At 43.9% G+C, this 63,097-nt stretch overlaps 1 protein-coding gene across 2 annotated transcripts; it reads left to right on the top strand.

The window, feature by feature from the left end:
• Nucleotides 1–3,127: 3,127 nt before the first annotated feature.
• Nucleotides 3,128–45,351, top strand: SH2D6 (SH2 domain containing 6). Of its 2 annotated transcripts, XM_089681671.1 has the most exons (12): nucleotides 3,128–3,299; nucleotides 9,784–9,800; nucleotides 9,894–10,002; nucleotides 11,651–11,709; nucleotides 12,623–12,644; nucleotides 15,344–15,481; nucleotides 18,897–18,925; nucleotides 21,754–21,781; nucleotides 24,185–24,216; nucleotides 26,470–26,553; nucleotides 26,692–26,847; nucleotides 44,996–45,351. In XM_089681671.1, the coding sequence occupies exons 2-12, from the start codon at nucleotides 9,792–9,794 to the stop codon at nucleotides 45,110–45,112; spliced, it is 783 nt and encodes a 260-aa protein (XP_089537797.1). In that variant the 5' UTR covers nucleotides 3,128–3,299; nucleotides 9,784–9,791; the 3' UTR covers nucleotides 45,113–45,351. The 2 variants fall into 2 exon arrangements, with proteins under 2 accessions (XP_089537797.1, XP_089537798.1); XM_089681672.1 differs by lacking the exon at nucleotides 9,784–9,800.
• Nucleotides 45,352–63,097: the final 17,746 nt, after the last annotated feature.

Raw genomic sequence — 63,097 nt, 5'->3', positions numbered from 1 at the left:
CTTTTGTGGTTTGTCCACATGGCTTTTGGCATACTGCAGTCGACTCTTCTTATTCTTTGGAGACAGCAAGGGGGTACGCCTGGGAGTTCTGGCACGGAGGCCTTCATTACGCAGTGTGCGTCTTATTGTCTGGGCTGAAACTTCTGTACCCACATCTGACAAATCTTTTCTCAGTTCCTCAGCAGTCACACGGGGACTTCTCTCCACTCTACGCTTCAGGTAGCGCACAGCAGTCGAAGTCAGCATCTTCTTTCTGCCACGACCAGGTAGCGTTTCAACAGTGCCCTTTGCCTTGAATTTGCGAATGATGCTTCCTAAGGTGTCTCTTGGTATGTTTAACATCTTTGCAATCTTCTTATAGCCATTGCCCTTCCTGTGAAGAGAAATCACCTCTTCTCTTGTCTTCCTGGACCATTCTCTTGCCTTCACCATGTTTGTAACCACACCAGTAAATGTCTAGAAGGAGCTGAGTATCACAGTCATTTTAAAGCTGCCTAATTGGTGCTTATTATGCTTGATTGCTGCTCGGTGACATCCACAGGTGTTTTCAATACCTGATGGAAAGCACCTGTATGAACCTCTGTTCTTCAGAGTGGTAGTCTTTAAGGGGTTGAATAATTGTGGCAATGAAGAAACCACATAAGAACCATTTACTACTGTATTACATAAACAATTGATGTCATTTTAGTTGCATTTGGGTAGTTACAACGTCCTTGTAGGATTTGATTCTGAATACAATTCCAAATGTACACTATAGTCCCTAAACCCCTTTACAGCATTGGGGGTTGAATAATTTTGGCCACAACTGTACATATAAATTCAGTGCCTATATCTCTAGATCTGTCGATCATTATTTTCTAAAGATAACTACTTATAAATATTTTCATCCCATTTATTTATTAACCTGCCTAGGGTTGAGAACTTTGTTGGGTACACTAAGTGCAATCACAGCTTGATAAATTAGGTCCTAAGATACCACATGTATAATTTTACTGTTAAATGCCATCATACTGTGCATTTCATTAACAGTTATTATTCCCTTATCTTTCAGAATATGTATGGGAGTAACAGAAAACTGTAAGTATATATTTATATAGGGTTACATTATACTAACTATAATTATGTTCCGATCATTAATATTATCTGGTTACTGTTCCCCGTACACCAGCTGTATGACAACCCACGTACTGTAGTTCTGTTTCTTCTTTCAGGTCTTGTCTGCCTCCACAGCCTCTGTGCAGATACGGTAATATAAACTTTACTGACTTTCAGTCATCATAAATAGTGTATGTTAACCATTAGCCGCCCGGCGTATAGCCGTTTGGCGGTAGCAAAAATGCTTTAGCTTTCCGGGGTGTACGCCATTTGGCGTCCTTCCGCACATGCGCAGTTCGCACGGTTGCAGAGCCGCGCGGTTGCAGAGCCGCGCAGTGGCGCAATCTGTCACCGGCCGTGTACCTCGGACTCGGCCGATGACAGATTTGAGTACCGACCCCCATTGCCGGTACCATGTGACCTGCTGTGACCAATCACAGCAGGTCACATGAGAGTTGTATACAATGGATGGCTTCATTCATGCCATCCATTTTATACTAGTGCCTAGCTGTGAATGGTCACAGCAGGTCACATGCACATGTCATGTGATTAGCTGTGGCCAAATCACAGCTAAGCACAAAAAAAAAAAAAAAAACCCTGAATGAATCGATGTCATTCAGGTAAATGCTTGCTTATAGCAAAGTAATTCTTTGCTATAAGCAAATTGTGTAAAAAAAAAAAATACTGATCACTTCCCCAAAGTAGTACAATGTTACTATGGTAACATTGTACTACTTTGGTCATAGTAAAATATGAAAAAAAATCTTAAAAAAATAAAAAAAATGTAATAAAAAATTAAAAATAATAATAAAAAAATATATATATATATTTTTTTCATACTGTCACCAGTCAGTGTCCCTGTTCACCGCCATGCCAGTTACATGATGACACTGTACTGCAATGGTGACAGTATGTAAAAAAAAAAATAGTGAAAATAATTTTTTTAATTTTTCCATTTTCCAAAAAATTATGACAAAAAAAATACAACTTCAAAAAACTCGCCATTCCTCTTATGAAGTACGTTGGACTGTCTACTCTGCAAAAAGGGGTCATTTGGGGATATCTGTACTATTCTGACATTCTTGGACCTCAAGAAATTAGATTGACTGTCAGTACTTCAGGATTGATCAATATTCAGATCTATACCATAGTTTGTGAACTCTATAACTTTCCTACAAACTAAGTAATACATCCTAATTTGGGTTATTTTCACCAAAGACATGTAGCAGAATACATCTTGGCCTAAATTTATGAAGAACAATTATTTATTTGTAAACTTTTATAACAGAAACAAAGAAAAACTTTTGGTCTTTTTTTGTTAATTTAGCAAAAAATAAAAACCCCAGCAGTGATTAAATACCACCAAAAGAAAGCTCTAGTTGTGTGAAGAAAATGATAAAATTTTAGTTTGGATACAATGTTGTATGACCGCGCAATTGTCATTCAAAGTGTGAGAGCGCTGAAACATGAAAAATGACCTGGGCAGGAAAGGTGTAAAATTGCCCGGTATTGAAATGGTTAAGAGATCTATTGGTGTAAATTTATTTTCTAATGTTAGTTTGTGTGTAAAGGGAAAACTTTCTTTTTGTTTTGGATAAGGGTTCGATCCTTTTCCATGATTTTATTTTAAAGTGTTACTAAACCCAGGACCCTGCATGCACTCTCTCTGGTCTCCCACAGTACACACAACATGGAAGTGCAATTATTTTAGTAAATATAAACTTCTAAATACCGTTTCTCATCAGCAGTTAGAGCAGTCTAGTGACTTCGATCAACGTCCAGCCGAGCACAGGATCTGATATGGGGGTGCAGTAAAAAATGTCAGGGGGCAGATGATAGCTGGTCAGCAGGGCAGTTCTCAAAAACAGGAATCAGTAGCGGAGTTTACTGGGGGTCAGCAGGGCAGAGGACAGGAATTATCAGATCAAAGTGATAAGATCCGCAGTTTGTAGAGCAGTGTACAGGGGGTCAGCAGGGCAGAGGACGGACAGTCAGCAGGGTGGAGGACATGGGTCAGTATGGTAGTGTATTACAGGGAAGTGAAACAAAAAACAAGAAGCGCACCTAGCTAGCTCTGAGGAAGAAGACATAGCCTTCGAAACGCGTCAAATATACTGAGTGTCTGCCCCCATGATGGGATTCGCGCTGGCTTCTTATCTTTGAAGTCCCTTTGAGGACTACATGCCTGATTTTATTCGCTGTTTGTGAGTACCTATCTTCTATTAATACATTCTGTTACTGAGGTAATGCGCAAGCTTGGTGCGCTTCTTGTTTTTTGTTTCACTTTGCAGTATCGATCGGGCTTCCCCAGCCCTGTTTTGGAGCTGCACAACCTTGAAATATACTGGTGGCCGCTTGCTCTTGTGATGGTTCCATCTATTTGCCACCGGTCTGAGCCCTAGAGCGCAGGAGAAATCGCAGCTAGTGTATTACAGGGGTCAGCAGTTTGTAGGCGAGTGTACAGGGGGTCATCATGGCAGAGGACGGGCAGTCATCAGGGTGGAGGATAGGGGTGGGTCAGTATGGTAGTGTATTGCAGGGGTCAGCAGTTTGTAGGCGAGTGTACAGGGGGTCAGCATGGCAGAGGATGGGCGGTCAGCACGGTGGAGGACAGGGGTCAGTATGATAGTGTATTGTAGGGGTCAGCAGTTTGTAGGCCAGTGTACAGGGGGTCAGCAAGGTAGAGGACGGTCAGTCAGCAGGGGAGTGTACACAGGGGTCAGTATAGCAGTCGACAGGGGTCAGCAGTGCACAGGACATATAATATGTTTTTAAAGGTGAACTTAGCCTCTAAACAGTATAAACAATATGTAAACATGGACAATATTAACAATACTCATAAAGAATAATCTGGCAGAAATAAGTTCTGTGGCTGGCCAATGGCAGGGTCTTAAAGGGGTATTGAACAGATTCTGTGCCTGCTGTATACAATGCACACATATACCACAGTCCACAAAATACTAAATACTGTGCCACAACTGACAGTCTCAAAGACACAAATAAACCGCAGGACAAAGGAACGTTTTTTTTGAACCATTTGCCAACTGTGCTATAGCCAAATGACAGCTACAGCACGGTTGTCCAGTCCTGGGAGGGCGTCATATCACATCCTCCCAGAACGCGCCCTGCCGCGCACACCCGGGGGGCGCACACCCAGCAATCTCCGTGATTGCTGTGTCCTATGGACACAGCTGATCATGTGATGTGATAAAAGGCCAACCACAGCGGCCTTTTACCAGATGATCAGCTTATCAGCTGTGTCCAATGACACAGCAGATCACAGGTAAATGCAGTTGCCGGTTATCGGCACACTGTCACAACGTGAGGAAAGTACTGCCGATAACCGGCAATTGTCAGAGGACGGATCAGCACCGATCATCAGGGCACTGATGATCAGTGCCCAGAAGTGCCACCCAGCAGGGCCACCCACCTGTGCCCTTCAGTGCCAGTGCCACCCACCTGTGCCCAGCAGCACCCCCATCAGTGCAGCCCAGCAGTGAAACCCAGTGCCCAGCAGTGGCACCAGTCAGTGCCCAGCAGTGCCAACAGTCAGTGCCACCCATCAGTGCTGCCTATCAGTACCAATCATTGTTGCATATCAGTGCAGCATCATCAGTGTTGCCAATCAGTGCCCATCAGTGCTTCCTATCCGTGCCATCTCATCAGTGCTGCCTATCAGTGCCCATCAGTGCCGCCTATCAGTGCAGCCTCATCAATGCACATCAGTCAAGGAGAAAAATTACCTGTTTGCAAAATTTTATAATAGAAACTAAGAAAAATTTGTTTTTTTTTCAAATGTTTTGCTATTTTTTTGTTTATAGCACAAAAAATAAAACACCCAGTTGCAATTAAATGCCACCAAAAGAAAGCTCTATTTGTGTGAAAAAAAAATTATAAAAATTTCATATGGGTACAGTGTTGCATGACCACGCAATTGTAATTCAAAATGTGACAGCGCTGAAAGCTGAAAATTAGCCTGGGCAGGAAGTGGGTATAAATGCCTGGTTGGCAAGTAGTTAATTAATTGTTTCGATTTCATATGTTTTTATGCACACAAATAGGATATTTTTGCCCTAGGTATCCATACTTGGATCAACATTCATGTGCTTCAGTAGGGGCCCGGATGAATTTCGATCCATGTGTGGGCAAGCTGGTTGTACAGAAGTCGATCTACCAATTGACTTCTGTACAATCAGCCACTAGGAAAAATTCTACGCAATTCACACCGCCGGCTATAGCTAGCAGCACTGATCAGTGTATCCTGACAGCATTGAAGCTTCTTCGCTGTGAGAACACATTACCTCAGCGGGAGTGATTCCGCATCCACATAGAATTTGTGGAGAGAATTGAGTATTTTTTTTTCTTTTGTTCGACACATTGTTGAACAAAAAAAAATTACTAATGTCTGGGCCGCCTTACTGAGCCTACCTTAAAGAGGAACTCCATTAAAACCAGCAACTGTTGAGAAAATAAATACCTTGGTGAGGTCTATGTATATCTATGTATAATGTACAGAGTACAGGGGTCAGAATAAGTAAAAAACAAAACAACATATGGAGTGTAGCAGTCAGGATGAGAGCCACATTCACATCAGAGTCCCCAGAGTGAAACCACCTTACATTACAGTCTGCAGAGTCCCCCTTAAATCAGAGTCTAGCAGAGTCTAGAGTGCCCCCCTTACATCAGAGTCCAGCAGATTGCCCCCTTACATGAGAATCCAGCAGAGTGCCCCCTTACATCAGAATCCAGCAGAGTGCCCCCTTACATCAGAGTTTGGCGGAGTGCCCCCTTACATCAGACTCCAGCAGATTGCCCCCTTAAGTCAGGGTCTGGCAGTCAGAGCCCATGACAAAGAGATTTTTTACTGGCACTTTTCTCCTGTCCATGAACATTTGTAGATAGGAGAAAAGTGTCTGTTTTATACAAACTGTCTGTAAATTTCTGGATGGTTGGCAACACAGCGTTGGGGTATACACATACTGTCACTGTCATGTTTTGTGGCTGTGGAAGAAATTCTATCTTTTGTTGCTTTCTTTGGGCGCAATGCCTGCTGAATGTGACTCATTCCAGTGAATGAGGCTGGTCTGCAATCACCCCACAACTGCATGCAATACATGTGGTTGCAGTGCGCTAGTGTGGGGTTCTAGGAGTTAAAGCAGGTGGTGAGGAGGTTATACATCTCCTCACTGCCTGCCAACTGCTCTCTGAATAGTGATCTGAATGCAGATCGCACGTCAGAGACCAAAGTTCATGTGAACAATCCCCTAAAGGGATGGTGGGGCTGGGCAGGAAGAGGTTAAACAGAAGCATCACAAACTTGTGAGTAATAACTCCATCGGTTTATCCAGCCTTCAAATTGTCAGCCATTCCCAATAATACTAAAGTTGACCCTGCCTGTTAACATGAACAAAGAAGGGGAGGGAGACAGATGGGGGAGAGAAGAGGGAGAGAGGGGGAAAAGAAGGGGAAGATGAAGGGGGCGATATAGAGGGGGGAAAGAAGGGGGAGATGGGGTGGAGAAGTTGGGGAGATAGAGGAGGGAGAGAAGGTGGGGTAAAGATGGGGGAGAAGGTGGGGAGATAGAGGGGGGGAGAGAAGGGGGGAGGAGGAGAGATGGAAGAGAGAAGGTAGGGAGATGGGGAGAGTTCAGCTGTAGTGCAGGGCTCAGCTCATTCACCCAGGTCGGTCTCTGCAGGCTCAGAAAGAGGAATCAGTCCTGCAGACACCATGTAGATGGCTGCAATGCAGGGGCGGACTGACCATTTGGAAACTCGGGCAGTGCCCGAGGGCCTGGGGTCAGCAGGGGGCCCCATGAGATGCCCCTGGTACCTTTTTCATAGGCTTTTTTGAGTTTGGGCAAGGACACAGGGGCCCCACAATCCCCTATTGCCTGGGGGCCCCATGAGTTGTCAGTCCGCCCCTGCTGCAATGCTTCAAATTTCCCGCCTGCATATCTTCTCAGGCACAGCACCGGCCTGGAATTAGAGTGAAGGCAGTGTACATGATCCCCTCTCTCCTCTCCTGTCAGTGCAGGGAATAGGAAGGGAGGGGAGAGGGGAGTGTGTTGTCTGGGCTGTGTGAGCCACTGCAGACAGCTTCTCTTGTTGGATGAAGTCCCTGGGTTGCCTGGGGGGGGCATAGCCTACTCCAGCACCTCCCTAAATTTGGCCGTGGCAATTGCGGAGTATATACCGCCATTTGTAAATACTATAACTTTCATGTAAACCAATTAATTTACACATATTGGGATTTTTTTTAGCAAAGACATGTCGCCAAATACATTTTAGCCTAAATCTATGACAAAATTAGATTTTTTTTCTGGACATGTTTAATAGCAAAAAGTCAAAATTGCCAGTCTTTTTTTTAATAGCGCAAAAAATAAAAAATGCACAGGCAATCAAATACCACTGAAAGAAAGCTCTATTTGTGGGAAAACAAGGACATCAATTTCATTTGGGTGCAGCGTTGCATGACCGCGCAGTTATCACTTAAACTAACGCTGCGCCGTAACGCAAAAAAAAGGCCTGGTCAGGAAGGGGGGTAAATGCTCAGAAGGGAAAGTGGTTAAACACAGTGGGGTTTATTTACTAAAGCTGGTTCACTCAGAATCTCTTGCACTTCTGCATAGAAACCAATCAGTTTACAGGTTTATGGGCCAGTTCACATGCATTTCAGTGTGTTTTTTCTGCATCCAAAATGCACAGAAAGTAGGTTATATGACTGTCAATGTCATAGTTCACATCAGTGCTTGCAGTTCCAGTGCGTTCCGGTTGCAGAAAAAAAAGTTGAACAGGCTGCATTTTTCCTGCAAAGAACTGTAGTGGAACGCGGTAAAATGCATCAAAAACGCACCAAAATGCACTGGCATGCACATGACTCTATTTAAATTGAAGAAAAAGAGAGGGGGAAAAAATTAACCAGCAAACATCAAAAACACACCGGAATGCATCAAAACACTCATGCGGAAACGCACCCGGAACGCATCTAGACTACATTTCTATGGTGTGAACCGGCCCTTACTGCTAAAGCTTAACTGAACAAGCTGAGGTTCGAGGCTGATCAGCTACCATGCACAGCTGGACCAGATTCTGAGTGCACCAGCTTTAGTAAATAAACCCCACTGTATTATTTGCAAGCGAATGGGAGGGGGACTAGGGAGAGCAGGAACTTTGCTCTCTCAATCAATACTGACAATTTTTAATGCGTATGCTGCTAGCATTAGTCAATAGATAGGAAAGTGTATTATATGTACTTATTTACATCTTTTTCTTACACTTCTTCAGTTACTTCTTGGTTTCCAGGTCTAAGCAAATGATGTCATACATCGCAGGAGTCTTCAGGAGTGCTTTTCTCAGCTAACCACACCCTCCTGCCTGCATGCTTGAGCTAAAGACAGATAGATTCCAGGAAGTAAATGCTACATAAATCTTCTGTCCTTACTTAACCACTTGTCGAGCGCAGATAGCCGAATGACGGCTTCACTGTGGCCAGCCAGTTCTGGGAGGGCCTCCCGCTAGCCCCCCGGCGATCTCTGTAATCGCTGTGTCCTACGGACACATCTGATCACGTGATGTGGTAAAAGGCCAATCACAGCGGCCTTTTACCACGTGATCAGCCATGCCCAATGACAGAGCAGATCACCGGTAAATTCAGTTGTCAGTTATCGGCTGCACTTTTCTCAAGCCGTCACAGCGTGAGGAAAGTACTGCCGATAACCAACAATTGTCAGAGGAGGGATCAGCACCGATCATCAGGACACTGATGATCAGTGCCCTGATGATCAGTGCCCAGCAGTGCCACCCACCAGTGCTGCCCATCTGTGCCCAGCAGTGCTGCCCACAAGTGCCCATCAGTGCCACCCACCTGTGCCCATCAGTGCCACCCACCAGTGCCCAGCAGTGCCACCCATCAGTGCTGCCCAGCAGTGTCCAGCAGTGCCGTCAGTCAGTGCCTCCCATCAGTGCCGCCTTTCAGTGCCCATCATTGTTGCATATCAGTGCCAGCTCATCAGTGCCGCCTATCAGTACCGCCGATCAGTGCTGCCTATCAGGGCCCATCATTGTTGCATATCAGTGCCAGCTCATCAGTGCCGCCTATCACTACCGCCGATCAGTGCTGCCTATCAGGGCCCATCAGTGCTGCCTATCAGTGCAGCCTCATCAACACACATCAATGAAGGAGAAAATTTACCTGTTTGCAAAATTTTATAACAGAAACAAAGCAAAATTAATTTTTTTTCAAAATGTTTGCTCTTTTTTTGTTTATAGCGCAAAAAATAAAACACCCAGCGGCGAGTACATACCACCAAAAGAAAGCTCTATTTGTGTGAAAAAAATGCTAAAAATGTCATATGGGTTCAGTGTTGCATGACTGCACAATTACCACTCAAAGTGCGACAGCGCTGAAAGCTGAAAATTGGCCTGGGCAGAAAGGGGGTATAAGTGCCCGGTAGGCAAGTGGTTAAGATGGCCACAGCCAGAAATTCTAGGGTTTTTTCTAAGTGATTTCTCAGCAAAATAAAGCATGGCGATGTGGATGGATTGATGAGTTTGTGTTTAATATTAAAAATGAATAAAGAGTGTTTTTGGTTTGTAGTGTTCAAATGCAGTGTTGTTCCACTTCAAGCAGATTAAAATTCATCTTTACCCTGTGACTAGAGCTGACATAAACCCTTTGTTTTATTTTCAGAAAATGAAATGATCGAGGTAAGCATCTGCTTCAATCTATACTGTATACTGCTTTTCTATGGACATGTCTTTATATCCACCTATAATATTACTACCTACTTGCTTTTCTAGGAGAATGAGGAGGATGATTCAGATTTGTATGAAGCCCCCCCATGCGATCTTCAGAGCAGAACACCCCACTGTATGTGGACTCCCCAGGACAAACAGGGTGTATATTTAGGTAAGTCAAGAAAGGGGAAAAAAGTGGATGATCCAGTTCTCTGATTCCCAACCTGTGATCCACGGGCCACTTGCGGTCCTTTAGTGCTTAGTGTACTGCCCTCAGACCCTGTGCAGACTGTAGCCTGTGTTTTCTTATTTAGATGTTTACTCAGCCTTGTGAAGGAAAAACATTCTTTAGATTGGGGTTTAAGCCTTGGTTCACACTGATGCGGTGCGGAATTCGCAGCATTTTCTGCTCTGGACCGCATCAGAATCGCACCCTGGTCATGCGAACTGCTGCGGGTGTGTATGTTAAGTTAACAACACCCTGAAAGCGGTCCGCAGAACGTGGTGCGATGTGTAGAATCGGATCGCATAGGTGTGAATACCCATGCGATCCAATTCTAGTGCAGACCAAAAAAAAGGGTCCTGCAACTTTTTGGTGTGGGTGCAGTGCGATTAGAGCCATAGCAAATGTATGGCTCCAATCACACCGCACACAAATCGCATTTGATTTTGCACAGGAATGCGGTGCGGTTCCTGTGTGAATCACATGCGATGTACCGCACCGCATATATGTGAACCTAGGCTAATAGTTAAATGGCTTAGATTATTTCTCTTACTTTATACCTATTTTCTGTTCTGTTAACCTCCCATTTTTTATATTTTTCTTTCTTCTGATCTGATGTTTTACAATAAATCTTGCTGAAAGAAAAATCTAATGTGGATCAAGTCATTGTAAAGGGACTGTAGGGAGAACAAAAGTGAAAGCATTCATCTGTATAGAGGGCTGAATAGCAGTGATCTTTAGCAGTCTCATGTGCCCCCAGTCTTTGGCCATCTTCTGCTGTATTTCTGCAGTCTCTGACCATCTCTTGTGGCATGTATGTGTGCTTTGATCATCTCCTGTCACGTGTCTGCAAGCTCTGACAGCTTTCTGTAGCATTACTATGGCAGACTAGTATTAACAGCCCTTTGGTGATGTCAGGGGCCACACTTGGGTTCCGCTAAATCCAAGAAAGTTGACCACCACTGGTCTAGTAGAACTTGAAAAGGCTGCCTTCATGAACACCTTATTTTGATAATATACAGGCAGTACAGTGGCTAAGTGGTTAGCACTTCAGCCTGGCAGCACTAGGATCATTGGTTCAAATCCCAACCACAACACCACCTGCCTGGAGTGTGCATGTTCTCCCTGTTTTTTCATGGGTTTCCTCCGGTTTCCTCCCACACTCCAAAGACATGCTGGTAGGTTAATTGGCACCTTTCTAAATGTATGTGTATGTATGAATGTGAGCAGGGGCGGACTGACATGGGGCCCCTGGGCAATAGGGGATCATGGGGCCCCTGTGTCCTTACGCACACCCAAAAAAGCCTATAAAAAGGTACTAGGGGCATTTCATGGGGCCCCCTACTGACCCTGGGCCCACGGACAGTGCTCGAATGGTCAGTCCGTCCCTGAATGTGAGTTAGGGACCTTAGATTGTACGCCCCTTGAGGGTTAGGGACTGATGTAAATGTACAACATATATGTAAAGCACTGTGTAAAATGACAGTGTTATATAAGTACCTGTAATAAAATAATATTATGCACTGATAAACAATCAGTAAGAGAGCACTCACAATTTATGACAGACATAATCTTAATTTTTGTCATTTCCATTTAGATCATTCTGCAGGAGGACCGAATGTACATAGGCCTCCCTTACCAGACAGGATTCAGCAGGTAAATTATTTTTTTGTAGTGCAGCTACTAACCTCTGTATCTTGGGACTTATCTATTAAAACAATTAACATTTAATAAATAACAAAAGTTAAGAAAGACACACCAGCCTAGTGCATTACCAATGGCACCATTTATTAAATTAAAATGGGTAAACAATTATACTCACAAACACAGATGAGTGTTAGGCTCATAGCATAAAACGAGGAAACTTCAACCATAGCTTCAGCCTGTAGCCCTGGTTAGGCACAGATGATACCCAATAGTATGTAGCACAATTCTGAAGCATTTTGAGGGTATACCTTCTTCCTCAAAGCTCCGAGGTGCTTAGGTACAATAACATTTCTAAATGCTCCCTATTACGTTGCAATCTTTCTTTTTTTTTTCGAGTTCAGGTCCACTTTAACCACCATAATTTAGAACACCCTGTACATGCCCACTAGGACAATCACTAGATCTTACATTAGTGGGTTAATTTTGTATAAAGATGGCTATCTCTGTGCACAATATTTACATTTGTAGCTAGGGGATCGGTATGTAACTAGAACAGAAGACAGTTGGGATTAATCAATAAAACAGCAGAAGGTTTAAAGTGCCACGGGCAAAGTACAGTACCCATCAAAACCACAATGAATATTAAACTGGTCTGAGTATGAAGTTTCACCTTTGACTGTTTATTACACATGTACAGAGGAGGAGCCCCTTAAGAAGGTGGTCATTAATAAATTTCACCCTTGTGTAGGGAGCTTTAGCTTGGATTTTAAATTGGCTTTATAGACATGCAGCTTCTTACTTATGAGCTCGAGCCTTTGAAAGGCAGAAAAACAGCTGTTGTACTGAGCTTCGAAACAGAAATATTAAACAATAGTTTGGAAACTTTTATGTACCTAATACCTGTTTTTTTATGTTTTGTTAGAGTCATCAACAGCAGAAAATGCGTAAGTTTGGTGTTCTTTTTTTTCAAGTGGTCATGATCAATGGTTGGCATTGTGCAACCATTTGCAAAATGAAGACAGACTCTTGGGTGGATGGAGCCAGGGGATCTGGTTGCCCTGGAACCCTCACATTTTTCCTATGTAGCTATAGTATATACACCAGTGCAGGGGTGGACTGACAACTCATGGGGCCCCAAACTATTGTTTACTGACCCCGGGCCCTCGGGCAGTGCCCGAGCTTCTAAATGGTCAGTCTGCCCCTGCACCAGTGTACTAATACAATGAACCCACCCATTTTTACTGTGGTGCTACAATATACACACCAATGTACCAATACAATGAATCCACACATTTGTACTATGTAGCTACAGTATATACACCAATGTTCTCATACATAGAACCTACACATTTTTACTATGTAGCTATTTTATATACACCAATGTACCCATACAATGAACCCACACATTTTTACTATATAGTTATAGTATTTGCACCAATGTACCCATACAATGAACCCACACATTTAAGGACAAAAAGAAAAGCCGCACACCCAGAGACTGACAGACAGCAACTATGGGGACCTGACATTGCTTCAAGCCTTTGTCCAGGCCCTTGGCCGCCACCTGTCCTTCTCAAATCTTCCCAACCTCACCCAGTATTTTGTGCACCACCACCTTGACAGGAAGGACTTTTTGCGAATGGAAACCTGACACCGCACATTCCACGTGTAATAACGGACTACTACGCTAACTAGAAAAAGTGTCTCAGAATCAAAATCCCAAGGAGTTTGAAAGGCTCTATAAGACCACTCTGTAATTCAAGCCGGAAACGAAAAGGGATACCCAGAGACCCACCCACCCGCTTATAGACTTCTATATTGAAGGGCACTGAAGCAAAAAATGGTCCATTATCTCCTCCACCCCACCACACTCCACTCTTGGACAACCACGATTCTCCACAGAACGATGCTTCAGGTTGCCGTTCATATAGAGTCTGCCATGAAACGAGACCCAGGCCAAATCCCGAAACTTTAAAGGGATTCTCTCCAGATTCATCAAACGCAGATCCTCCCGCATAACAGGGCCTGGGCAAGCCCAGTGGCTCACTAAAGACAGATTCAACAACCCTCCCTTCAAGGGCTTTCCTAGGGAAAGACTTAATTTCCTCTGCCGTCACTCACCACTGCTGAAGCATTTTCAGGAACAGAGCAACATAAGTCGGGAGCTTTCCATGTTGGACCCTCAGGCTTTTCACTGGGCCACCATTTTCCCAGTTCTGCAGAAAAGGCCTAAACCAGGACTGAAAAAAACCAACCCACCCAGGCTATAGTGTATACAACAATGTACCCATATATTGAACAGACACTTTTGTACTATGTAGCTACAGTATATACACCAATGTACTCATACAAAGAACCCACACATTTTTACTATGTAGCTACAGTATATACAAAAATGTACCAATACAATGAACCCACACATTTTTACTATTTAGCTACAGTATATACACCAATGTACCCATGCAATAGGGTTGATTTACTAATACTGTAGAGTGCAAAATCTGGTGCAGTTCTGCACAGAAACCAATCAGCTTCCATTTTATTGAACTAGCTGAAGTTAGAAGCTGATTGGCTACCAGGCAAAACTGCAGCAGATTTTGTACTCTCCAGTTTTAGTAATTCAACCCCAATGAACCCACAGATTTTTACTATGTAGTTACAGTATATACACCAAGGTACCCATACAATGAACTTACACATGTTTCCTATATAATTAGAGTATATGCACTAAAGGCGGCTTGTGTGACCGCATCCCCTAACTACACAGATCATACATACAGCTGCATATCTAGATGCCCCATAGCAGCAGAAAGCTTTTAGGTATATTTATACTCCTGGAGGTTTAGGTTATTTTGTACAATATGTTCCAGACCACAGTGCAAGGAATATGCTTAGGACCAATTTTAAATGACATTACTGTAATAAACAGGTCATTGTACATTATTTGCTGTAATATCATTATGAAATTCAGTGGAGGTTTTCCATGCAGAAGTTCAGGAAAGAACAAGAAAAGAGGAAAGAATCCCTGATAACTGCTGCTGTTCTCAGTACATTGGCTGAGTGGATTCACACACATGCGGTATGAATTGAACAAAACAGTTGTTCAGCAGTTCAGATCAGGTTTACATCAGGATCAGGTCAGGTTTACATCAGGATCAGGATAGAAAACTGTACTGAAATTGTGTTCACACACTTAAGAGATGTATGATTCAGAAGCAGTCCCCATAGAAGTCAATGAGCCTGTAATCCCCACCTTAACTGCTCAGATATTGGACAGGACAATTTTTCAATCCGCACTGCCATTACATCAGACATATGTAAACAGGCACCATAGGAAGCAATGTTATTTCACATGTCATGCTGATTGGATGTGGTTCAAACTGTATCCAGTCTGCATTTACGTAAACCAGAAGTCATGTGCAACCTTGTCGTGAACAGCAATGATGTCTGGGTTCTTTCTTATTTCCTACAGTGCAGTCTTTAGGGGCTGCAGCCCGACCTCTATAGTTGCACCACTGAATAAATATTCTTGCAGCTATGTTTAAGCAGAAAAGGAGGTTGACTTGAGTATAATGGGTTATAGAACATTTGGAGTGGATATGGGCTGTGATTGTATTAGATGACTCCTTGTCTTCTATTTCAGCCCTGAAACAGGCCAGGCCTCCACCACCCTGCAAACGTGCAGTGCCTCTGCCCCTTCCTGACCGCCGGATGTCTCTTCCTTGCACTTCCATATGTTTACCACCACCAACCTTCACCAACTTTCCCAGAAGCATGGATGGTAAGCTAGGCAGAAATCACATTATCTTTAGAGACATTGTAACCAGTGGTGTATTTAGATCTTGTACTGCCCTAGGCAACACAAAAATTGTCTGCCCCCGCGAACACCGACCAACACCTACCCCCCCTTCCCCCTCCCACGGAGATAGCCTGACATTGACCAACAACACCCCTGCCCCCCACCTGGGAGAGCCTTCCACTACCCCCCCCCTGCCCGGCGATAGAGAGAAAGACACTCATCTTCAAAGCTCCAGACATCCCCAGGAACGAGAGTCAGGCTCTACATACACCATCAAGTAGCCCGCAGCCTCTCTTGGATCCCACCTGGTTCCCATGGAGCACGTGTCCCTTCTTTCATCTCTTTTTCTGGGAGGAGGTACTGCTCCCCCTAAAAAATGCTGCTCTAGGCAAGTGCTTTGTTTGCCTTGTGGTAAATACGCCCCTGACTGTAACCTCTTCACCTATGACACAATTATATACATTAGGCTTATGAAACTAACGTCTTTATTAATTTGTAAAAATGTATTTCAAGCTGACATTCCATCATAGGCATCATTAAAATAGTAGATACAGTATTTGAGATAAATATGGTTTACTGAGCAAACTTCCTCTGTAGTTTTCCTATAACTTGCTGATAACATAAAGCAGTAAGTAAAATAGTGAATTAAATGCTCTTGCAGAAACAGTCAAAGGGTTATACATGTAGACATGATCCGGTCTTCCTAATCGCAAACCTGTTTTTGCCTGTATAAAGGAGAGGAGGAGGGAGGCATGGACAGTCATATCAATCATTTCTTTACAAAATGGATAGCCAGTGCTGTCTGCAGGCTCCATAGGAAAGAAACGGCAAAGATAAGGCTGTATTGGAGGTGCTCATCTGGTAACAGATTTGTTGGTTAGTGTTGTTTTTAGCACTCTTTACACTAGTGGCAGGTGTTAAACAGGCGTTGAGGAGGCGTTATGTTTTAACTCTGCAAATGCCGCACCATCATGCAGCAACAGTATGCATTGCATGTAATTGTAGGGCAGTTGTAGTGCAACCCCATTCACTTGCATGGGTACCACCATTAAACTCGAAAGGGGGGGGTAATTTTTGCAGCAGCATGCGTACATCCCCATCCATCTTGCAGCTAAAGGGGGTGGGCAGTAAAAGTGCAGCTCAATCCCCAACTGTGTACAAGTCCTAACACAGAGAAACTTTTATTTAGGCTTACTAGTCTTTTACCATGGCTATACACAACACAAGGCTATTATCCAATCTCATAACAGGCATTTTGGTAGGAGTACAGACCATCTGACATTACTTTGCACTGTTTGTGGTCCGCTTGTACATTTACAGAAAGTACTAATTATGAAACTTCTAACAATCACTCATTGCACTGTATAAACACTGTATAATAATTGCTATATTGCCACAACTCATCAATCTGCAGTTACATTCAGCAGTGCAACGATCTTACTTTTCAACCATCTGAAGTTTACATTTTCTGTTTCTTATGCCTCAGAATATAGGTGTCCGTTTATGACAGAGAATAGCTGCGATTCAACGGATCTCAGCTATTCTCTGGTCATTCACAGTTTATGACACTCAGGAGATCATGTCAGCCCTTCGCTGGAGATCTGTGTTCTCCCTCCAGATTCTCCAGCCCAGAGCTGGAGAATCAGAGGGACCGCAAACTAAGCAGCAATAATTTACCTCTGTTTAGTAAACTGATCTTTTACTGTAATCTCACGAGATTATAGTAAAATCAGCCGTTTTCCAGAGTTTGTAGACCGTTCTCCAGCGTTTGGAGACCGTTCTCCCTTCGTTCGGAGAACTGCTTCATAAACTGCATTCACAGGAGAACTGTGTTCTCCGAGAATGCCGGAGAACTGAGCAGCGATCTATTACCACTGGTTCATAAATGGACACCATAGTGTGATTCTTTTCTGGAATTGTCTCTTGTTGTGGAGCCACTATTTGTAGGCTTGTTGTTAGCAAATCAAACCCATAGGTGGTGCCATGTGTCTTCACCATCCCAACAAAAACACAGGTTTTAGAATGTTGCATGTCACAAAGCAATTCTGTTCTTTATTAAATCTGACTTCATCCGTGTTTATTGACAAAAGAATTCCTAGTAAAATGTGACATGACATATGTTAACATTCATTATTGCAGCACAGAATAAATATAAATAATTAGACACAAACACTTTAAAGTGCACCTGTCATTAGTCCCTCCACATAGATTACAGTGCACTTTTCATGTAGGCACATGGGGTCAATGAACAGTTGTACAGCAGAGAATGAGTTTTAACTTTTCCTCCAGAAGATTTACCCCCCGTTCCTGACCAGGCCATTTTTTGCAATATGGTGATGTGTTACTTTAACTGACAATTGCGTAATTATGCAACGCTGCACCCAAATGGAATTTATGTCCTTTTTTCTGACAAATGGAGCTTTCTGTTGGTGGTATTTGATCGCCTCTGCGTTTTTTATTTTTTGTGCTATAAACAAAAAAAGACCGACAATTTTGAAAAATAAAACAATATTTTTGACTTTTTGCTATTAAACATGTCCAGTAAAAAAAATTTAAAAAATCTAATTTCGTCATAAATTTAGGCCAAAATGTATTCTGCTACATGTCTTTGCTCAAATAAAAATCCCAATATGTGTAAATGAATTGGTTTATGTGAAAGTTATAGCATCTACAAATTGCAGTATATATACTGGATTTTTTTTTTTATATACTAGTAAGGGCAGCAATCAGCAACTTATAGCAGGACTGCGGAGGGAATTCTGACACTAACTGACACTGACTAACTGCTACTGACATCCCCAGTGACATTAATACAGTGATCAGTGCTAATAACAAGCACTGACACTGTACTAGTGACACTGGGCAGGAAGAGGTTAACATCTGGGGTGATCAAAGGGTTAACTGTGTACTGTTTTACTACTTTGTCTGTGTGCTTTACAATGTAAGCATGCTGCTTTGTTTTGCTCTGCTATGCAGAGCAATACAAAGCAACATGCTGGTGCTGACAGGGGAGAGATCTGTATTGTTACATACAGACCACTCCCCTGTCAGTGTTCCTTGGCAATTGCTGTGTGCCGGCAGGGAATCTCCATCCGGGACCTGGTGATTGACAGCTGTAGCCGCCAATGGTGGCATGGGTAGGGCGGCCCCCTACCCGGAAAATCAAAATCACATATATACGTAATTTTGCGCAGGCCTGCCATCCTGTAGCAGTAGTTCTGCTATAGGGCAGTCGGGAAGCAGTTAAATAGAAGGATGAGAATAATAAAATGTCATAGAATGCAAGCACTGTGCAGTACATTATTGCTATATAAATACATGAAATTAGCACATTAATGGAGAGATTAAAATGTTAAAATTCTGGCCAGTGTTTCATTTATTATTTTCTTTCTTGCAGATTTGTATTTGACACTTCTGGAGACTTCGGTAAAGTGTACACACAAAGGAAATAATGAATAAGTGCTAAATATATGATTAGATCTAATAAAAAAGTTGTAGCCGTGCTCAGAGTTATACCTAGCGTATATGAAACTCATTATTATTGTTATTATTATATATTATTTATATAACACCATTTTGTGCAGAGCTTTATAATTTAAAGGGGGGGGGGGGGGCAGTACAAATTACAATACAGTTCAATACAGAAGGAATAGGAGGGCCCTGCTCATGGAGCTTATAATCTAAAGGGATCATTGGATCCTTTCTTTAACCCCTTCACACCAGGGCCCTTAAACTGGGTCTTAAGGCAGGAGTGGCGGGTGGGGGAGAACGGATTTCACAATCACATCACAATCACATCACCACTGTGACTGGCTGTCAAAAAAATGGTCACATGATCAGGAGTGCATACCACCAGCTCCCAATCATAACTAGAGTCCAAAACCAGTCTGTGACAGCTCGGTCACAGTGCTGATAGCATGCAGTGCTTGCACTCTCAGCTCAGAAGCCTCAGATGCACATGTGCAGCGTGTGGATATCAAGACCCACCCTCCTTGTTATCTCACATACGCATTACGTGTTCAGCAAGAGGTTAACAGCTCCCTTCTTTATCTAACAAAATGTTTTCATTAATATTTAAAAAATTACACAAATGAGTAATAATAATGGCCAGCAAAAGCAACTCAGACAGTGAAAATTGGAGTGCCCCTTACAATGATGATCAGTGTAGTACCCTCCTTTAAATTGGTTGTTGGTGTAGTGACCTCCTTTAAACTGGTAGTCAGTATAGTGCTCCCCTTTAAACTGGTTGTCATTGAAGTGCTCCCCTTTAAATTGGTAGTCAGTGTAGTGCCCTGCTTTAAAATGGTGGTCACTGTAGTGCCCTACAAAACTGGCAATTCATGTGGTGCTGTACTTCAAACTGGTGATCAAGTGCCCATTTACAATGGTGGTCAGAGGGAGCTAGAAAAAAAAAAAAAATGTTAGTGAGTTAGTTACTGGATAAGCTCTGAGTCCCATCCTTCTGGTTTAGAATCCAGCTCAGACGAGTGATTTCAGGACCAGAACAATGCAGGCAGGAGATCAGTGTGCCGACAGTGAGTGAACCTTTCAATGGCTAGCCATAGATGGGCTAGTCTGTCAATGACAAAAAAATCTGCCCGTACTAGCTGTAATCATTGCACAGGTGAACCAGAGCCATATCTTAAATTTTCAAAGAAGATAACGAGCATCTAGTATGCCAATTTGTTTCAGACTGCATCCCCAGGAATACTTCCAATATTAAAAAAAAAATACCATCCTATCGCTGGAGTAAGTACAAAATGGACAAAGGTTTGATTGTTGTGGATAACACACCTACTGTTTTGTTGTAATAGTGCTAAGAATAGGCAATGAAGTCATACGCAGACTGGACTCTGACACAGAGTTGATGCCAGTAATAAATGCTTTATGGATTTAGATTATAGGTTTTTCTTAGAACAGTGTTTTGCCGTAAGCACAGGACCCACTTTGCCCTGGATCAGTGCCATGCATTGCCTTGGTGATGAGGGTGTGTGTGTCATGGGGGCTCTGTGTTAGGGGGACTCTGTAGTGATGGCGAGTCTGATGTGACAGAGGGAATCTGATGTGATGGGGGGGTACTCTGATGTGATGGGGGGCTCTTCTGTATAGTGGGGCCTCTGATGTGATGGGGCCCTTTGATGTGATAGGGGGACCTATGACACAATGGGGGCCTTTGATGTGATAGGTGAACTTCTGACATGATGGGGGCCTCTGATGTGATAAGGACCTCTGACGTGAGTGGTTGCCTCTGACGTGAAGTAAATTTAATCAAGAATTTTAGACTGGGGTGCCTCAAGATTCTGCATACTTTTAAATGGTCCTGTGACTAAAATAGGTTGGAAAATGCTGGTTTAGAAAGAAAATGAAAAAGTGGTTTGGGGTTGAAAATTAGAACAGTTGGGAACTGTGGTCACATTTATGGTCCACTAAAGTTTAGTGTGCACGTTTTTTTTTTTTTTTTCCAGATTGAACTTTATGGACATATGTCTTTATTCAAAAAAACCCATATGACTTCATCAGTATTTTATTGAGGGACGTTCTCACAATAACATTCAGTATAAGACAATGTGCATGACAGTAATGCATATTGCCATGTGTTTGCACATTTGTTGCACTGCGTTATGGAGGAATTCCTCTCTATGACTTGCAAATGCAAATGCAAATTACAATTACATCCAATAAAAATCTAGCACAGTGGACATTTTCCTAAATTGCAAATCATTGGAATACATTGGTGAAAACAAAGGATGTCATTTCTGAAGTTCCACACATTTTGCTTATGTTTGAAAACCTAGTACATTCAAGGCTAGTAAGACCAGGCTTTTTACACCCACTACAAAGCTGGCCAGACACTACTAGAATTTCGTTAGAAATTTTTCACTTCTAGAAGTTTGGTTGATTTTATAATCATTAGTGGGGTCTTTTTGCTGTGGACATTTGAAGGAGCAGATTGGAAAATGTTTTTACTAACAAACAAATTTCTGACAGTGTATTTTATGGTTTTCATTCAGGAAAGTCTATTTGTTCCAAAATTAAATGTCGTTATAAGCCAACGAACCTTTGAAGTGCTTTTGAACAACAATGAACTAAGAATTTTCGTATGAATGTTCATTCTGAAAATCTAGTGTATGGCCAGCTTTAATCAACTGTGACTACAAAAAAACAGCAGGACAAGAGTGTGAATAATTTGTGTTGTAGACTTAAGAAATCCTTGCTGTTAGCTGTCTAAGGTCGTCCCCATTTTGTTCCTGCAGGCGAAATCACACAAAGATGTTGGTGCAGGTAAGGGAACACAAATGTCACTAAAAGCTGTACATGAACACGGCTTAAACTGTCTGGCTGGACCCTAAAGAAAAGTTCCTATGTAAACAACGACATCATTGTTGTCAATGGTGGGGCAAATGCAGTATAGGGGTTGGTACGGACACAAATTAAGAATTCCAAGAAATCCCCCCTGCAGGGCAGTTGTATTCAGAGAGCTGGCTACACTGGCTTACCAGCTCCTGTGTGCTGAGGTGTAAAATTTCTGTGTGTGCATGCACCAGGGAATACAGAATTTTTCAGCATTTACCAAAGGATGAGCAAGTACGACCATTCAATTGTATTGGCAACTGTGTGCGACACACACTGCTCCCTGAGGGGATTTTATGACTCAACACAAAGGAGTTGGTAAGTAGTGATGAGCTCAGGAGTGTTCAGACATTTATTTATTATTTACCGGTATTTCCAGTACTTATATAGCGCCATCCATTTATGCAGTGCTTTACATATATATATCGTACATTGACTTCAGTCCCTAACCCTCAAGGGGTGTACAATCTAAGGTCCCTAACTCACATTCATACACATACTAGGACCAATTTAGACAGGATCCAATTAACCTACCAGCATGTCTTTGGAGTGTGGGAGGAAACTAGAGTACCCAGAGGAAACCCACGCAAGCACAGGGAGAACATGCAAACTCCAGGCAGGAGGCGCCATGGTCGGGAATTGAATCCCTGACCCATTTACTGCAAGGCAGATGTGCTAACCACTAAGCCACTGGGCCGTCCGACACCTGCTTGAGAATACTTTCCTGCAGCTGAACACATACATGCCCCTGGCAAACGTGTAGTTGTGGGGCAGAGAATACCTCCGCTGCCTATGATTAGTTGTTGGCTTTGACAGCTTTCCATTGAGATAGTTCAGGCAGGTTCAGACTTGTGTCCAAGCATACCCAAGCTAATCCCTACTGGTAATTGTCTGTGTGCATGAAGCCCTGGGGACGGAGGGACAACAAAGAGACACATAAGGACAGCAGCATTGTCATTTTGTTGAGAGGGTAGGGTTATTCTAGAAAATTTAGATGGACTTGACTAACAAATTAACCGAAGGTGGGGCGGGGTTTATGATCATGTGACCGCCATGATTGGCTGTAACAGCGTTAACATGATCAGAAAGCTCCCAATTGCAAGTAGCGATCAGGAGCTGTTAGGGAGCGTGTGGGGCGAATGCTCTCGGCATAGGTTTATTTACATTTGGGTGGTCCACTTAACACACCAATAAAGATGCACGTAAAATTTTTGCCAGCGTTTTTTTATATATTACTTTGAGCGTAAGCCACACAGGTATGATTTTTAGCCTTTTAAACTTTTTGCCCATGGGAATATATTTTGTAGTGTGTTCACATACAGTCTTTTTGAAGAACTCCCATTTCTGTGTTGTGTTCATTGATGCCAATATTCCCTCCCAGTCTAAGTCTTGGAGAGAAGCTCTCAGCCTTGGAAAATTAGCTCTCTTAAAGTTGTGCATTTTTAGTTTAAAATGACTGAGTGTGTTTCTGTATTGCTAGAAAAAAGGGAAAATTGTTTTTAAGGATAAAGCACTTTCTCTGCCAATCTGTTTTTTATGCTGATCCACATGAAGGGACACAAGCACATTTTTACCTTACATTTATTGTATGGTTATGGGCTCCAGGTAAGAACACATCTGGTGTTCGTGGTGGTTTCACAAATAAAGATATAAAAGATAGCATGATTACTGGAGAATGGAAGTGTCTGAATGATTTTTGAGCAAGAAAGAAAGATTGAGGTCACTGAGTCACTATTAGATTGGACTTTATTGATCCATTTAGTGTTTATGTATTTTTGGTACTGTGTTGTATTTGCGTTGAAAGCGCAGCACTGCATTATATATACATTTTTGGAAGTGCACCACACTACAAAGAATATTAGTCAGGAAGTTGCATTAAGGTGCCATATAGAATGCATGGCATCACACTACATAAATGCAGGTAATGTGTGCTGCCGGCTTTACCCTAGCATAATAGAGTAAATGGGCCCTCAATTTATTTTTAACAGCAGTAGCAGGAACCAGTCAGTCTGTCATGCTGTGCACATGTGCTGAAAGGGATCATGTGAACAAGTGCAGTACAGAGTGAGCAGACAGATTACCTCATCATTATTCTGATGCTCCTTCGCTGTCTTCTTAGCAGGCTGGGTGGGGTCTTGACCAGTGCTTTCAGACTAAGCTGCATGGCTGTAGTGTAAGTCAATGATCTGGCTGTGCTGCCTGGCAGGGGTGCCTGGATCACAAAACTGGCTGTGGAGAATTATAAATTTTTGGCAGTTAATTCCAGTTTACATTTCAGCTGTGTATTTACCTGCTTGTCTGAAATTTTGCTTTTCTGAAAATTTTTTCCCACAGGACGTGACGAGAAATCTAAGCAGCGATCAGAGGTAAGTAAATGTCAGGGTAATTTCTATCAATAACAGAGGAGTCACTGTTGGTACAGTAAAATTTCATGTTGGGCTCCCTCTTACATATATTCTGGGAATGTCCCATATTACACCCTTCATGGCAATCAGTCACAGAGATCATTCAACAATTAACCAGAAGCAGTTCTACTACACCTTACACCCATGTCTCAGAAGATATACAAGAATCCCTTGTAATCCACTTTTTAAATCCTAATAAGGCTTGTATCCCAAGGTCTTAAAAACACACCAGTCTGCAGACCCTAAGACAATGGTATGCAAGGGTGAATAACGTCCAAGAAATTGAGGATCTTACAGTGGCCCTAAAGCCCCGTACACACGATGAGAATATTAGACGAATGGTTGGCCATATTTTTTTTTGCATGCTAGACTCATATCGAAAGTGAAGAGGTTACCAAAGATACAAAATTTCTTCTATGACAGAAAGAAGATTCGGAAGTGATGTAATGTATTTGCATTGTATTTTGAGATGAAAACTGTACTGATAAAATGAAAATTGCACGATCTGGTGTCGTACGAGAAACATTTTTGCGCTTGTCCCTTCAAAAAATTTCAGACTAAAGCTGTGTACTAACGATCAGATTATCGAATGATTGCTTTAGAAGAGGGATTTTTTTGTACGATTTTCTGATTGTGTGTACTAGGCTGAAGGTAGGCCATAGATGATGTAATTTTCTTTCCTGCAACCGCTGATTGCATTAAAGAAAATAAATCAATTCCCCCATCAACACTGTCAGGGTTTTATTTGAGAATCCCTCCTTCAGAGCCATTATGATTTCCCAATGGGAAGGGAGAATACAATGATTATTGCTAGCTGCTATAGCTGCTGGCAATAATCACATGTACAAAATCCAACATGCTGGTTGTACTAGGGTTGCCACCTCATCCCTTTAAAACCAAACACATTATTTACACAGGTTCTGAGGCTAATTTAATGTAGATAAGACATCAAGTGAGTTTAATTACCACCTTAATCATCCACAGAACCTGTGTAATTAATATGTGTTCGGTTTTAAAGGGATGAGGTGGCAACCCTAGGTTGTACCCAAGTCGATTGATAGAACAATTTGGGTACAATCAGCTTGCCCACAGATGTCTTGAATCTCGACCAGTCCCTGCTGAAAAACAAAAAAAATGGTTTTACAGGGAGGAATTGAAATGCTCATCCAAATACAAACAGGCACTGTGACACCAAGAAGAGGAACTATATATGGTACACATTGAACCATTACTGGTGCCACACTACTCTTCTCTTGGAGGGTTGTACATGGAGAACTTTGACATGGGAGGAGGAGAGAGGGGGCTTTTTCCCTTTTTACATTCCCCCCCCTCTTTTTAATAGCATTTACAGAATACTTTTGTTCTGCATTCCCTAGCTTGGAAGATGTGTTCCCCTTACCTTACAGTTCCCCCATCCACTGGTTCCATCTTCTCCTGACCCTCTCCCATATAATGGGACAGGTTCAGCACTTCAGCACTATGTCCTCCCAGCACACACCAGCAGCTTTGTGTTCAGTGCAGTTGATGAGGTGATTAAGCTCTTATACTTCACCTGCCGGGCAGAGATCACTTCGCCTGGGAATAGTGAGGTTTCATTTTAGTTCTGGGCAGGGGTGGACTGACAACTCATGGGCAATAGGGGATCATGGGGCCCCTGTGTCCTTGCCCAAACTCAAAAAAAGCTCATGAAAAAGGTACCAGAGGCATCTCATGGGGCCCCCTACTGACCCCGGGCCCTCGGGCAGTGCCCGATTTTCCAAATGGTCAGTCCGCCCCTGGTTCTGGGTGTGGTAACATAGACAGTGCTCCAGCACCCAAAACCTCGCTGCCACTCTGAAAGGTGAAATGCCTCACTTTGTGTGTTGGGCACAAGCCCAGGGCTAGACTATGAGTTAAGAGTAGTAGCAATGTGAGTGATGGTTCCACTGCAAGATGCTCCCCAGCACTATCACATGATAGTGCTGCCATTGCAGCAGCTGCTCCTCCTGGCCCCCCAGACATGACAATATGTGGCCCTCTACATGCTCACACAGCCATGCATCACCAAAATTTGATAAAGCAGTTCATGCGTGTTAGTGAAATGGCAATATTATTCCACAGGCACAGATGAAATTAGTATTTTATATATGCGTAACTAACCAAGGGACCTGGCTGTACAGTAGATACCACATGAGGCCTTCTGTTTTAATACCATTGATCTGTTTTCTCTTACAGAAAATTGAACTGGAGAGTAAACCTTGGTATGGAGGAGAGATGGAACGCAGAGAGGCAGAGTGGGCTCTCCGTAGAATCAATAAGGTACAAATGCATTTAGCAAGAATTTATGGACAGCTTGTAATTTTCCTTTAAAAAACTCCAAATTATATAAACTATACTTTACTTAAAAAAACTGAAAAGAAAATATCAACTACTATAACAGTTTTATTTCACGTGTAGGATGGATGTTTCCTGGTGCGTCACAGCTCAGCACAAAATCAGTTGCACTCGTATACCCTGGCAGTGCTTTACAATGACCACATTTATAACATCCCTATTAGAACAGCAGGGACCCTTGGGTTCTCACTGGGAAAAGAGGGCAAAAGGCATGAAGAGGTAAGTGATTACAATGTTGTTTGCCATTGTCATATGTTAAAGGATAAGCTCACTTTTTAGAAAAAATAATAAATTTATATTTTTTGCAGGTAAAAAAAATGTCAGTTATTATTTTTTTTCTTAGGAGCCTGCAGTGCATTGCACCAATGATCAGCAGATTACAGGATTGGTGTAATGTCAGGCTCCCGCAGACTATAGCTGTCTGTCAGGATAGCTGTCTGCCCAAGCCTCTCGTACAGGCAGGCAGTCAGTGATGTCCAGGAAGATCAATGAACTACGAGAGCATTCACCAACCCAAGGATCCCTCGCTCACTGTCACAATGGGGGCTCAGGGGAGGGGGGTTAAGTGCGGACAGATGCTTTAGTAACATGTTACATTTTGCTCCCTGAATATGGATGTAAATTGGTGCTAAAAATAAAGTTACTCATTAATTCTAGGTACATCCCTTCTATGCTGGATAGTTAACTGTGATACCGTCTGAAAACAACAGATTGGGTAGTGCAGATTGACAGCTGTCGTACTTCCAAACTTCACAAAGGGTTGGAAAGAAACAAAACAGTCTTTTGGAAAATGAGTGCTAATTTTTGTTATACTGCTCATCTGTAAAATATTGATAATGTCTTTGACAAGCAGTAATAATAATAAAACATTATGCTAATTGAGTAGGAAGTTGCTTGTGCCAGAGCTTTTCATGGATGTACCCAGAAAATCCTACGGGTTGGACTGCTGCACAGAACATTTTACAAGATGTGCAGTCTTTCCTTTGTCTTTAAAGTGTATGTTAAACCTACCAATTAAAGCGGAACAAAACTGTGTCTGAGCACCAAAAAGCTATTTATTTCATTTTTAATATTTGAACTCACCCATCCACCCATGTCTTCATGATTTATTTTGTTGAAAATTCACTTTGAAAAACACCCCCCAGCATTTCTGGCTGTGGTCATTTTGAGTAAGGGCAGATGATTCATGTGATATTTACTTCCTGGAATCCATCTGCCCTTTGCTCAGGTATGCAGACAGGAGGTTGTGCTTAGCAGAGAAAGCCCTTTCTATCAAGAAAAAGAATGCCCATGAAAACTCCTGGGATGTTTGACATCATTTTGGCCTAGACCAGAATTGAAGGAGCAACTTAGCAAATTAGTTATACAGTCAGGTCTATATATAGTTGGACACAGGCATAATTTTATATTTTTTCAAGTATTTATCAAAACATATTTAAGCTATAGTTATATAATGGATATGGACTGAAAGTGTACACTCTCAGGTTCAATTTGAGGGTATGTACATCCAAATTGAAGGAACGGTTTAGGAATTACAGCTCTTAAGATTAGCCATCCCCCCTTTTTCAAGGGACCAAAAGTAATTGGACAATTGAATATAATCATAAATAAAATGTTAATTTTTAATATTATGTTGAGAAACCTTTACTGGCAATGAATGCCTGAAGTCTGGAACCCATGGACATTACCAAAGACTGGGTTTCCTGCTTTCTAATGCTTTGCCAGGCTCTAACTGCAGCTGTCTTCAATTGTTCTTTGTGGGTCTTTCTGCCTTTAGTTTTGCCTTCAGCAAGTGAAATGCATGCTCAATGGGGTTGAGATCAGGTAATTTACTCGGCCATTGCAGAATATTCCACTTATTTTCCTTCAAAAGCTCCTGGGTTTCTTTTGCAGTGTGTTTTGGATCATTGTCCATCTGTACTATGAAGCGCCGTCCAATCAGCTTTGCTGCATTTGGTTGAATCTGGGCTGACAGTATATCTCTAAACACTGCAGAATTCATCCGGCTGCTTCTGTCTTCTGTCACACCATCAATAAACACCAATGGCCCAGTACCACTGGAAGCCATGCATGCCCATGCCATCACACTGCCTCCATCATGTTTTACAGATGATGTTGTGTGCTTTGGATTATGAGTTGTTCCAAGCCTTCTCCACACTTTTTTCTTTCCATCATTCTGGTACAGATTCATCTTAGTTTCATCCATCCAAAGAATGCTTTTCCAGAACTGGTCTGGCTTTTTTAGATATTTTTTGGCAAAGCCTAATCTGGCTTTTCTATTCTTCAGGCTTATGAATGGTTTGCACCTTGTGGTGAACCCTCTGTATTTGCTCTCGTGAAGTCTTCTCTTGATTGTAGACTTTGACAATGATACGCCCACCTCCTGGAGAGTGTCCTTCACTTGTCTGGATGTTGTGAATGGGTTTTTCTTTACCATAGAGAGGATCCTGCGATCATCCACCACTGTTGTCTTCCATGGACATCCATGCCTTTCTATGTTGCTGAGCTCACCAGTCCGTTCTTCTTTCCTCAGAATGTACCAAACTGTTGATTTGGCCACTCCTAATGTTGCTGCTATCTCTCTGATGGATTTTTTTAGTTTTTGAAGCCTTACAATGGCCTGTTTCACTTGCATGGACAGCTCCTTTGAACTCATAATGTAGGTTCACAGCAATAGATTCCAAATGAAAATACCACACTTAGAGTCAACTCCAGACCTTTTACCTGCTTAACTGATGAAGAAATAACAAGGAAGTAGCCCAAACCTGGCCATGAAACAGCTTTTGATTCAATTGTCCAATTACTTTTGGTCCCTTGATAAAGGGGAGATTGCTACTCTTAAGAGCTGTAATTCCTAAACCCTTCCTCCAATTTGGATGTACATACCCTCAAAATACACCTGATCGTGTGCACTTTCAGCCCATATTCATTATATAACAAAGCTGGAATATGTTTTGGTAAATACCTGAAAAAACTAAAATTGTGCCTGTGTCCAAATATTTATGGACCTAACTGTATGTATTTGTTCAATAAGTGGAAAAGAAATGTGAAACTGTGAGGTGATAACTTCCTGTGATCTCTGCCTCTGCTTTTATGAGTTTGGCTACATTAACACTGATGATTACTTCTGATCAGCAGGGGATCAGCTCACAGATCCCCTTCTATTCGGACCAGTGTGGGCGAATGACACATCCATATACAGAGCAGACATGGATAGAGCCTGAGGGCGTCCAGAAGTATGCAGAGTCCGCTGTCCATTTACATCCAACTACCTTCTGATCCGATCCACCTAAATGGAAGAGGATAGATCCCCTTATATTTTTTTGCAGACCAGATCAGACCTGGTACAAATAGACACAAGTCCATTTACACCCACTTGTCCATAGGAATGAATATACCGGGGTTGGCAAGCTGTCGATCTCGATTGACCGGTCGACTGTGAGGAGCCAACAGGTGGATCCTGACCAAGGCTCGGCTTTCCCCCAGCCTCTGCCGTTCTCATGTCTCTGCAGAGCAAAGAGCAGGAGGCAGCATAGTGCTGGATGGAGGGCGGGGGGCATGGGCGGAAGCTGCTCAGTGATTGGTTGCTAGGCCATTCTAGCAACCAATCACCAGCTTGTTGTTATGAACTCCGGCAGCTCCCACCTCCCACCCAGCACTATGCTGTCTCCTGATCGCCACTCTGCTGTACACAGGCTGGCAAGTAGGAGAGTACCTGCCACAGCGCTATGTGTATGGGGGGCAGAGGACTCTTTGTGAGGGGGTGATGTGAAGGGGCAGAGGACACTGTTTTGGGGGTACAGGACACCACTGGGGGGGGGTGTGAATGTGGCAGAGGACACTACTTTGGGGGGGATACAGAACACTTCTGTGGGGGGAAGGAGGCAGAGGACACTACAGTGGGGTGGGGGCTGATGTGAGGGGGGCAATGACATTGCTTTGGGCAGGGGAGGTACAGGACACTACTGTGGGAGGAGAGAAGCAGTGGACACTACCGGGGGGGGGGGGGTGATGCGAAGGGGGCAGAGGACACAGAATTGGGGGGTACAGGACACTACTGTGGGTGGAGGGGGCAGAGGACACTACTTTGGGGGAGGGGGGTACAGGACACTACTGTGGGGGGAAAGAGGCAGGTGACACTACAGTTGTGTAGGAAGGATGATGTGAGGGGGGCAATTACATTGCTTTGGGCAGGGGAGGTACAGGACACTACTGTGGGGGGAGGGAAGCAGAGGACACTATGATGGGGGGGGGATGATGTGAAGGGGGCAGAGGACACTGCTTTGGGGGGGGTACAGGACACTACTTTGGGGGGAGGGAGGCAGAGGATACTACAGTGGGGGCAGGGGCGAACTGACCATTTGGAAACTCGGGCACTGCCCGAGGACCCGGGGTCAGTAGGGGGCCCCATGAGATGCCCCTGGTACCTTTTTCATAGGCTTTTTTGAGTTTGGGCAAGGACACAGGGGCCTCATGAGTTGTCAGTCCGCCCCTGAGTGGGGGTGATGTGAAGGGGCAGAGGACACAGCATTGGGGGTTACAGGACATTACTGTGGGCAGAAAGGGCAGAGGACACTACAATGTGGGGGAGGGGAATGTGAAGAGAGGGAGTGCATTGGGGGGGTACAGAGCACCAAAGTGGGGGAAGGGGGGGGCAGAGGACACTACTCTGACACACTGTGTGTTCTTCATGCCGTCTTTTTATTGAGAGCTTGATAATTTTCAAAGGGCGCCACCTAGCAACCCCCCCCCCTTTCCTCCCCAGGGATCTTTGAGATCTACCTCCATGTTGTACAGGTACAGTAGATCTCAACCTCTGAAAGGTTGCCTACCCCTCGAATAGACCTTCCAATTGGTCTGCCTGAAAAACTTTCAGGCAGACCTGATCAGATCGCCCGTGTGAACGGGACCTACTGGTGCAAAATGCCATACTGCTACTGGCAGGTTGATCAAGTTAAAATGAAGGCTAAACAAAACAAAGCCTAAAAAATTTAAAATCAGCCACCACATCTAAGGATTGGTAAGTGGCAATGTATTAAATTCTTGTTCTGGGGTTTATATACACTTTAAGTAACACTACTGCCCGCTGGTAGCATGGCAGGCCTTTGGCAGTGTGGCATTTTACAGCAGTATGGTGACACTTTGACACATGGCTGTCATAAGGTTCTATGGCATCTCTGTAACATCATTACACCTCCTGAATTGTTTGTTTGTTTGTTTTAGCAACAATGTGGCATTATTTAGTGCTCTGCAGCTATCAATGAAATTGATGTATGAAGCAATCTGAAAATTGGGCCTAGACAGACTGGCCCAGGGGCGGACTGACAACTCACGGGGCTCACGGGCAATAGGGGATCATGGGGCCCCTGTGTCTTTGCCAAAACTCAAAAAAGCCTATGAAAAAGGTACCAGGGGCATCTCATGGGTCCCCCTACTGACCCCGGGCCCTCGGGAAGTGCCCGAGTTTCCAAATGGTCAGACTGCCCCTGGACTGGCCATTACAGTTGGCAAAGCTGGCCTACATCTGACAATAATGTATTTTTATTTTCTGCAGGACAGAAGTACATATCTGTTTTCTTTTTTATTTTGTAATGGTCAGATTGGGGTCAATACTGACATTTTGGTGTATATTGCACTTATTATGTACATTCAATTGCAAAATTGTTATTTGCATGAGGAATGACCCTGGGGAAGGTCCCAAAGTTAGCCAGTAAAGGGTATTACTTTAACTTTCAAACTTTCTGCATTCATTAAAGCTTATGTAAACCCAACATTTGATATTTCTGATATATGCCTGCTGTACCATGCACTTATATGAAAAAGTATCCTGTCCTCTTGTATAGCTTCCTTTGTGTGAAATCTCTGGTGTTCCTGCCAGACCTTCTGTTAAAAACTGACCACACTAAGCAAGAGAGCACAGCTTTCTAGCTGTGCTGGAACTCTGGAATTCAGTGTGCTCTCCTCCAATGATCAGACTTGTCCTGACACCCGCCCCCCGCCCTCCACAGCCTTTCACTGGGAAGATTAGTGTCCTGCTGTTTCTCCTCCCCGGCTCTTATGCAGTTGAAAACTGAAGAATATGTGATTACTTATAAAAAAGGGAAAAAAGGTATTTATTTTTTTATATCTAAACACATATTGTTTCATAATGCCTTTCATTTCTATTTTCAAATAAATGGGTTGTTTTACAAGGTGACTGGCTACAATCACATTAATGGCTAACACAGTACAAGACTCTGCTAAATACATTCACCTGTAATCCCCTTCCATTTTTACTTGATGTTAGTGCATTTTTTTCATGTTCTATTTGGTAGAAGTGTGTCCTAGTATGTGTTTGTCTGCACACATGTAAGAGGTCAGCAGCCACATAGGATATTTCATAGGGTGTCATGTGACCTTTGGTTGCTTGTGCACTATGTCTATGTCATAGGCATATTATAGTTATGTAGGTAAGTAGGTCACCTGTTTTTTGCTTGTTTTGCCTGTAAGCGAGTACACGATGTTCCAGCCAGGTAATATGGAAACAGGGCAAGACTTTTCCTGTGCTGTTACCGTGAATGATTGCTCTACCAATTCACAATTGTGCAATCGCGATTTACATGAAGGATGAAACAAATGTTATGTTTTCAGAAATTACCTTGTAACAATGTATTTCTTTGGTTCCATCCAGTAAAAGTAAGGTTCCCAAGAATGCTGACCTAGGGGCTTCCACTTAGCCGCACAGATAACCTACATAACAAGGGCGAATAGACTAGTATCAGCATGTTTAGGAACCTGACTATATAACATCTTATATCACAGGCACATGTTTGGATTACTTAACACTATACAACGGTTACCTAACTCCACTACAGGAGCCTACCCTGGGGCAGAGGGTTCCTAGTCTATGACAACACGAGGTGTACTCATTCATTCATGTAGGTGTGAGAAGCAGAGGGGAGTCACTGCAATTTTGAATATGGCCATCAAAAACTTTCTGTTTGGTTTTTATGATTAGGATGTTGGGAAGCATTTCAACGAATGCTGCGTCTATCCTTTGGGACTCAATGTGCCGCAGGGGCGGACTGACCATTCGAACACTCGGGCACTGCCCGAGGGCCCGGGGTCAGTAGTGGGCCCCATGAAATGCCCCTGGTACCTTTTATAGGTTTTTTTGGGTGTGCTTTGAGTGTGGGCAAGGACACAGGGGCCCCATGATCCCCTATTGCCCGGGGGCCCCATGAGTTTTCAGTCCGCCCCTGATGTGCCATACACTTTACAGATATATATCTTTAGTATGATGGAGGTAAAAGTATATTTTGGGGCAGATTTAGAGAACTTTCAGAAATGGGGTTTATTGAAGAGGAAAAATAATTTGATAATGTTGGATTTTCAGAAAAGAAAGGAAGCAGAGATTTGAAAAGCATTTTGTTTTATTCTTGGCATTTTTCAGTTTTCCCGTGCCTCAGGATTGATGATTATGTGGGGCGATGATATCTGCTTGTAAGAGAAGCATGGCTATTGACTAGATTGACTAGAATTGGCACCAAGAGCACAAGTCCCTGCACTATTCCTTTCCTTTTGCTAGAAATCTATCCTACTTGATGAAGCCGAACCCTTCACCCCATTGTGCCTGGGGTCTCCATACGACATTCCCAGCCATTAACCTTTATATTCCAAGGAAGGAATGTCCACACAAACAAGTAGATTTGCTGCACTTTACTTATGGAATTTAACCTCTTGGCACCGGCGCCTCCCGGCCCTTTAAGAGTTTCAGAAGCCGGGAGGTGGGACGGTGTTTTAGGTCAAGTGACCGCCATGATTCGCCATCACTGCAGTCACATGATCGGAAAAGGTCCAGATCGATAGGGGAGATTGGGACCTTTCCGGGAGTAGCGGACAAATGTGCTAGGTGTGCGCTCTCAGAACATATGTATTTTTTAATTGCATGCGTCAAGGCCCAGACAGCGAGAGGCCGCATATTTGTGTGCGATTGACGTCAAGGGGTTAAGGAAGCCACATCAAATTGATTTACATTCCACAATCACTTGACAATAGATAATCTATCACATTTAGTGGACAGTCTGCAGTGGTCACTTGTGAAAGCTTATACAGCAATTTCAGCAGCCATTTCCATCTAACAGTCACTCCTTCCACCTGGGGTCATTAGTACTCACAGGACTGGGCTCTCTGTAGATACCTCCTCCATAGGTACACCTCTCCCAGGACCCTCCAGGGGAATAGTCTCACTCAGGGAACACTTGGCCTGGCCTAAAAGGCTTTTTAAATTCAGCCCTAGTCCCCACCTCCATAAGGGTCTGAAAGTCTACAGCCAGCTCTCCGGGGTTCAGGACTACTCTTCCCCAGCCTCTTGCCCTGTACAGAGCCTCCACATGCTGGTTACATCTGTGCTGGTGTGGGAGCTTGGCTCCTATGCCCCAAGTGCACTAAGGCTGCTCTCCACCTGGCTAATATATGGGCCCTGACTCATGCATAACATCACTGAAGGGTGGCTGTACCTAAAAAGGGCCTATCACCTGATGACACTGTCTTCTGTAACCAGACACTATTCTGGCACAGAGCCACCTAGTGGCACACTAGCTAACTGCACCTGCCTTCACCCTTATAATTTGGAGTTCCTTCTGGCTATGCAAGTAGGGTCATTCAATTCACTGACAACAATGTGCTCCCTATGTGGCTAATATTTTGTCTCAACAATCATTAAACCAAGCCAGAAGCATCACAAACTTACTGAACCCAGCACTGTCAGCACATACTGTGCAAGGACTTTCCTCAGTGTAAGCACACCCTATGCTCAGAATAACTAAGTGCTTTGAAATACGCTTACTTTGTGGCTACAGGAGTCATAAGTCTGGCCCCACTCTTTTCATCTTGAAATGTATCTAGTTCAACAGAGACTGGCAGGATTTCGATCAATGTGTGGCCATCGCAACTTGCCTTTTGACCAACTTTTGTTGAAGAGACACATTGGAAATGTATTCTCAATCAGCGGCTGCAGCCAATTGATCAGTGTTTTCTGACATTGTTAGTTCTGGGGGGAATTCCTACATCCACCTCATTTGTGTGAATGGAGGAATCTGTTTTTCTTTTTTAGTTCAGGCCACTGGCTGAATGAAAATAAACTGTGTATGGCCATCCTAATATTGGCCATAGACGGGATGTTTATTGGCCGAATTGTCGGCCGATAAAGGAAAAATCGGTCATTGCTGCCACCAATGCTTACAAAAAATTGCCGTTTTTCGTAGATTTTCCAACATGACCAATAAAAAGAAACGAGAAGAATCACGAAAATCGGCCAACGACATTGCCCCACTAATGGTGTGAATATTGGCCGATTATTCGTTCGGCCGACAATTCGGCTGATAAACGTCCCGTCTATGGCCTGCATAAGTCTCACTATTGGACATAGATCCTCCATTTGAAAGGCAGCCAGCATTATGAGTAGAGATGAGCGAATCGAACATGACGAAGTGGAATTCGTTCCGAAGATTTGGAAAAATTCGATTCGCGACGAATCCGAAGATTAGCAAACTTCGGATGCACGAATCGAATTTTCCCAAAAATGGCGGCGACATGTGTGGCGACAGGAGAAAATGGACAGAGAAGATGGGGCGGGGATCTCTGGGAAGGCGCGCAGACAAGGCGCGCTCACCCATAATGCATTCATGAGTCATGAATCATGACATGTGATCGCATTAGCCAATCAGCAGCCAGCCAACACTGTGTAATGGTGGAGCTATAAATCGCGGCCATCTTAGAATTCTCCATTAGCCTCCGGTCATTCAAGAGAGACAGACCTGTCTGTATTAAGGGACAGAGTTAGGGCCACAGAGACTTTAGGGCCACAGAATCGTTACTCAGGGCCACAGAATCGTTACTCAGGGACACAGATTCGTTACTCAGGGACACAGAATCGTTACTCAGGGACACAGAATCGTTACTCAGGGACAAAGAATCGTTACTCAGGGACACAGAATCGTTACTCAGGGACACAGAATCGTTACTCAGGGACACAGAATCGTTACTCGGGGACACAGAATCGATACTCAGGGACACAGAATCGTTACTCAGGGACACAGAATCGTTACTCAGGGACACAGAATCGTTACTCAGGGCCACAGCTATCAAAGAATCGAAAATTTAAAGTGACATACACCCTTTTTTTTTTTTGGTGGCTGTCGTGCACAGTTGGTGCTGCAGTTTGCCGATTGTGCAAAATAAACTGACTTTCTGCTTCACAACCACTATTGTACGTTCAAAGAGTTAAATCCATTTACACGCCGGCTGGCGGTAATATTTTTTGGGTGATTAGTGCATTCCAGTGACATAAACGTCCAGTTTCCAGCCAACGGCAAGCTGCAATTGACCGATTGTGCTAAATAAACTGACTTTCTGCTTCACAACCACTATTGTACGTTCAAAGAGTTAAATCCATATACACGCCGGGTGGCGGTAATATTTTTTGGGTGATTAGTGCATTCCAGTGACATAAACGTACAGTTTCCAGCCAACGGCAAGCTGCAATTGACCGATTGTGTACAATAAACTGACTTTCTGCTTCACAACCACTATTGTACGTTCAAAGAGTTAGATCCATTTACACGCTGGGTGGCGGTAATATTTTTTGGGTGATTAGTGCATTCCAGTGACATAAACGTACAGTTTCCAGCCAACGGCAAGCTGCAATTGACCGATTGTGCTAAATAAACTGACTTTCTGCTTCACAACCACTATTGTACGTTCAAAGAGTTAAATCCATTTACACGCCGGCTGGCGGTAATATTTTTTGGGTGATTAGTGCATTCCAGTGACACAAACGTACAGTTTCCAGCCAACGGCAAGCTGCAATTGACCGATTGTGTACAATAAACTGACTTTCTGCTTCACAACCACTATTGTATGTACAAAGAGTTAGATCCATTTACACGCCGGCTGGCGGTAATATTTTTTGGGTGATTAGTGCATTCCAGTGACACAAACGTACAGTTTCCAGCCAACGGCAAGCTGCAATTGTCCGATTGTGTACAATAAACTGACTTTCTGCTTCACAACCACTATTGTACGTACAAAGAGTTAGATCCATTTACACGCCGGGTGGCGGTAATATTTTTTGGGTGATTAGTGCATTCCAGTGACACAAACGTACAGTTTCCAGCCAACGGCAAGCTGCAATTGACCGATTGTGTACAATAAACTGACTTTCTGCTTCACAACCACTATTGTACGTACAAAGAGTTAGATCCATTTACACGCCGGCTGGCGGTAATATTTTTTGGGTGATTAGTGCATTCCAGTGACACAAACGTACAGTTTCCAGCCAACGGCAAGCTGCAATTGTCCGATTGTGTACAATAAACTGACTTTCTGCTTCACAACCACTATTGTACGTACAAAGAGTAAGATCCATTTACACGCCGGGTGGCGGTAATATTTTTTGGGTGATTAGTGCATTCCAGTGACACAAACGTACAGTTTCCAGCCAACGGCAAGCTGCAATTGACCGATTGTGTACAATAAACTGACTTTCTGCTTCACAACCACTATTGTACGTACAAAGAGTTAGATCCATTTACACGCCGGGTGGCGGTAATATTTTTTGGGTGATTAGTGTATTCCAGTGACATAAACGTACAGTTTCCAGCCAACGGCAAGCTGCAATTGACCGATTGTGTACAATAAACTGACTTTCTGCTTCACAACCACTATTGTACGTACAAAGAGTTAGATCCATTTACACGCCGGGTGGCGGTAATATTTTTTGGGTGATTAGTGCATTCCAGTGACATAAACGTACAGTTTCCAGCCAACGGCAAGCTGCAATTGACCGATTGTGCTAAATAAACTGACTTTCTGCTTCACAACCACTATTGTACGTTCAAAGAGTTAAATCCATATACACGCCGGGTGGCGGTAATATTTTTTGGGTGATTAGTGCATTCCAGTGACATAAACGTACAGTTTCCAGCCAACGGCAAGCTGTAATTGACCGATTGTGCTAAATAAACTGACTTTCTGCTTCACAACCACTATTGTACGTTCAAAGACTTAAATCCATTTACACGCCGGCTGGCGGTAATATTTTTTGGGTGATTAGTGCATTCCAGTGACAGAAACGTACAGTTTCCAGCCAACGGCAAGCTGCAATTGACCGATTGTGTACAATAAACTGACTTTCTGCTTCACAACCACCATTGTACGTTCAAAGAGTTAGATCCATTTACACGCCGGGTGGCGGTAATATTTTTTGGGTGATTAGTGCATTCCAGTGACATAAACGTCCAGTTTCCAGCCAACGGCAAGCTGCAATTGACCGATTGTGCTAAATAAACTGACTTTCTGCTTCACAACCACTATTGTACGTTCAAAGAGTTAAATCCATATACACGCCGGGTGGCGGTAATATTTTTTGGGTGATTAGTGCATTCCAGTGACATAAACGTACAGTTTCCAGCCAACGGCAAGCTGCAATTGACCGATTGTGTACAATAAACTGACTTTCTGCTTCACAACCACTATTGTACGTTCAAAGAGTTAGATCCATTTACACGCCGGCTGGCGGTAATATTTTTTGGGTGATTAGTGCATTCCAGTGACATAAACGTACAGTTTCCAGCCAACGGCAAGCTGCAATTGACCGATTGTGTACAATAAACTGACTTTCTGCTTCACAACCACTATTGTACGTTCAAAGAGTTAGATCCATTTACACGCCGGGTGGCGGTAATATTTTTTGGGTGATTAGTGCATTCCAGTGACATAAACGTACAGTTTCCAGCCAACGGCAAGCTGCAATTGACCGATTGTGCTAAATAAACTGACTTTCTGCTTCACAACCACTATTGTACGTTCAAAGAGTTAAATCCGGTTTTATTTTTGGGGTGCTTATTGAATTAAAGAGTATGTCAGACAACACGCAGAGGAGTGGCAGAGGAGGCAATGTTTCAGGAGCGAGCAGACGTGGCAGCAGAGGAAGGGGTCGAGGCAGCACTAGTCGCAGCCAGAGGCCAGTGCTCCCGGTGTCATCCAGCGGTCGTGTCTCCACCGACAACCCTGCCGTCATCGATTGGTTGACTCGGTCGTCTTCTTCTTCCCAGGTCACCTCTGACACCTACAGCCAACGGTCGGTGGGTACGTCAGACACAACCGTTAGTTGGCATGGCCCGGGAGCAAGCCCACTGAAATCACGTGTCCTCGACCTGCCCCTGTCCTTTGGTGTTCCCTCACCAAGCGAAGTATCGCATGCTGTGGGCTCAGCCCCAGTGTACAGTGAGGAAGAGCTAACAGAGGGCGGTCAGGAACGGGGGGAGACATCCGCCTCTTCAGCAGCCAGGCGAAGAAGTACTGGCGAGGAGATTGGCTCGGTAGCCTGTCTAGAGACAGGTCTGTCTCCTGACCCACACGCAGCCGAGGGGGCTAGTAGTGAGGCGGAGACCCTAATTGATGATGATGAGGCTGATCGCACTTGGCAGCCTCGTCGTCATCAGGCTATTGCTTCCGCATCATCAGGAGAAGAGGGTGCCAGCTTGCCAGTGAGCAAAACAGTCGGTGGGTTGCCCAGGAGGCAGCAGGGTCGCAGCAGTGTCAGTGGAGCCAAACGGCCACGGAGTAGAGCACCAGCTCCACTGCAGCCTACCACCACGGCCAGTAGTGGTGCCGGTGTGCACGGAGGAAGTAGCAGTCAGCCAGTGAGGAGTAGCGGGGGCAAAGTTTCCTACTCGGCGGTGTGGCAATTTTTCGTCACGCCGCCCGAGGAAGTAAACGTAGCCGTATGTCAACTATGTGGCCAGAAAGTCAAGCGTGGCCAGGGGGCCAATGTTGGGACTACAGCGTTGCGTCAGCATATGCAGCGTCGCCATTCGGTGGCCTGGGAAAACCGTGATAAAGATACGGCGGTTCTGCCTGCCCCAGCCCCCGCTCCATCACCCGCTCCGTTACTTGCTCCGTCACCCGACGTCAATCGCCCTCTATCAGCCAGTCAAGGCTCCAACACCTCTGCTGAGGGGAGTTGTCGCTCGTTGACATCTTCCGCTCGTTCAGATGCTTCTTCTCCTGCTACTCCTCTTCACGGATTCCGTCAGCAGTCTTTCTTGGAATCCGTTTCCAAGAGACAACAGTTTGCGAGCACGCACCCGACGGTGCAGAAGCTGAACGTCCTCCTGTCCAAGTTGCTGGTGCTGCAGTCCCTCCCTTTCCAAGTGGTGGACTCAGCACCTTTCCGAGAAATGATGGCTTGTGCCGAGCCGCGGTGGAGAGTGCCAAGCCGGCACTTCTTCGCCAAAAAGGCAGTGCCAGCCCTGCATTCACATGTAGAAGAGATGGTGGGCCAGTCTTTGAGCATGTCGGTCTCTGCCAAAGTGCACGGCAGCGCCGACGTGTGGAGCTGTAACTACGGTCAGGGACAGTACATGTCATTTACGGCCCACTGGGTGAACGTGGTGCCGGCACAGCCGCACCAGCAACTTGGACAGGTCACGCCGCTTGTGCCTCCACGTTTGCACGTCCTTGGTCCAGCAAAGATGTCCGCCTCTACCACCTCTTCTTCCGCCGTGTCCTCAGCCGCCACCCCCGTGCCAAGTCCCATTACCCGACCGGCATATCACATGTGCAGGGTGCAACGGTGTCACGCTGTGCTGCACCTGGTATGCCTTGGCGAACGTAGTCACACAGGGGAGGAACTTCTGAGTGTAACGAACAGAGAAATCGACAGATGGCTGTCTCTGCGCAAACTGAAAATCGGAACCATGTTGACCGACAACGGAAAGAACATGGTGTCTGCTCTGCGTCAAGGAAGGTTGTGCCATGCGCCATGCATGGCTCACGTGTTCAATCTGGTTGTCAAGCGGTTCCTAAAATCCACCATCCCACTGCAAGACATCCTTAAAATGTCACGTAAACTTTGCATGCATTTCAGCCATTCCTACACCGCAAAGCACACCCTCCTTGAGCTGCAGCGGCAGAACGGAATTCCACAGCATCGCCTGATCTGCGACGTTGCAACAAGGTGGAATTCAACCCTACATATGTTAGACCGCCTTTACGAACAGCGAAAGGCCATCACCGATTTCCTGATGTTACAAGCGGATAAAGGTACTCCCCTGTGTAACTTAGATGTCAGCCATTGGCAGCTCATGCGTGACACCTGCCGCTTGCTCAGGCCCTTTGAGGAGGCCACGCTATTCGTGAGTCGGCAGGACTATGAGATGAACGACGTCATTCCTCTGTTGCACGTCCTGGAACAAATGCTGTTAACAATGGCTGGTCAGGGTGCGGTAGACGTGGCGCACAGATCTCAACGCCACATGACCCCTGTGGGGGCAGGACAGGAAGAAGAGGAGGAGGTAGAGGAGGACATTGGTGCTCAGGAATTATTGAGTGAAATGGGTGGTTTTTCCACTCAGCGGAAAGGAGTGGAGGAGCAGGAGCATCTGGTAGAGGAGGAGGAGGAGACAGAGGACCCAGACGCACCGTGGCAGTATGCTGTGGAGATGGAGGCAGGGAGTCCCTCGCATTCCTTGGCACAAATGGCCCATAGCATGCTCGGTTGCTTGCGTAGCGACAGCCGAATAATAACCATCAGACAGAGGGATGACTTTTGGCTGTCCACCTTGTTGGACCCTCGCTACCGTTCAAAAATGGTGGCCTTTTTCACACCTGCTGAGAGGGAGGCCAAAATAAAGTACTATAAAAACCACCTATGAAATCATGCAGTATATAGCCCTATCGGCCACTTTCTGGCATCCAGTTGCTGTAGCCCCCATCACCACACTGTGCCACGGGCCCCTGTACCGCCTTCTCATACTGCTGTCAGATCCATCCTCTGCCATGTGCGTCTTTGTCGTCTGCTCACGCTGCTGGGTTCCAGTTTTAAACCTAGGCCTGTGTATGGCTTCCGAATACTGCTGCCTCCACCGCCACCCTGCGCCATGTGCCTGTCGTCTGCTCACGCTGCTGACGGCTTCCGCTTTTTAACCTAGGCCTGTGTATGGCTTCCGAATACTGCTGCCTCCACCGCCACCCTGCGCCATGTGCCTCTGTCGTCTGCTCACGCTGCTGACGGCTTCCGCTTTTTAAACTAGTCCTGTGTATGTCTTCCGAATACTGCTGCCTCCACCGCCACCCTGCGCCATGTGCCACTTTCAGGTCTCCTTACACTGTTGGTGGGTTCCATTTTGTGATAGGGTGCTGTATGGCCTTCCATTGCTGCTGCCTCCACCGCCACCCTGCGCCATGTGCCTCTGTCGTCTGCTCACGCTGCTGACGGCTTCCGCTTTTTAACCGAGGCCTGTGTTTGGCTTCCGAATACTGCTGCATCCACCGCCACCCTGCGCCATGTGTCTCTGTCGTCTGCTCACGCTGCTGACGGCTTCCGCTTTTTAACCTAGGCCTGTGTATGGCTTCCGAATACTGCTGCCTCCACCGCCACCCTGCGCCATGTGCCTCTGTCGTCTGCTCACGCTGCTGACGGCTTCCGCTTTTTAAACTAGTCCTGTGTATGTCTTCCGAATACTGCTGCCTCCACCGCCACCCTGCGCCATGTGCCACTTTCAGGTCTCCTTACACTGTTGGTGGGTTCCATTTTGTGATAGGGTGCTGTATGGCCTTCCATTGCTGCTGCCTCCACCGCCACCCTGCGCCATGTGCCTCTGTCGTCTGCTCACGCTGCTGACGGCTTCCGCTTTTTAACCGAGGCCTGTGTATGGCCTTCAATTGAAGCTGCTTCTGCTCCGCCACTCTGCCATTGGACTCTTGATAGTCGTCTCCCCACGCTGCTGCTGGGGGGACTTTTTAACATAGGCCTCTGTATGGCCTTCAATTTTAGCTGCTTACGCTCCGCCACTCTGCCATGGGCCCCTGTACCGCCTCCTCATGCTGCTGCCAGGCCCGTAATCTGCCATGGACCCCCGTACCGACTCCTCCTGCTGCTGCCAGGCCCGTAATCTGTCATGGGCCCCTGTACCGCCTCCTCATGCTGCTGCCAGGTCCAGAGTGTGTCATGGGTCCCTGTACGGCCTCCCATTGCTGCTGTCTCCATCGCCACACTCTGCCATGTGCCACTTTTAGGTCTCCTCACACTGCTGGTGGGTTCCATTTTGTCATAGGGTGCTGTATGGCCTCCCATTGCTGCTGCCTCCACCGCCACACTGTGGCTCCACACTCTGGTTTTGGCCCCATGACTGCCCAAATGAGTGAAGTGTGCGGTGATTCTAAGATCGACGGCACTCATCTGCATGTCATACTGACTGACAGTATTATTTCTCTTCCCCAGCAGACTCCAAGGGCATTTAAATTAAAGGTACAGTGTTCTGCACTAATATAAAGGCTCTCTGAAGCCTAGAAACACCCTTTTTATAAGTTAAATTCGCAGCGAATATATTCGGCACGAAGCGAATTTAATCGGCAAATTCGGCGAATCAGCCGAACCGAATTTTTGAATAATTCGCTCATCTCTAGGGACTGCATATTTGTATATCCATGGTACATTTATCAGCGCCTCATGGAAAGGTCCTGATCGCTACTTGTGGTCAGGAGCTTTCCGATCGTGTGATGGCAGTCACATGCCCTTAAACCCTGCCCAGAATCACAAACCCCTTAAAGCACAGGTGTCAAACTGGTGGCCCTCCAGCTGTTGCCAAACTACTAGTCCCATGAGGAATTGCAAGATTGACAGTTACAAGCATGACTTCCAAAGACAGAAGCATGATGGGACTTGTAGTTTTGTGACAGCTGGAGGACCACCAGTTTGACACCCCTGCCTTAAAAGGTTAAGCTCAGAATTTAGAGACAGAAAAAAACCTGTTTTGCATTTTTTGAGAGCAGAATAAAAAATCGTTAAACTCTCCTAAATGCTGCTAAATGCTCCTGAATGCTAGAGCAAAAAACCGCGCAAAATGAGCGTTTGTTTCTGCCAAGAGCACTGGCGTTTTTTTAGGCCAGTGTGCATGGACCCTGATGGTTGCTGAGACCTGATGTTTGAAACACAAATCTAATGTAATACTCAGCTATGCACATGGTCGGAAGTGTGTCGATTTTTTTCTGTTAGCTGTTTCCTTTTGCTGCCATTTCCTTATCGGCATTCATCCTCCGAACACAAGTATTTCACTAGTTTTGTAGCCAACTAAAACACATCTATTTTTGCAGCTATTTCCACGGAAATTAAACACTGATAATATGTTTTTAACACATGGGCTAAAGGGCAAGAAAGTTGGTTGTGGTTTCCATAGCAGTCATTTTTCAGATTAAAGTACAAATAATTCAAATTTCAGTTTATTCTCCGAGCTACAGTACATTATACACCCTCAGATGCCCCCTTTTTCTTCTGATGTGTTTTATTCCTCCATTAATGTCCATGCCTCTTTGTTTTCCTTAGGTGTTTCCCAGTATTGTGCACCTGATTGAGCATTATCAGCATGAACAACTCTACCTGGTGAATCGTCAGACTTCAGAAAGAGAGTCCACCGCCTTGCTGTTCCCTGCTCTCTTATGAGATGTCTCTGTACCTTTTCTGGTGTTCCATCTGGATTCCCCTATGTATTACTCGTAGTTCACTATTATCACAGCAGTTAGTGCTCACCGATCTACAGCTAGTCTACAACCCCACCAATGATATGAATGTTTCTATAGCCAGCAAATCGAAACTTCCTACTTATTTTTTTAAATGGTCTAATCCACTTACTTTTGTTTTTCAGTATCAGATTAAACATTTTTTGTTCTTTCCTGAGAGAACCATAGTGGTTGATTTCTTACTCTATAAATGCTAGTTTGCCTGGTCTGGCCTGCCATGCCAATCCTCTTGCTTCAATACTCTGAGAATATCAATTTATTATGGGCAGAGCTTAGTGACGCCATCATGCTGCTGGGAAAGAGCTGCATGGATACAAGGGATTGGTGATGCTCTTAAAGTGTTACTAAACCCAGCACCCTGCATTCACTGTATCCAGTCTCCCACAATACAGAGAACATGGAAGTGCAATTATTTTAGTAAATATCAACTGCTCCATATATTTTCTCATCAGCAGTTAGAGTAGTTTTATGACGTCTATCAGTGTACAGCAGAGCACTGGTTTAAGCTTGTAGGAAGAGTTTTCCCTCTGCTCTAGGAGGATGCAGAACCCCGGACCCCTGTCAGGACAGTGCTGATTGGCCCTGTGCTGATCACATGTACTCTCCAAAGATAAAAAAAAGCCTCTCTAGCAATACACATCAAACTGAGCATGTGCAGAGTGTCTCCACATGATATGTCTTATCAGGAGATAGGAGGGGGACACTGGAAGAAGGGGAGGATCGCAGCAGTGAGGATTCAATGGGATTTTTACACAATGCAGAGAATGAACTCCTTAGGTTCCACAGTGAGCATAACAAGCATGCTTTACTGCATATACAGACTGATTTTACTGTTGTGGGTTTAGTAACACTTTAAGGGGACATTACCTAATTATGTAAAGATTCATTTTTAAGGTGATGCACTATTGGCTATTAGTGCACTAACTTGGTGAGTGTATTTTAATTAGTTTTAATAAATAGTTTATGGTGTTTTACAAAGCAGTACAACACTATATGCAGTTTCTTTTCCATTTTAATGAGATCTATGGTGTAGAGATTACCTGGGTGATTTAATCAGATTGCCAAATCTGCAAGAAGGAGTTGAAGGAAGGATGTGAAAACCAGGATTAAATATTAAAGCGGAGTTCCACTCACCCTGTCAAAAAATAAAAGTCAGCAGCTATAAAAACTGTAGCTGCTGACTGTTAAAAAGCAGGCGCTTACCTGTCCCATGATCCCACGGTGTGTCCCCCGCAGTTCGTTTCACCAGCTGTCCTGTATTCCAGGAGGCCGGCATCTTCAGTGTGGGCACCCGGCTGTGACAGCTTGCAGCTTCACAGCCGGGTACCCTCTGCGCTTGCGCGAGTAGCGCTGCGCTTCATGAATGGTCCTGTAGTCTTCTGAGATCTGTCACGTGTCACTACAGGGAGGGAGGGAGGACACCTTCTGCTTCTGATCGCCTAGATGATTGGACCGGAAGCCGGGTACCTGTCAAATTCGGGTTACCGCTCCCCCACCCTGCCCCCCAAAGGTGCCCATCCTTAATGGGGAGCGGGGGATCAGTCCTTAAAGTGGAACTTCCCCTTTTGGTGGAGCTCCGCTTTAAGACCCCTTATAGGGGAAAGTGCATGGTGACCTGCACTTTAGGTAAAAAAAACTAAGGTGTGAGCAGAGAGTGAATGGTTGTGGCAATCACTGAAGATAACTCAGTCTTATTGCATGCACATTGGCAAGATGTTGGATAGGAATTTGTGAACTTTATATATATATATATATATATATATATAATATTAGCATTATCACAGTGGTGCGCTCCCCCCCCCCCCCCTTTATGACAAGAGACGGGATTGGAAGTTGTGAATTTTAGATACATATAATATATTTGCAACATCACAGTGGTGGTGGAACCCCCAAATTTCACACCTTGATTTTTTGTAATGATATAGGTTTTTTTTAATATTATTTATATTGGTGAATGGACTTGTTTTAATTAATTCTTTTCACATTATTATCACTTATTCTTGGTAATATTTGGTTTTTAAGATATCATAGATTCATTAATGTTTGATTATTTATTTATTCTAGCCATTGGAATGAATGAACACACCTAGCGCTAAGAGCGGCATGTAGAACATCCTGTGTGCATGAGACCTAACATTTCTGTTAATTTTGTCAAATTTGGGAACTATTGGTGCAATGTATTGTGATGTGAACCAGTCTTTACAGACATGTCCTCTATTACTCATGGTTTCAGTAGCTGGGGTTAAATCTGGGCAATGTCCTGGGTAAGAATTATTATTATACAGGATTTATATAGCGCCATCAGTTAATGCAGCACTTTACAATATGAGGGCAGACAGTACAATTACAATACAAATGAATACAGGAGGGATCAGAGGGCCTTGCTCGTTAGAGCTTACAATCTAGGAGGATAACCACATCTACATAAGTGAGACAGTTACTTCTCCTGACTTTCCAGTTTGTATGCTTAAAGGATAAGTTCACCTTTCGTAACATGTCACACCCATATTCAGGGTGTAACAAGTAAGACATTACAATCTGACTGGCCCCCGCACCCCTCTGATGCCCGCTGTGACAGCTAGCAGGGGAAACTTCTCCCCCCTCTCTAGCTGTCACAATTTTAAAAATCGTGGCCGCGTGGGGCTCCACCCGCCTGGTTGCATCATTCATTCACAGCATTCTGTGAATGGGAAAACTACAAGTCCTGGCAGCTTTTGTGGCTGTCGGCTTGTAGTTTTCAATGAACTACCATGGCGCTCCACAGCACCATGGTAGTTCAATGAGCCTTCCTGCTAGTAGTATCTGCTCACTCGTACGGGGTGTATTGGAAAGCAGATATAATGACAAGTCAGGGGGAGACCTGCATGGCACCAGTGATCTGCTGATTGCTGGTGCAATGCTAGATGCTCCATAAACAAAAAATGGTTTTACCTGCAAGAAAAATGTGCATTTATTATTTTTTATTAAAAGGTGAACTTATCATTTAATCCAGGTCAATTACTTAGATAGTATTAAAGCCAGAGACAGCCAAGCATTTAGTATTCTTAGAGGTCAGTCGCCTCTACAGATTTCTGTTAAATAACCTCTGTGCACCAATGTTACCATCAGAGAAAATTATGGAAAGCTGTAAATGATCATGTCTTCCTGTTTTGGTGGCTGACCCCTGCCTCATATATGGTGGGCCAAGGACAATTTGTTTAATAAACAGAGATATGAAAGATACTGGTTTTAAAATAGACTGAGTATTAATTACAGTATATGAATGAACTGCAGATGGCAAAAATTTCCTTCAATTGCTGTGTGCAATTCTATCACTCTCCAGATGGTGGCGTTACGCTCTCATATGGCTGCAGCCTGTAGGTTTTAATAAGCAAAGAAGTCTGTAAAAGTGATTAGAAAGTGGATAGTTTATTGAATAAACGCATTGTAATTAAACATGGGGTTAAGTCTAGAGCAGGTTCAACAAACTATAATCTACGCACTTTAACTAATTGTTAATTAACAAATTGAAGATGATCTTAATGTAAACTTCATGGATTGTTGCCTTTTTTTGCCAGTATATTTCGGAAGACAGAATTAACTTTGTGCTTTAAATTTTATACCAAATTGCAACAAGTTTTATCCCCTGATGTGATCTATGGGATGAAGAAGGGAGAAATCTCTGGGTGGGCTTCACAAGTGCACTGATTTCCATTAATTGAAGAGTCAGCGGCATGAAGTATAAAGAACTGCAATCTTTGAATGTTATGTAAGAGTAAGGGCCTTTTCACACGGGCGGTAAAAACAGCTGATCTGCATTTTTACTGACCACCCGATTCCAAGCACACTATCGTTTTTTTTAAGCTACAAAAAAGCAGGTAATAGCATTTTTAAATAGCATTTTAGTAGCGTTTCAGTAGCGTTTAGGAGCATTAGAGTTTTATTAGCATTTTTACAGTACATGTAGGGAAAACAAAAAAAAAAAAGATAGAAAGTAGCTGTTAGTATCGTATTAGTAGCGTTTAGGAGCGTTCAGCGTTTTTCTGCTGGCAAAATGCTTCCAAAACCTCTTCAAAAACAATTTTTTTTCTGCTCCTAAACGCTAAGTCCTCATGCATACTGGATGTTTTTACAGCGACAGTTTTTGGCTTTTTTCTCCAGCCCGTAAACCCCCCAGCATGTTATCCTATGTGTTCATGCACACATAGGCTGTAATCAGCGTTTTTTGGTAAGAGCATTTTCTAGCTGTAAAAATGCTGACAAAAGCTGAAAAAACGTTGATAAAACCTGAAAACCACTAAAAAAAAAGTGACTATCCAGCGTTTATGAGCTCTCATGCACACTTGACATTTTGATAACGCTGCTAACGTTAGCGGTGTAAACTCATATTAAAAACGTGAGTTTTTCAGCTTTTTTTAGAGGTTTTGCATTAGCGTTTAGTGACGTTTTCCTGCGTTTTTCTGCATTTGCGTTTTTTAGTGGTTATTAGCATTTCTTTTTCCATTTGGAAACTCGGGCACTGCCCGAGGGCTCGGGGTCAGTAGGGGGCCCCATGAAATGCCCCTGGTACCTTTTTCATAGGCTTTTTTGAGTTTGGGCAAGGACACAGGGGCCCCATGATCCCCTATTGCCCAGGGGCCCCATGAGTTGTCAGTCCGCCCCTGGAAATGACCTATGTAAAACCTTTAACTCAAAAGGAAAAAAACTGTTGCTACAACTGCTTAGAATGTGTATTTGGTGCTCACGTAGTTTTATGTTAAAAAGCTAATAAACATTATTGAACCAGAAAGTGTGTAACTGGCGTTCAGCTTTAATTTGTTAGTCAATACACATAATACAATACAATACAATACACAGACTGACAGTGCTGCTGTCCAAAGGTGTCTCCATTGCTCCTCCATCCAGAAGGAGGACACCATAAGGCTGGCCATACACTATACAATTTTCTTTAGAAAATTGCTTTAGATTTACCAAAAAACATATAATATGAGGTCAAACCTAAAGAACGCTTTCAATTGTATCCAATTAGGCGGGCCTTTGCACTACACAGTTGAAGGTAAATCTAAAGAAAATTGGGCAGAAATTGGACGGAAAATTGTATAGTGTATGGCCAGCCTAAGATAGGAAGTATGTAATTGGCCGGATCAGCAGGTGAAAATAGAGAAAAAAAAAACATTAATGCAGCCATCACATTTGAAGACTGGTAAGCTGCACTGTAATGCATTATTGTAAATCACAGGGTAAGTGAGCGCTAAGGTAAAATAATGAATAAGTTGAAAGGAAAAACCGCAGCTGAACACCAAAAAGGCACCATATAAACCTCCAGAATAATCAAAATAAAGCAAGGTGCAGCGCTAAAATGTTATGTTAGGACATATAGACATCTTTATGTAAAAAATACAATAGAATAAAACAATATAATAAAACGATATCAAGGTGCAAGTAAAAACGTCACCTAATGGTGACTATAGGTGATTGGGCACTAGACCAAATACTGTCTATAGGGTGAGTAGAAAAGATCCCAAAAGATCTTCAAAAATCCAATGGCTGGATCCGTGGATGAGGTGATGGATGTATAAAGATTGCGCACTCACCAGATATGCAATCTCAATGCGCATTTAAAGTAGATAATCTCAGGACATCAAGGATCCTTATGTGGGTCTGGTCAGATCTGGTCAAATGCCCCTCACTGCTTGATAGTGCTGCCACGTTTTGAAATAGCCACTCTGCAGATGTAAATGGCTCCCACCAGAGCTCAAAGAACAAAAGGAGGCCAGATAGTGTGATATCCTTATGGCAAGGAGTGTTTATTCAAAAAAAGGTACAGGTAGGAGCAAGAAAAATACTGACTCATGCATATGCAAATGGCCGCTGGGGCCCTCGTGGGGCTCACTGACGCATTTCGTGTGAGGGCACGTAGTCATAGGGGGTTAAATGCGCATTGAGATTGCGTATCTGGTGAGTGCGCAATCTTTATACATCCATCACCTTATCCACGGATCCAGCCATTGGATTTTTGAAGATCTTTTGGGATCTTTTCTACTCACGCTATAGACTGTATTTGGTCTAGTGCCCAATCACCTATAGTCACCATTAGGTGACGTTTTTACTTGCACCTTGATATCGTTTTATTATATTGTTTTATTCTATTGTATTTTTTACATAAAGATGTCTACGTGTCCTAACATAACATTTTAGCGCTGCACATTGCTTTATTTTGTAATGCATTATTGTTTTTAGGTTTAATACCACTGTATGTATTTTACATGTACCTAGCATTACTACCAGAATCTGTCTTGATATGAGCTCCTGTAATCTCCATCACAGAGGTGCTCAGATTGGAGAGGGAAGGGAAGCACTTTGTGGTCATGTCTTTGTAGCTGACACTGAATATACCTACATTAGGGGAGTAACAGAGATGATTTCATCAATGTGCCGCTGCACTTTCATTGTCCAATCAGCAGGACAGGGAAAGAAAGCTGACTGAGTAAGCAGAATTGTCATTTATTTTACCTATATTCACCAATCAGACGAGTATCATTACCTTGAACCTCCTCCCTTCCCATCAAGACGTAAGGTTGGAATACACGATTAGAAAATAGACCGATTGGTCATCTTAAGACCTAGAGGCGTTCGTTCATTGTTCGAAATCGTGGCCCACATTAACCAATCTAAAAAATCATTCATCGGGAAATACGTAGTGTTGACGTCTTAAGTACAAGTGGAAGTGATGCAGTGTTCGTGTGACCTTGTAGCCCTGCCGCCCAGACCGAGTGATATACACAACAACTAACAGCAATGAGTATAATATAGTTTATTACATTATCTATATACATAAATAGTGATACATAAAAATATAATATGCAAAATTCTGGTTTCATTATCTCATTAGGCCAATCTACTTTTAACATTTGGATTTTTCGTTCGTGTTTAGGAAGATTCCTTGGACATAAACATCTGAGTCATCTGTTTCCGCTCATACGTGATAGCGCTTGATAGATTTTTTTTTGTACGATCGTCATACCCCCGCATGGAAAATCGGTCATTCGTATGCGCAACGACAAACTTTTTCACTGTTGTTCAACTGGAATTTTTCGTTCACAATATCGTTATCAGTTAAAACATCCTGCTCATCAACGAAGAGAAAATCATTTGATCAGTGGTTCCGCAAAATTTTTTGTACGATTTTCTTATCATGTATACGTGGGTATTGCTCATTTTACTGGATGTACCCTAGTAGTGATGAGCTTGGGCATCCTCTGAACCCATCTCTTTCCAAACTCTGAACTCACACTCTTTATGTACTCCGATGAGCTGTGGTCTGGGTCATTCCCGCACTGCAGCTTACATAACCAAAGAGGCAGATTGCAGGACAGGAATGACCCAGGCCACAGCTCATTGGAGTAAAAATGGAGTACAAGCTATGAGTTCAGGTAGAGATGAGTTTGGAGGACAACCAACTCCTCTCTTCTCCCTTGGTATGGAGGCAGGGCCGTGGATAAGGGGGCACCACCAGTCCTGCTGTACAGGGCCCAGGCCAGCAGGGGGGCCCAGGCAGCTGGGTAAAAGTGGCACGGTGGGGGGGCAATTACTAGAACCAATCCCCTGTATGGCTCTCTCTGCAGCAGCTAAAAACAGGCTACTTCTCCTCCCTCCCACTGGCTTTCAGCTGCTGAAGATAGAGACATACAGGGGATCAGTTCCAGTAATTTACAAGCCCCTTCCTTGAACACAAGGAGTGATTGATACTGATCGCTCACTGTGTTCATTCATAACTGAAGAATAGTAAACTGTGTTTTTTTGTTGGGGATGGGGGGCCATGTTAGATTGGCTGTATGGGGTCCTGTGGTTTGGGGGGCCCTGTCAGTTTGGCAGTAAAGGGGCTCCGTGATTTCTAACAGCAGCTCTGTATGTAGGCCACATGACTCATTCATATTATTCTCACTGATGGGCACTGGTGCTTGGTCATTGGTCAAGTGCTGCCATATCAGGGAAGTGAGAGATTCCTCATCCCTCTATACACTGGGAAAATTCCCTGTCCTTTCAGCAGGTGAATGAAGTGGTGGGGGAATGAATGGAAGGTAAGAATATGCATACACAGAGTGTATACAGAATAGCCCCCCAATGTGACAGCGATGTCTCAATCACCATCATGTGGGAGGAATGGGAGTGAGTCACATGCTCTTCCATACATGGAAGTACCACTTGTTTCTCTCCATTTCATGATCTAATAATATGTTAGCAGGGAAGGGAGGGTGAGATGGGTGTTTTCTGCTGGGTAAATTCTGTAAATCCAGGGTAAATTAAGTGAACTTGTTACTTTGATTTGCACAGGCAAAGTTTCTGTTTAATCTAGAAGTTTTGAAATGGCAGAGTAGTTATTATGGGATGAATTTTTATTTTGAAATATTGGATGGCTGGTGTGCTGATGAAGAGCCACTGATTCCATACTGATTTTTTTCTAAACTGATTTCTGTGATATTAACTGAAAATAAAATAAACACAAATAAATACGGGGAATGAGAAGCTCAATGTGTGCCATAAGTGTTGTCCTATGTCTTTGTTCTCCATGTTACCTCTAGAAATGGACACTTGGAAATTCACACAGGTGTCCTGATCCAGATTATTGTTTTGTATGGTTTAACCTTACTGAGGATTATTGTAGGTTAAATCCATTTGGCTAATTAAAATTACTTCACATTTAAGATGTCAACTGGTAAACCTCACTTCAAACACGCCTAAAGATTAACACGTGATGCAATCAATTTATGTTACAGTCACATAAGGGATCCACAGGAGTCTGAAGTTGCATTTGATTAACCTCCCTGGCGGTATGATTCTTTCCGATTTTTTGTGCTGAAAGCGGTACCATTTTTTTGCATGGAAATATGTCGTTTTTTATTGTAGGCTGTAATTTTTAGGAATAACTCACTGAAATCTGTACGAACAAGAGTCTAGTAAACATCCCGGATATGATAAAACTTGAAACACAAAATCATAAATTATAATTTAATAAATAATCATAAAAATAATAATATAATAATAATACATTTGATTCAATAATATAATCAAACCAAAAACACTGAAATTTGAAATACAGAGGCAAATTCGCACATCGCTGAGCAAAGTCAGTGTCTGATGACGAATTTCACCACAAATCATTATCATCAATTCTGCAAGTGGTTCTGATTTACTATCGCTGTTCTCTAGCTGGTCTAAAACCGCTTTTGACGTAAAGGGACGCTTTTTGGACACCATGGACTTTTCTAAGTTTCCAGGCAGAAAGAACAGTCAAAATGCAGGCAGGGCACAGGACAAAGCAGTAGGGACAAAATATATGTGAAATGCATTGAAACAGCAATGACAGCAAAAATGACATTTTTTAAAAATTTCAAATTTCCCGCCGGTTCCGGTGCCTGTATGTCCCGACGTCACAGGGACCGGAACACAGAAGCCAGATGCCGGCATCAGCCGGAGGAGATGGCCGGGGACGCTGCAGGGGACACATCGCATGAGCAAAGGACAAGGTAAGTGCTGCAGGGACCCCCTGAGCAACGCCGCAGGGTAAGCCTGAGTGTAGCTCGGGGTTACCGCTCTTGGTATTGAAATTTTACCCCGAGCTACACTCGGGAATACCGCTAAGGAGGTTAAAGTGGAGTTCCAGTGGCACTGTGAAAATATAAAAGTCAGCAGCTACAAAAACTGTTGCTGCTGACTTTTAAAAAACAGCCACTTACCTGTCCCATGTTCCTGCGGTGTCCTCTCTGCAGCCCGTTTCATCAGCTGTCTGGTGTGCCAGGCGGCGGCATCTTCAGTGTGGGCACCCGGCTGTGACAGCTTGAAGCTTCACAGCCGGGTGCCCACTGCACATGCGCGAGTAGCGCTGCGTTTCCTGAATGGCCCTGTAGTCTTCTGAGACCTGTCACGTGTCCCACAAGACTAAGGGGAGGAAGGGTAGGAGGTCAACTTCCACTTCCGATCGCCTAGCGGGTACCTGTCAATTTCGGGTACCCGCTCCCCAAAGGAATAGAGGTTCCAATCAGGTCTGTCTGCCCATTTCTGAGGCGGACCCAGTCGGAACCTCTATTCTCTTCAATGGAGCGGCAGGTGTAAACGGACATGTGTCTGTTTACACCCACAGACATCCAATCCGAACATTTGAGTGAAAGTTGCCTAAGGTTTTAGATATTGCTATCACACACAAGCAAAGCTATTCAATAAAGGAGAAGTGTGAAAATATAAAAAAATATACACAGAGGAAGAGGATGTGGGCTGATTAAACTGCTATGAATGCTGGGAGGAAATGAGAATTGTGAGAGAGGTAGTTCTATACAGACTAAACTTGCTTTGTGGGCTGAGCAGAGGAACTACAGATCCCAGACCAATTAGAGTTGTGGGGACAAAAAAAGAGGACATTGGTTCCTAGGCTAAGGGACATGCAAGGAGAACATTAGAGGAGAAGTTTGGAAATATAAAAAAATAAACTTACATAGTCACCTACCTGCTGCAGCATCAGTCTGATGCTACAGCCAGGGCCGTGGATAAAGGGGTAACACCACTCCTTCTGTATGGGACCCAGGCCAGCAGGGGGGGCCCAGACAGCTGGTTGTATTTGATGTGAGCACAGCAAGGGGCAATTACTGGAACCAATCCCCTGTATAGCTCTCTCTGCAGCAGCTGAAAGCTGGCTTCTTCTCCTCCACCGCCTGCTGGCTTTTAGCTGCTGCAGGGAGAGCCATACAGGGAATTTGTTCCAATAATTGCCCACCAGCCCATGCACCATACATTCCCCCCTGCTGCCCAGGCCCCCTTTTTGTGCCCCCACCCCAGAAGTGGTTTCCCATCTCTCCTCCCCACTGGCAGCTGCAAGCACACAATAAGATCCTTCAGGATGGAGTGTGGGGGAAGGATCCAATAAAAGTCACATTTACCTGGCCCTTCCTTTCCTGAATAAACACAATGAGTGATTGGTACCGATCACTCACTGTGTTCATTCATAACTGAAGCCTAGGAAACTGTGTTTTTTTGTTGGGGAGGCCCTGTGATCTTTGCTTTATGGGGCCCCATTGCTTCTAACAGCAGCCCTGGCTACAGCTGTCCCTTGCTGGATCTATGCCAGAGAACTGAGTGATCAATGACTGCTGATTGCTCAGTTCTAGGGTCCGCTTTGAACAGAGAGCAGTGACTGTCAGTCACTGCTCTATGCTCTGCCCCTCCAGCACTCACTAGAAGTGCCTGGCTCAGGCTCTCAACAGCATGCTGAGAGGCAGAGCTAGTTGCCTGTAACGCATCTGGGTGAATCCTGACATTATTGTCGGGACACATCCAGAGTTTGGAGCAGCTCTGCATTGCTTTTTCTGGGTCACAAGAGAGCACAAGTAAGTGCACTCATGTGACCCACATGAGAAGTATGGCCAAAAGAGCAAAAGAGCATTGGCCATGCTTCTCTTTTAATGGGACAATTCATTAAAGCTATCCATACATGGCTCAGTTTTTTTTCCAGTCAGTGGGCACACTTCACACAGTGTACTAAAATGATATATAGAGGTGTGAATGCAGCCCGAGGGCCCGTTACACTTTTATGTTGTATGTAATTTAAAACCTGTGTTTTTAATGTATATTAACATAAAATATGTTACCATATGGTCTATATGTGTCAGGGATGTTTTCTGAATGCAGTGGGCCATTCTGCAAGAATATATGTTGGTCTCTCATATGAGACGGCACACTAAGCATGCTGCAGTGAATTGTGGGTGTGGCAGTGGTAAATTATGGGTGAGCCGACATACAGGCATCAGAGACAAGTAAAGTGCAGGGGTCAGAAATATGGAGAGATTCAATGTCAGAAGTGTGTAATGTACAGAGGGCAGGGGTCAGGAGAATGTCACATACAGAGTGAAGGGGTCAGAAGTGTGTGATGTATAGAATGCAGGGGTCAGAAGTATGTAATGTACAGAGTGTAGATGTCAGGAGTATGTAACGTAAAGAGTGATGGAGTCAGCCATATGTAGTGTGCAGGGAGCCAGGGGAAGAAGTGTGTAGCATACAGAGTGCAGGGGTCAGAAGGTTATAATGTGCAGAAGGCAGATGCCAGGAGTATGTAATGTAAAGAGTGTAGGGGTCAGACGAATGTAATGTAGAGTGTGCAGGGGTTAAAAATATGTAATGTTTATACAGCATAGGTGTCAGGATTTTGTAAAGTACAGAGTGCAGGGGTCAGAAGTATGCAAGTACAGAGTGCAGATACAAGGAGTATGTAATATAAAGAGTGGAGGGGTCAGACGTATGTAGTGTAAAGAGATCCAGTGCCAGAAGTATGTAATGAACAGAGTGCAGGGGTCAGAAGTATGTAATTTATAGTGTAGATGTCAGGAGTATGTAACAAAAAGAGTGATGGGGTCAGACATATGTAGTGTGCATGGAGCCAGGGGCAGAAGTGTGTAGCATACAGAGTGCAGGGGTCAGAAGGTTATAATGTACAGAGGGAAGATGCCAGGAGTATGTAATGTAAAGAGTGTATGGGTCAGACGTATGTAATGTAGAGTGTGCAGGGGTTAAAAGTATGTAATGTTTATACAGCATAGGTGTCAGGATTTTGTAAAGTACAGAGTGCAGGGGTCAGAAGTATGCAATTACAGAGTGCAGATGTGAGGAGTATGTAATATAAAGAGTGATGAGGTCAGATGTATGTAGTGTAAAGATATCCATTGACAGAAGTGTGTAATGTACAGAGTGCAGGGGTCAGAAGTATGTCATTTACATAATGTGGTTGGCAGGTGTATGTATTGTAAATAATACAGGGTCAGATATATGTAGTGTATAGGAGCCGGTGTCAGGAGTGTGTAGTGTACAGAGTACATGGATTAGAAGTATGTAATGTACAGAGTGTAGATAACAGGAGTATGTAATGTAAAGAGTGTAGGTGTCAGACGTATGTAATGTAGAGTGTGTAGGGGTTAACAGTATGTAATGTTTATACAGCATAAGTGTCAGGATTTTGTAATGTACAGCGTGCAGGGGTCAGAAGTATGCAAGTACAGAGTGCAGGTGTCTGGAGTATATAATGTATAGAGTGCAGGAGTCAAAAGTATGTAACATACAGAGTGTAGGGGTCAAAACTATGTAATGTACAGAGTGCATGAGCCAGGAATATGTAATATTCAGAGCGCAAGATTCAAAAGTGTGTAATGTACAAAGTACAGGTTATCTTAAAAAATATCTGGCGTGAAGTATCAGCTAAGATTGGTGCTGTTCCTGAGCCTGCTGAGATCCCCAGTGATATTTCCTTTATTCACTGGATGCTGTTGTACAATCTTCATGGACAAAGGCAGAAAAGTCACAGCATCCTCAATAAAAGTGTAACGCTCTGCTAGGCAGAGACAGGCAGCGGTGGAGAGAAGATGGCAGCCCAGACGGGGAAGCAGTGCATTGTGCTTTAAATGAAACAGGAAAAGAAGCTGTGGGGATCCCTCCCTCCAGCTCCTTCTCCACCTCCTGTGTGTATAGTGCGCACTCTTCAGGGAGGGAGGGGAGAGAATGTCTGCAGACAGATCCAGGGAAGGCAGACACAAAGGACTATACAGACTGTCCCCCACATCGTTCCCCCAGCTATGCCCACTGTGAAGGGCCTGTGCCCCCATATTTCACAGGCTATGCAGCAAGCTGAAACCCTCCATGAGTTGAGGTGCACTTCTTCAATCCATCGTTGACGATCAGCGTATTGTTGGCTTTGCACCCTCTCCGATCATATGCAGACATGACTACGGCCACAAACTGAATTCAATCCTGTTCTCTAATGTGTGCACTGAGTGAATGCACAGTGGGCCCAATTCCTCTTGGGGCCAGTGTACAGTACACACACTGCAAAAATCATCGATATTCCACTGATACCATATTCCACTGTAATTCCATCCAATTTGAATGCAAATCCAATAGACCTATATATAGTAAAAAAAAAAAAAGCATTGTTATGGCACATTACTGTGCACGTATGTGAAGGCGTCATGCGTTGTGGTGTGCTACACTGCCAAAATAGTACATGTACATCATTTTTGTATCGTGGCTCATTAATTGCCCAACTGGGATGCCTTAACACAATGCACATCAAGACGTAAAAAAATGCGGCGTATCACACAGAAAAGGTGCGAATAGGCCCTAAGTATCATCACGGATGCTGATTGCACTATCTTTCATGTAGACACCTACTAGAAGGAGATACAAGTATGAAAATAGACACAGCAGTTAAAAATTTTAAATAAAATTGATCAAGTAAACTACAATCATAGTATACATTAATAACTAATAAAACGGAATGCTGAAAATATTTATTCTAGAAAAATTCAATTTTTTTTTATTAAAATGGGTGGAATTACTTTTGTAGACTTTTATGCATACACTCTATCTCTGTTTATTAAAGCTTCTCTTTGGACTATACAGTACATTTATAATAGGAACATTTTTCTTTGTTACATTTTTTTTTATGGTTACAGTATTTTCTTGCTCCAGGAAATATAGTCGTAAAACTGCATAGCATTGAAGGAATGTAATTCAGTCCACGCAGCCTCCATCTATCTCTGTAGTGGAAGCAATGTATAGAGAGCTGGTACTGGAAATGTATGAGGGTTCTTGCATCATGCACGGTTTCATCATCCTTGCATCAGTTACTAGCGGAAGAATCAGCTTCACGCTCTGTGGGAGAATAGAGAAAGGATAAAGCCGGAATTAAAAGAGGGGGGGAAGACCAGGCAGTAACCCCCTCATTGCTGGTTGGATGTACCACAGACAAAGCCAAGAGAAAGTCAGATTCATAAACGGAGTGCTTACTGAGGCAAAAGAAAGAGTGAAACACAGAAATTTGTAATGTACAGCGCTGAGCGAACTATTGGCGCTTTAAAAATGCTGTAGTAATAATAATAATAATATCATTGTATAGGGGGGTTCACGGGATGTATTCAATTGTCATTGATTGTAATGACTAGAATGGTATTCCTGTGTCATCAAAATTTTATTAATGAACAAAAATGGGAACTGAAAGGTGCTTTTAACATAAAAAGTTAATCTACCTAAAACTGATGATCAAGCTTAAGGCGAGGTTCACATCTATGCAGGTTGCGTTTGAGCCGTTTCTGCATTGCGTTTTGCGTTTTTTTTTTCTTGTTGCTTGGTAAATTTAAAACACAGCAAGAATGCAGCAAAAACGCACTACAAGCTTTTCTGCAGCGTTTCCATTGATGTCTATAGAACCAAAAACGCAACTTTTTGCATTAAAAAAATCCCTGACGCTTTCCAAAAGACGTACCGGGTGAAAATGCAGAGATGTGAACCTGTTTCATAGGAAATTATGTTAAATGGACTACTGCGTTTATGCAAAACGCTAAATGCTGCAGAAAACGTTTAGGTGTGAACCTAGCCTTAGTAGGTGCTGAAGAGATAAACCACCTGTCTTACAATTCATGGAAGCTGGTGGAGTGATCTCAGAGCTTAAGTGTCGGTTCACACTGATGCGACTTCAAAGTGCGATTTCTGCTGTGAGAGGTGCAAATTGCATGCGATTTCTGTGGGAACTGGGCATAGCAGTAGATGAAATTCGCACCACAGGCATGAAATATGAACAAAGCATATTTCTCTATAGTGTGTATTTGTCTCAATCCAGAGCACAAAGTGATATTTTTGTCCGCTATAAGCATGAGTCTCTTCTGATAAGTTTTCCTGACACCAAGAGAAAAATGGTGACAGGGGAGTTCCTGTTCTTGTGTGCTGTGTGAAGCACACAAGAACTCCAATCAGTTCTCAGCGCTTTCCTCATTAATGAAACTTCAGCTCTCTGCCCCGTTTTTCAGAGCTGAGAGATCCTGTGTAAATTCTGCACCTTGTAGGGGAAAGACAGCTGCAGATAAACAGGTACAACGTATGTAGGAGGATTTGTTTAATCTCTCTGTATAACCTCTCCAAAACCGAGCTCCTCATCTTTCCCCCTGCCAACACCCCCCCCCTCATCCTATCCATCATCACCAACAACTCCACTATCACTCCCGCCCCGCAAGCCAAAGTCCTTGGCGTCATTCTTGACGCGAACCTCTCCCTCCAACCGCATGTCAAATCACTCACAAACACATGCAGGCTCCATCTTCGCAACATTGCCAAGATACGCTCCTTCCTCACCCCAGACACCACCAAACTTCTAGTACACTCCCTCATCATCTCACGCCTTGACTACTGCAACTCCCTCCTCACTGGCCTACCCAAGTGCAGGCTCTCCCCGCTCCAGACCATCCTGAACTCAGCTGCCAGACTCATCCACCTCACCACCCGCTCCACCTCTGCCACCCCCCTCTGCCTCTCCCTCCACTGGCTCCCGATTGCCCAACGCATCAAATTTAAACTCCTAACCCTGACCTACAAAGCCGTTCACAACACTGCCCCTGACTACCTCACCAACCTGATCACCAAGTACCACCCTACCCGTACCCTTCGCTCCTCACAGGACCTCCTTCTATCCTGCTCCCTGGTCTCCTCCTCCCATGCACGACTGCAGGACTTCTCCAGGTCCTCCCCCATCCTCTGGAACTCACTGCCCCAATCCATCAGACTGTCGCCTTCCCTATTCACATTCAGGCGCTCCCTCAAAACCCATCTCTTCAGGGAAGCCTACCCCACCCTCACCTAACGGCCATCCTCCCTCATTCCTCCCACCACTTCATCCCCCTCAGCCACTTCCTACTGTACCTTTACCCCCTCCCTCCTAGATTGTAAGCTCGTAAGAGTAGGGCCCTCTTACCCCTCGTACGTTGTTTGTTGTTGTTGTACTGTGCCATGTATTGTCCCCCCTATTGTACAGCGCTGAGCAAACCCTTTGGCGCTATATAAACTCGTAGTAATAATAATAATAATAATAATAACCTGAAGCCAGTCACTTCACTATGTATCTGTAAGGGTTTACAACCACTTCAAGGAATAAATAGACATTCCTTGCTTTGTCATTGAGTTGTGGAACTGTTTGAGTTACCCTAATGTCACACCTAAGCATTTTCCGCAGTGTTTTGCAGAATCACAGTATAGTCCATTTAACATGATTTCCTATGGGACATGTTCACATCTTCGCGTTTTCACCGGGTGCGTTTTTTGGAAAGGGTCAGGGATTTTTTTGAACGCAAAAAGCTGTTTTTTGTTTTATAGACTTCAATGGAAATGCTGCCGAAAAGCATGTAGTGTGTTTTTGCTGTGTTTTTTATGTGTTTTGCCACATTTTTATGCATTTTTGATACATTTTGCATTTAAATCCGCCTAGCAACAAGAAAAAAAAAGCAAAACGTGGCAAAAAAGCAGGTGCAAAAACGCAAAATGCAATGCAAAAACGTCTCAAACGCAACCTGCATAGCTGTGAACCTCGCTTAATTGTGTGTTTGGCTGTTTGTACACTTATTTGCAAAGATAGCCTGGGGCAAATCAGCAGGGCCTGTCAGGGGTCTGCGCTACATGCAAATAGGAGTATCCAAGTAACTACCATTTCAGGCACTACATTTTCAACAATAAGTACTCACCGACGACTCCTGCTGCTATCGATTTGGCCAGTTAGGAGGGATAAAGCCAGGAGAGCCGTAGCTCTCATGCACAGCGCTGCACCATGATAGGGCTCAGGTAAGTATAAGGGGGGTGGGAGGGCCAGGGGGGCATTCTGTTGCACAGAAGGTTTTTTTTCCTTAATGCATAGAATGCATTAAGGTAAAAAAAAACCTTGAGGCTTTAGAACAGGTTTAAAGTGTTACTAAACCGAGGACCCTGCATTCATTATATATGTTTTCCCACAGTACATGGTAATGCAATTATTTTAGTAAATATAAACTGCTAAATACGTCTTCCCATCAGCAGTTAGAGCAGTCTTGTGACTTATATCAGTGTTCAGCCAAGCACTGGTTAAAGATTGTAGCAG

Source organism: Staurois parvus, unplaced genomic scaffold (genome assembly GCF_062004578.1).
Source record: "Staurois parvus isolate SC_StPar_1 unplaced genomic scaffold, SC_StPar_1.0 ptg000276l, whole genome shotgun sequence".
Taxonomy (NCBI): Eukaryota; Metazoa; Chordata; class Amphibia; order Anura; family Ranidae; genus Staurois; species Staurois parvus.
The sequence above is the reverse complement of the archived record's forward strand: the minus strand, read 5'-3'. Positions and strand labels throughout refer to the sequence as shown.

Bases quoted from the DNA above. Each gene is read 5' to 3' on its own strand.
- SH2D6 (XM_089681671.1), top strand. The intron at 11,710-12,622 runs GTAAATTATTTT...ATGTTTTGTTAG, and splicing joins TACCAGACAGGATTCAGCAG to AGTCATCAACAGCAGAAAAT. The intron at 18,926-21,753 runs GTAAAGTGTACA...TTGTTCCTGCAG, and splicing joins TGACACTTCTGGAGACTTCG to GCGAAATCACACAAAGATGT.